At 41.1% G+C, this 70093-nt stretch overlaps 3 protein-coding genes and 1 pseudogene across 3 annotated transcripts; 2 read left to right on the forward strand and 2 right to left on the reverse strand.

Annotated features, from left to right (window-relative positions):
• Window positions 1-14347: 14347 nt before the first annotated feature.
• LOC120734925 (piggyBac transposable element-derived protein 4) lies at window positions 14348-19743 on the reverse strand. Its single transcript, XM_040034047.1, has 3 exons — window positions 18301-19743; window positions 16676-17977; window positions 14348-16552 (listed from the first exon to the last, which is right to left on the reverse strand). The coding sequence occupies exons 1-3, from the start codon at window positions 18468-18470 to the stop codon at window positions 16120-16122; spliced, it is 1905 nt and encodes a 634-aa protein (XP_039889981.1). The 5' UTR covers window positions 18471-19743; the 3' UTR covers window positions 14348-16119.
• Window positions 15123-21251, forward strand: LOC120734926. Its single transcript, XM_040034049.1, has 3 exons — window positions 15123-15237; window positions 19362-19536; window positions 19720-21251. Exon 3 carries the CDS (start codon window positions 20068-20070, stop codon window positions 20683-20685), a length of 618 nt encoding a protein of 205 aa, XP_039889983.1. The 5' UTR covers window positions 15123-15237; window positions 19362-19536; window positions 19720-20067; the 3' UTR covers window positions 20686-21251.
• Window positions 21252-21950: 699 nt separating this feature from the next.
• Window positions 21951-24320, forward strand: LOC120734763. The gene is made up of 2 exons (XM_040033720.1): window positions 21951-23519; window positions 23583-24320. Exon 1 carries the CDS (start codon window positions 22179-22181, stop codon window positions 23436-23438), a length of 1260 nt encoding a protein of 419 aa, XP_039889654.1. The 5' UTR covers window positions 21951-22178; the 3' UTR covers window positions 23439-23519; window positions 23583-24320.
• A 23458-nt stretch (window positions 24321-47778) lies between these two features.
• Window positions 47779-50502, reverse strand: LOC120734927 (annotated as a pseudogene).
• Between the last annotated feature and the right edge of the window lie 19591 nt (window positions 50503-70093).

The raw sequence follows: 70093 nt of genomic DNA on the forward strand, positions 1-70093 counted from the left end.
TGAGGAGGTCACAGAAAAGGGAGGGACTACGTAAAAAAAATTATGCTACAAAAGGTTGTATCCTGGTGCCCAAGCACCGTGTATCGATAGCTCCATACACGGGATCATAACTTAGTACATCTGGCCACTGTTTCCCTCAGCGTCCCTCAGTACACGAAAAGGTCCCATGTACAGGTCCAGTTGGCTCGAATCTGCCAAAACAAAAAGTTTGTATCCCCAAGCGAACAGTGCTTATTTTCAATGTATGCTTTATTCCAATGACGTGCCTTGGAGGCAACCATCTCCGGCCGTCAATGGAAAATTGTTCTTGGCAGGGTTATGTTTATTTTAACAGACGCCCCTCATCTCCGTGGATAATGGTTTTATGTTGTGCAGAGAACGGTCCAAAATCTCCGTACCTCTGTCTCTGCTACATTAGCAAGGCATGTGCCGTCCAAAACTGCTTAGGTAAGGGAGCGGCAAGATCCTTTGAAACGTCTTAACCAGACAGTATTTTTTAAGGGATGGGAAGGCTGTAAAGTTTACTTAACCCTCGCCAGAATCGAGTGTTTGCAGGGTTGGACAGAGACCCATATAAAATCACCATGGCAAAAGCATAATGTCCTGTAAAGTGCAGTCAATCGATGGGTTGAGGGCTGGGGGCTGTATCCAAAGTCTTTGTGTTTTAATTATTGTCATCAAACATAGGAGTTGTGAAATAAAGTGAAAAAAGCTGTAAAAAGTGGGTTATGAAGCTGTAGGTATGATCTGGGTCCTGGTAGTTTGGAGGGGCCTGAAGGTGGGCTGTGGTGGTATATGTCGGAGCAATCTGTATCTCCAGTCCAGCTCTTCAGATGTACTTGGCGGGCAGCTCAGCATTGACTGCGGCCAGTTCTGCTCACTCCGTCCTCTTCCTCTCCCCCTCCCCTTTGCCTGCTGCTTCCAGAAACTCTGGTGTCCTCTGTGCTCTTCTGTTCCACGTTTCAAGTTCCTATGTTCTGTCTCCCCAGTCTGTTAAGTTTGCGTGTTTAGAGGTTTGGTGTTTTTTAAGGTTTGTTTCTCTTGTCAATGTTTCTAGTTTTGCTTCCCCTTTTCGTCCCATTAATCCCAGCCTTGTCTCCCTCCTGTCTCCCATTCCCTGATTGCCCTGTGTGTATTTAAGCCCTGTGTTTTTTCGTGTGCATTGCTGGTTCGTCTGTGTTCTTTCCCTGCATCATCGTCCCTGCGCCTCCATTTAAGGTTTCAGTTTTGTTTGGTTAATTTTTCACAGTTTAAGTTATCCTTTCATTTTGTTTTGTTTCATGCCCATTATGTTCCTGTTTGTTTCACCTACCATATCAATAAAGCTCGCCCACATCAGAAGCTGCCTGCATCTTGGGTCCTACTTTCAATCTCCACTCGTCTGCCACTGTAGACATGACAATTTCAAAGATTAAATGATACTGGAAGGTAGTTACTCATACCATGACCCTCTGAACTCATCATTTATGAAAACCTGATTAAAATAAATGTTCAAATGTTTCAATATTTATATCCCAATTTAGAGTGAAATGAAATACAACCACTGTGTTGGGATGCATGGAAAAGCTCCATTACTGTTATTGTTGTTATTATTAGGTGACTTACACAGCACTTAAAAAAAACCTTGATATCCATGTACATCACAGCAGCAAATAGACAAGCATAACTCATTTTTGTACCTTTAATAAATATGTTCGTAAGAATAAAAAGCATACATGAAGGTCATGTAAAAATGTATTGGACAAGGATCATGTTATAATGTGCCACATTGTCAGTACAGAAAACTAAGCCACATTTCTTTACAGGATTTTAGAACTCTTTATCTTCTCTTAACACGTGACCATGAATTTAGATAAAGTAGTAAAAGATGTATTCAAATTATTGTTTGTAGCTGACACAAATATTTACTTGCTGTTCAGGGGGGGATCTAAAGGAGCTACTGGATTTGGTCAAGTCACAAATGTGCAAAATGAAAAAAAAAAATGGGTTTGACAGAAACAAACGATCATAAAAGTAAAACTAAAATTATGTAGAGATTGTAAAAGATTCTTGAATCAAATTCAGAAATTGTAAAAGAAATTGTGCAGATATGTATAGATGCTGTGGAGATTTAAAGATTTAATGAAATAAATGTTTTGAAGATGATGAAATAAGCCAAAAATATCATATAAAACATATACATGACATTTCCATCAACTGTTTACACACTCTGTGTTTGCATTCCTCTGTGTGTTTATGTGCACATAGTCCATCTTTATTTTTAAATTTCTCTGCATCTGTCCCATCACATGTTCCCCTCTTCATTCTCACTTTGTTTTTGCCAACACAAGCCCACCTGTTTCTGCTAAAATCAGTTAAACTGGTGATCTGCTGCTAACATCTGCTGCAGTGTTGTTCATACTGCAGCAGCACAGACATGACAGCAAACTGTCAACAGGTCCTTTCTGCATGAAACAAAAGCATCAAGTCCACAAAAGGACTGAGCAGGATCATGGCCAAACTTACATTTCTGACAAAAGATAATAGAATTACTGCAGGCAAGACCAACACAAAGTAATTCAGGTGCAACAGAAACAAAGTTCCTATAATTCTTTGTTTTTCCTCAGCAGGAACTGAGGTGGCAGCAGGCAGAGCTTTGAGGGTCCCAGCTAAACAAAGAATGAACAGAGGGGCAGGGTAGAAGGTAAAAACATAGATGCGTTCATGTTGGTGTAGTGATATTGCAAGAGATAGTGATAACACACACGGTCCAGACCAGAACAGAGACCAAAATAGAACCTTTAGTTTGTCTTATGAAGTTCAACATTGGACAGGTGACGAAAAAATACCTGCAACACAAAACAGACAGTATTCTGATTGATGCGGTAGACAATAGTTTGACTGTAAGGATGCTTCAAGTCACAATAAAATGTATACTTGCATTGAAAGATATATGAAAGATAAACCTTTCCAGAACAATGCAGGTTTTGAAGTTGAGACTAGTTGAAACACCGAAGACGACAAACACTGCAGAGACACCGGTGGGCTGATGATGGTCTTCCAGTTTAGCCAGCCAAAGAACTGGAGCACAGAGCTGGATTAGATTGGAAAACAGGATGTATATGTAGTAGGGGGCAGGGCCTGGATCCCTTCGTCTCTGCAGAAAATATGAGATTTACAATATTAAGCCATTTTTTATATACTATATATTTTGCCTTACTGTATTCAGTGTCTAGTGTCTCTGCAAAGGAAAGTGGACCAAGAGTCCTTTTTACCTTGATAAATAAAAATTATTGTTCCAAAGGCTTTTTTATTTCCCCCTTCCTACTCATTAATAAGGACATATAACTAAACACTATATAAGTTTAAGGATTTAAAGGTTACTATCCAGGGCTGTGTGCAGCAGGCAGGAATGGAGGACCCAAAATGCAGACTCCAGGAGGCAAACTGTAAACTAAAAAAACAGCTTTCTTGCTGAACACCTGAAAAACCAACACTATCTAAACTGGGAATACAAATAAAGTAAAATAGACAGGCAGGCTAGCAGACAGAACACAAGGTGGAACTAAATAATAGAAACCTTAAATCAAAGATATCGATAACCAAATCATAACCACTGGCTCGACAGACCTTTAAAAAAATCGAGAATGTGCTGGGTAGGTTCTTTATTTTCAACAAAGCCAACTGAGTCTAATACAGTGGTCCCCAACCCCCGGGCCTCAGACCGGGTACCGGGCCACGAGAGTTGAGGCTCAGGTGTGAAATGTATAGTTTTCAGGGTTTTTATCGGTTTTCAGCGTTATTTTGTTATCGTTTTTATCGTTAACTCGGTTTTCCTGGGTCTTTTCACGTGTGTTATGAATAAATCTTTTTTTTCCGGTACCTTAGGTACTAGTTTTTTATTGTTGTATTTATCCGCGACACTTTAAAGGCCGGTCCATGTAATATTGTCCGGGCATAAACCGGCCGTGGCGCAAAAAAGGTTGGGGACCGCTGTCATAATAGGATTAATATGCCGTGTTGAGGCTGTCATTTTTAGCATCTACATCAGTGGTGGGCATCTCCAAGCCTCAATAGCCAGTGTCCTGCATCAAGATGTGTTTACTTGATCCAACACAGCTGATTTAAATAGATAAATTACCTCCTCAAGATGTCCTGACGTTCTCCCAGAGGCCTGGTATGAACTATCATTGATTCAGGTGTGTTGACCCAAGGTGAGCTCTAAAACGTGGAGGATACCGGCCCTGAGGCTTGCAGTTGCCCAGCCCTGATCTACATAAATGTTAAAATCACCCACAATAAAATAATTATTGTGGGTCATTTGACTGCAACTCTGGATAGAATCAGAGCTAATGAGGCTGCACCGTCTACAGCAGGGGTGTCGAACTCCAGGCCTTGAGGGCTGGTGTCCTGCAGGTTTTAGATATCACCGTGGGTCAACACACCTGAATCAATTGATTAGTTCATTACCAGGCTTCTGGAGAATTTCAAGACATGTTGAGGTCATTTAGCCATTAAATCAGCTGTGTTGGATCAAGGACACATCTAAAACCTGCAGGACACCGGCCCTCGAGGCCTGGAGTTCGACACCTGTGGTCTACAGGGACCTAGCTAAATTTGGGCTGTGAAGCCAGGTCTCCAGTAATCCGGGCCTCCAGATCTGCAAACACTAGTATCATTGTCACTAAAGGAATAGAATAGAATAGAATAGAATTCAACTTTATTGTCATTGCACATGCACAGGGCAACGAAATGCAGTTTGCATCCATCCAGAAGTGCTTTAGTGATATAGATATATTACAATAATATATATATCTCTGTCTCTATATATATAGATATAGATATATATATAATATATATATATCTCTGTCTCTCTCTCTCTCTCTCTCTCTCTCTCTCTCTCTCTCTCTCTCTCTCTCTCTCTCTCTATATATTAAAGGAGGCCGAGGAGTAACCAAATATCTTACACAATGAGCAGGAAAGTGAGGGACGGGCAGCTGAAGAGCACATGCTGCTAGTGAGTTGGCTACAAGCTAAGCTAAGCTAAAGACACAGTGAGTGAATACTGTGAATATAATTCATGAGTGAATCAACAGAGCATGCTTGGCTAAAGCACATAAAGACTGGACTATGAAATGAGACATTATCAAAGTTTTTAATTAAACAGACAAGATACACAAAAACACAACTGTGTGTTGCAACAGGAACAGGAAGTCAGTGCCACCCCCAAGGAGAAAGTCAGTGATGCAGATGCATCAGCTTTCTTTTCCCACAGACAACCTTGTCTGATTTTTATTGTCATTCTAGGTCTGCTAGACTTTGTGGTATTTGTAATGAGTTCTAGTAATGATGGGTTACAGCCAAGGTAGGCAACATTAATTTATGTTTAAACTCATGATTCTGATTACATTCACTCACTATAGTGTCTAGGGGTTTGGGAATCCTTATGTGTGCAATAGCTCTTTATATCTTGCTAAATGCGGTTGGCTAAATCCAAAAAGCACAGTGAATACTTAACTAGCAGGACAGGTTAGTTGATTTGTTAAATCTTCAAATACTGATAGAGATACATACATACATACATACATACATACATACATACATACCGCACAGCACATACAATAGATGATCAGTATGGTCAAAGGAAGGCAGACACAGACGTCAATCCACATTATCACTTCAACAGGCTCCATCTGTGTTCACTCTTCAGTGATGGAGATGCTATAAATAAATTGTCCATTATTTATCTTATAAAATAAATAAGACTAAAAAAGGGACAGAGTTAGTACTGCTCTTGAGCAGAGGTGAAATTAGAGATACAAATGTCTTGATGCATGCGCAATCATCCAGGTAATGGAATCGCAAAAAGATGATTCTGTTCATCTGGACGTAACGTTCTTAGTGGGAGAAGCATTTCATCACTCATCCAAGTGACTTCTCCATGAATAGATACAAATGTTTGGAGAATGGTTTATTAAACCAAAAGTTAGTCATTAGAGTTGAATGTTAGCCATCTGTACTTGCGTGTAACAGAGGATAAAATAAACCTTAATTGTATCTTCTTAGATCAAACATTGCATCAAAACCATTTCTAGTGAGATGAAAATATCAGTTACTGATATTCCTCTGGAAGAGGCCGACTGTATGACAGACATGACAACACGAACTTGACAACATCAGACACACAGACATGAAACACATGAAGGGTAAGGGAGACTTCACAGGGGTTGAAAACACAAGGGTAAACTAATAAGTAAATGAACTTAGATAAGCTAACGACTTAAACAAACCATAACATCAAAATAAATGAAAACTCAAAACGCAGGGTGAAAAGACCCAGGATCGTGACAGTTCCTTAATTTCAGTAGGATATCTGATGACACAGACGTGTCCTGATTATGAAACACTTTCCTTATTAATGTTTTCCTCTTCAAATAGAAAAAATATGCATATGAAAGGAAAAAATCACATTTACTTGCCTCAGGACTGCTTATAGTTGAACCACTGTATACAATCTGCCGAGTCTGTTTTGAACAAGGAAGCTGGGGCAACATACTTTACACTCCACCCTCCACTTAAATACATTCGCTTTCAGACTGGAGCGACGTTTATCTTTAAAGAATAGACAGTTTTTTATTTTCAGGGTCTAGTGCCCTTTATTCATGTTTAAAACTATTTCCAAGAGCCCTGGATCCAGCCTTGAGCTGGCCTCTGTGGCCTAACTATGATAATGTTTTTATAATATAAATATAATGATACAAAAACTAATTTTCAAAAAATGTTTCCTAATACTTTTTATAAAATACACATCATATTGTATTTAATAAGACGTGCAACCATCAACTGAGACAATAAATTCATTAGGAATGTGTTTACTGAGGCTAAACTGGGTCAAACTAGGTCATAAAGGAATTTATTCATGATCAGACTACTCTTTGAAACCAGGAAAGTCGTCCCCTGTTGACCCTTACATGGAATACAAGTTAATTTACTTTCATATTAGTTAGATAAACTCCTATCTTTTATATACAGTCAATAATCACAGTCTTCAGTGCTGCAATCGGCCAGTTTGTTCTGAGCTAAGTGCTCTCAAAGCAAAATGGAATTTTTTAAAAAAGGAAACTTTTATTTAGGTGAAGTAGAAGAATTCTATGAAACTTCAGAAACAGGGAGCAAACAGCAGAATTTAAAAGTAGAAAGCCTTCCAGACACACAAGGCACCATAAACAAAACTGACAGAAGACAAATGACGAGTATGACTATTGCCGAGTTTCAGATACCTCAAAGTCTGAACACCAAACTTGGGAGTAATGTAATTCCTGAGTTTAAAGTTCTTTACATCCCAGTAGTTAAGTTGAAAAAAAGTAAGAGACAAGGTAGAGCTATTCAGGTATCACTAGAAATACAACATAGTACTTTTCTTTTTGCGCTTAAAAATGCAGCTGCAACACATCCATGAATGGAGCCTGCTGGTACTCTGTGTGGCTTATTTAACAAATCACAAATACACAACAGGGCAGCCATAGATTTAAAAAGAAAAATTACAGTTTTACTGTTATTTATATTGGATTGTTATTAGTTAGTATAAAATCCAAATAGAAGGGCCTTCCAGATTCAAATTCAGATTGGGAACTCAGAAATTTGGACTTTTGACTCATGCAGGAACACACCATGAAGATGCAGAGAAAGTCATTAGGGTAGAGGAGAGACATGCGGGCAATAAGACACAGCTGAGACAAATTATCTTCTTTGACAACTAGACAGGTGGAAGTGAGACTTAAGGCAGGGCACAAAAGACACATTAGTATCAATATAAGACATGAAGCAATAGAATAGTAAAGGTCCTAACATGGAAATGAAGATTTTGCAAGAAAATTACAAGAATATACTAAAATATGCAACAAAACATGAAGATTTAAATCTAACTGTAATCACTAACCGAAAGGGGAGGCAAGTCGCCCCCCTCGTCCCCAGATTCTGCATTTTCAGAACATTGCTTGAAGCAGGAACTATCTGGATCACACAGGAAACACAGAGGCACTAAACAGGACTCTGTTTTCAATAACAAATATGATGGCATTAAAGTCTATAGAAAGGTATTGACCTTTCAGGTATAATTCTTTATTTAACTCCACAAAAAAGGCAAACCATAGTATAATTGACTCATGCATCATTCATATTCACATTTTCAAAATGAAAATAAATGTAAATAACGAGTTTTGAACTAGCAAAGCTGCTACAAGTGTAGTTAAACTTTCAGTTTAGATCACTACATCCTCCTACTTTTTCTCAGAAAAGGCTTACTCACTGGGGCTTTCGACTACTTCAACCACTAAAGACTAAATTTACTCGTGGTTTATTACTCACCACAAGTATTTCTATTTCTAACACACACAGCTGAGTGGAAATTTACTTCTCTCTAAAGGGTTGAGGGATAAAAGAAAAAACATCTCAATTGCTAAATATTCAAAAGCATAGACACCACTGCACAGAGGAACAGAAGAATAGATAAATATAGCCTGCTGATGCTTAGTAATAGTCAGAGTTTAGTTGGGAATATATCATGGCTTTGGTGTAAAACAAACAAACAAAAAATACATTAATTCATCCAGCCTTGTCCTGCAGCCTTGTATGCTTTGAGTTTTCAGTACGGGAAAGTACCACAAATGTGCAAACATGTCTGCATGGGCTAGCAACTAACCCTGGAATGAACATAAATTCTCCATGTTCCCCAACAGTCCAGGACACAGCATCTTCTTCCTGTATTTATTTTTGTTGCTCCTGCTGCAGACGCATCTGACCAATAAGTAGACTGAACCATCTCACATGGTTTGTTGTTAGCTTTTTGGTTAGCTTGGTGTCACTTAGAATTTTATCTTTGTGAAAACAAATCAAAACCACTGAAAAAAGCTACAAGTTTACGGGTGTCAACTGACTTGGACCAGAGTAAAAAAAATTTGTCTGTAAAAAGGCCAATAAATCATGTCATTGTTACTACATCAATATGTTGTATACAATTGATAATAGGGGTTGGGTCTATCCAGTAGACATAAGATTTTACAAAAGGAAAGGTAAAATTTAAATCTAAACTTTATAACAAAATTCATTTATAATTCTAATGTTTAACTATGCAAAAAATTACCACACACATAATTTGATTCTTGTATATTTTATATTCATGTTTCATGACACGTACAATAAGATTAAGTGCAATACTCTTTTAATGACAAAGTTGTATTTTTACTCAGTTGTATATAGCATTTGTATTCTATTTTTATCCTATTGTGTATATTATTTTATTCTATTGTATATAGTCCATCCATCTTCATCCGCTTTATCCGGGGCCGGGTCGCAGGGGCAGCAAGCCTAAGCAGAGAAACCCAGAACCTCCCTCTCCCCAGCCACCTCCTCCAGCTTATCCGGGAAGGCCAAGGGATATAATCTCTCCAGCGTGTCCTGGGTCTGCCCCGGGGCCTCCTCCCGGTGGGACACCTCGCCCAGGAGGCATCCTTGTCAGAACCACCTCAACTGGCTCCTTTCCATGTGGAGGAGCAGCGGCTCTACTCTGAGCCCCTCCCGGGTGGCTAAACTTCTCACCCTATCTCTAAGGGAGAGGCCAGCCACCCTTCGGAGGTTGCTCATTTCCGCCGCTTGTATCCGCGATCTTGTTCTTTCGGTCACTACCCACAGCTCGTGGCCATAGGTGAGGGTAGGGACATAGATCCACCGGTTAAATTGAGAGCTTGTGTATATAGTATCCATCCATTCGCTTCCGCTTATCCTTTTTCAGAGTCGCGGGGGGCGCTGGAGCCTATCCCAGCTGTCATAGGGTGAGAGGCAGGGTACACCCTGGACAGGTCGCCAGTCTGTCACAGGGCCAACACACATTCACTCACACATTCACACCTATGGGCAATTTGGATTAACCAATTAACCTATCCCCACAAACTGCATGTCTTTGGACTGTGGGAGGAAGCCGGAGTACCCGGAGAGAACCCACGCCAACGCGGGGAGAACATGCAAACTCCACACAGAAAGACCCCATCCTGATGGTGGAATTGAACTCAGGACCTTCTTGCTGTGCGGCAACAGTGCTAACCACCGTGCCTGTATATAGTGTTTTATTTTATTCTATTCTATTTTGTACAGTTGTGCACAGTGTCTTATTCTTACTGTATTCCAGTGTTCTCTAATTTTTGCTATAGAACTTTGCACTGTCCACTTTCTGCTGTAACAAAACAAATTTCCCACGTGTGGGACTAATAAAGGCTATCTTATCATCATTTCTTTCTTGGCTCTTGATGGAGGCAGTCGCACTTTCTCCTTCTCCCTTATCTTTCCTGCTTGGCTTCTCATGTCTTTTGTATAGTCTCGCTTATTCTCTAACCCTAAGAGAGTCTCCCAGACTTGTTCTCTAAAAACCTAAAGAAGAATTTTGGGTTTGATCAACTGGTCCCGTGATGGAATTGACACCTTCCTGGGCTTGGGAGAGCCCAGTCCTTGAGTGGCACCTTTAACAGACTGAACAAGACTAAAAGAGTTCACTATGTCCAGAAAGTTCTTGTCCAGGGGCTTCCCTGGGCAGCAGACGTTTATATTAAAATCACCATGAATAAGGATCTGGTCAATTCAATTCAAATTCTTTGTCCAAAAAGGTGAAATTAGTTTAGCAGCAGACATAAAAGTAAACAAAACCATAATATAAAAATAATAATGACAATAATAGTAATAGAAAGTCACAGGATGGATATTTGCCATTAAGGAGATGGGATGCAGTGGGGATAAAAGAAACCTGGAGTCTTTTGGTCTTCCTCAAAGGTTCTCTAAAACGGCGGCCAGAAGGCAACAACTCAAATTCACTGTGAGGTGGATGGTTCAAACAATTAAAAATAGAATGAGCCTTCCCAGGCCCATTTTTGTTGTAAATGGCCAAAAGTCCATCTTGCCAGCGTCCTGAAATTGTGCTACCAACCAATTCTTATTCTTCACCTCTAGGTTACCGACCCAGGCAGCTATACAAAAAGCCATCACAGATTCAATAAAACTTCTATAAAACAAGGACAACATCTCAAATGAGACATTAAAAGATCTAATTTTCCTTAAAAAGAACAGTTTTTGTTTAACTTTTTTAGTAGTGGCATCAGCATGAGATTTAAAACACAGTTTATGGTCAAGTACCACACCTAGATATTTGTAACTCTCCACAATCCCAATATCAGCATCTTTATTGATAGTAGGTGATGAGCAAGAGGACTTCCTAAAATCAATAACCATGTCTTTAGTTTTTGACACATTTAGTGAAAGGAAGGACTCATCACACCAATCCACAAAATCATCTACAAACAGCCCATGCCTGACTCGTCCTCCACATAAAGACTGACGATCAGTGTGTCATCAGCAAACTTCAGGATGTGTCTGTTAGAAAAATTACTGCATAACCGATAAACAATCGCACACAACAGAGAAGGCGAGTGGCCCAGTTTGCACAGAGTTCAAAACTGCTGTGGTGTATCGATGGGGATAGCTGCTTAAAGTCAAGATGTGCCTTAAAAATAACAGCTAGCCCTCCACCGTGGCCAGAAACTCTCGGAACACTAAAAAAGGCACAGCCAGTAATTCAGAAAAAGACACTTAGCTCACCGGATGGAATCCAAGTTTCACTCAAACAAAGAAAATCCAACACATGGGAAGAGAAAAATTCCTTCTACATGAAGGTCTTATTTTCACCGATCTGGCATTAATTAAACCCAACCTGAGAGGAACTGGGTCAGGAACTTCCAAGGCAGTGACAACTAGATCCACCGGTCGGAGGTTTGTTCGCTCCACTCCACGCCAACACAGACGTTAAAGAGGAGGGGATTCTCTTCTCAAGAGATCCCACAACAGGAACCAACCAGGAGTCCACCGGGTCCAAAGCACCCAGTGGCACCAAGAGTTGCAGACAGGATCAATGAATGGAGTGAAGCTCATGGGGAAAACAAGAAATCCGGATTCTCAGCTTGACGAGGCGACCTCCACGGTTACCCCGCCTCCTGCGTCGCTGTTAATCCAGTGGCAATAGTAAGGAACGCCAGTGCTGTGGTGTTACTTCCAAATAGGGAGGCAGAGAACCTTGGTTGTCATTTTCAGAGCTAAAAGTTGGGTGAATAAACCTATTTCTAATAATGTCTGGCGATCATAAGACAATGTTGGGCTGACATGTTGCACAAAATCAACTAAAAACAATAAAATAAAACAAATAAAAGAGAGTGATAGACGGCGTGTCAAATATACAGGCGCCATTTTGGATTATTAAGAAGTCATAAGCTTCCTGAGCTGGAAGAGTGACGTCTGCTCAAGAATACCTGTAAGAAAGAGATGAAGTTGAATTATTTACCTTTAAATTTGTACATAGTATTGTACAGCCTGAAACTACTGAAAATCACTAAACCACTCTACATTTTGAGTGTGACTGCATGAGTGTGTGTATGTCGGTCTAAAACATACAATGAAAAACAGAATGCAGATATTACTGACTTGACTGTGAATGCTTGTAAGTCGGGGGTTGGGGTGCAGAGCGAGTTACCACAACTTCCTTTCAAGACGAGCTCTAAAAACATCCTCCTGCGGATTTCAGTGACTAGTTCAGTGGATCAGCACTGAGCCCAGTAAGGTAAATGCATACAATTATTAATATAAAGTCTTAACAGTATGTCCTTAAACTTGTAAATGTGTATATGGTCATCAGCAAACTGAACTTGTTTCTACTCAGCTTACTTGACAGAGAAATGATGATAGATCAGTCATTTGCTTTTATCTTTACTACAAAGCAATAAAAATGTTATGCGTTTGATTCTTGTGAGTAATACTTAATAATACAGCTAGGGCTGCACAATTAATCGTTAGAAAAATCGCAATCTTAATTCATCCTTATGTGCGATCTCATTTCCAAAGGACAACGATTTAAAAAAAAACAAAAAAAACAAAAAAAAAAAACACGATGATTGTACCGCATCTTCATCCAGGACATAATCTGCATGAAAACAAGTGCTCGCTCTTCCTGCTCAACAAATGACAAGGGCGGAGCCTTATACCACATGATACAGAAGCCAGCTGGCAGGGAAAAAACAACGGAGAGTACGTGAGAGATGACGAAGCTGTAAAAGCCAAGAAAGTGACAGGAGAAAATCCGTCCTTGTCAACCACCCAAACATCAATAACGGGAACCTTATACAGCGCCTCCCCATACCTGTCGAACTCCCGCAGGCACAAAGAAATTACGGAGGCTATTACTTATCAATGGCTCCCATCAACACTGTGCAAAACAAGGGATTTAGGAAAATGATCAACACCCTAGACAAACGCTACACAGTGCCGTCCCGCAACTATTTTTCCAGGTTCCACTACCTGCTCGCAATGTCGAGCAACGGTGGAGACAGAATTACAAGCAGTACAACATTTTGCGGCAACGACAAAATGTGAGACATTTATTGTTTTTGTTTATTTATTGTTTATGTTCAGTCTCAACTGTTACGAAGTTGATGTGCAGTTAATAAGTGCAAGAAATATTTATATTGGAAAAGAAAATCGTGATCTCAATTCTAAGCCAAAGAATCGTGATTCTCATTTTATGCAAAATCGTGCAGCCCTAAATACAGCTGTCTAAATTTTCTGTTAGGGACACTTTTATAGGGACACTTAGCTAATATAATCTTCTATTAATGAAGGCCAAAAAGGAATAAAAACTATAGAGAGGGTTTTCTGATATTCTGCTCCCTTAAGTCAAACTTTTAGACGTTGTGAAATAAAATAATAGATTACCCACAAACTGAATATCGACAAGATTTACTGCAGTAGCTGAAAAATCCGCTGGAAAAGGCACAAATGAAATGATAGAATCAGAAGCAGAATACTTTATTAATCCCAAAGGAAATTATAGGTTAGCTATGGAAGAAATATAGTATCATCAAAATTCAACTATTTTTAGACATTGAATTTATAACACTGAATTTTTATCCTCCAAATTTCCCTGCAAAAATATTCACCTGCAAAAGTAATGGACTTAAATGACACAAGTCAGAGCAATCAGCACTAGATCGAGTCGAGCGGCTCTCAGCCAATTAAATTACACTGTTTGATCACATGACACTGTTAGCCAGCAGTGTGTCTCCTAAAAGAGAGCTGTTTAAAGGTGAGTGATTAAGATTTTCTCCTAAATAGAGATCATTACATAACGCCTGGTCCTACTTAAAATCCCATTCATTTTATTTTATCATCTACTCGAACTGAAGAAAACGTTTGACTAACTCAAAGACAATTTCCACGCCTCCCCTGCCTGACCTGTCTGCAGAGGCAGTTTTGAATTTAGGAGCGGCAAGATGGCAGCGGCAAACCCTGGCGGTTCTCCGGTAAGTATATTGTTTTTTTTTTTTTTATCATCTATCTTCAAGTTTGTCTGTTGAAACGTTAATTTTATTTAAATCTGTTGCTCACGTATAAAGTACACAGAAGGGGTCTTTGCGCAACTGGTCTGAGGCGTGTCTCACTAAGCGCTACATGCTAGCATCCTGCTAACCAAGCTAACCTTTACATGCTGTGCTTTAGAAAATAGGATACTCGGTACAAAACCATACTCCGCAGATATTGATAGATAGACGAACACTGCAAATATAATGTTGGAAACGAGAACGGCATTTAGTGAAGGGGTAAAATACACCATGAATACAGCCATAGAATGAATGGCTGCCATGGTTGCAGAACGGCCTGATTTAATGACAAGACTGGGGAAGAGTGAGGTGAAGTGAACTAAAGCCACACAACACGGTCAGACAAGGCGGGAATAGGGCAGTGATCTGTCCGTCAGTATGAAGTTGGTGTGTGTTTTGGTGAACAAAAACTCGAGACCGCTAGCAGGAAGATGGGAGACTCGTGTTTCACTGGAATAGTGGTGAATTAAAACATCCTTTGTTGGGGAAATTTAGGTGTAAATACATCCATACAGGCGAGATTATATCCACACTTTCAGAAAAGGATATGGTCTATATCTTTACAAATACTATCTAAACTTAAACAGATAGCATAAGTTAAACGGGATATTCCCTCTGCTTCTTCTGCTTCTCGTATACACCCTCAAGTTATGTTGAGCAAGACATTATTTGGTTTCACAATGTGCAGCAGTATTTTTGGGGTATATTTTATGGCCTGAAGATGAAGATGATGACTGTCCTCTTCAAACTAAATGCAGAATCACAGGCTACATGAGGCATTTTATTCTAAATGGTAGGTTTGCCATTTTGCAGGAGGGGAATGCCAATATGAGCTGATCAGAGCCAATATTATTGCAATGTTAAAAATATATTTTGTTTGGATTTCTTCAAGGTTGTTAAACCTCATATTTATTTCAAAGCTCAATGCTTAACCCCTTAGCAGTCCTACAAATTTTGCCTAAAATTTGTGAAAAAGGCATATCCAAAATAAATTGCATGCTGCTCTTGAACCATTTGGAGTATATGCATGGTTTTGGTCTCTTTTGAAAGGAGACAATCTGTAGTTTGTTCCTGAGGTGTCAGAATCACTTTATGTCATACTGCTATTGAGTAATAGAACTTTGAACACACTAAAAAAGAGAGAAAAAAAAATCCGCCCAAGTTTTTTTTTGTAAGGAATGCATGCAGATGCCTACCTTGTGAGGTATTAGCTGGAAAACACAACAGGATCAAAGCATGAAGCCTTACCAAGCCACAATTCAAATTTGATAACAATATCTTAGAAAATGAGTGTTCTATGCAAGTTTATTTAGGTCTATGTATAGGCGCTACCCAAAAAAGGCCACTTGGAGACTCCAAATGGCCCTTTGTAACAATCAACACATAAAAGGCTGTAATTCTTGAATGCTTTTATGTACAGTCCTAATTTTGGTCTCTAATTAAAGGTTACACTCAGAGCTATTCTTACATCCAGATTTATTGTCAATACTTTACAAAATTACAGGAGCATAAACATTATACAGTGTTTTTTTTCCAATTTCGAAACAAATGTAAAGGGAAAAAAAATTATTATGGCATTAAAACTCACTATATATACACATTATGTATATGCATCTGTGGGTGTATAAATATATATATAGTTTTTCACACAAATGTATTTTTACAATTATATTTTTTAGAGATCATTGGCATCATGCCAGTCTTTATAACAATCTCGACTTGGCAAAAAGCACAAAGGCACATCACAGGAGGAGCACTTTACTGGTGTCTTTGCCTGGCAGTGTCTGCACCTCAGACGACCTGTGGTGCTGTGTCCACTGATATGCACAGGCTTGTGATGTGCTCTGTTTGGAGAGGGTGATGGTGCGGGCGATGGAGCAAGGCTGCCAGCTGCCGCTGCCAGCTCCTCAATAAGTGTCTCCCGAAAAGCCTTTTGGTGCATGGGTACCTCTCCTTTACCCTTTGTGATGCTCTTGTGAAGCAGGAAGGCATTCACAACAGCAATGTCCAGAAAATGATAAAAAAATGTCTTATACCACCTCTGAGTCTTGTGGATGACTTTATAGTAGTTTATCAAGGCATCGGAGTGGTCCACCCCACCCATGCACCTGCATTGACAGAAAAAACAAGAACAAACAGAATTGAATAACAAGAACAAACAAAATTGGATTTCCAAAAAACAAAATAAATAACATAATAGTTATATAGATTGTTGAATATAAAATACATACCGATTATACTCCTTCACTGCTGGTGGAACAGAGATGTCTTTCAGCACCCAGTGTCCATCTGCATCTCTAACTCTCCTTTGAACAGTGTCCCCAGCATGGGCTGTGTGGAGGGTTGAGCACAGGAACACATCCCTTGTGTCTCGCCACTGAACGAAGAGAAGGGAGTCCTTTCGGATCCATCTTATGCTGCCACGGGGAGATTTAGAGTCCAGGCAATTTTTTTTGGTTTTTGGAAATCCAATTCTATTTGTTCGTATTGTTCCACATGCCCAGATCCTCTTCTGAAGGAGGTCACAGAAAAGGGAGGGACTACTATAAAAATTATCTACAAAAAGTTTGTATCCTGTGCCAAGCAACCGTGTATCGATAAGCCCCATCACGGATTCATAACTTAGTCCCTTGCCACTGTTTCCCTGCAGCTTCCCTTCATACACGAAAAAGTCCCATGTATATCCGTTGCTCGAATCTGCCAAAACAAAAAGTTTGTATCCCCAGCGAACAGGCTTATTTTTCATGTATTGCTTTATTCCAATACGTGCTTTGGAGGCAACCATTCGCTCGTCAATGGAAATTTCTTGGCCAGGGTTATAGTTTATTTTACAGACCTCCCTCATCTCCGTGTATAATGGTTTTATTTTGCAGAGACGGTCAAAATCTGCCGTACCTCTTCTCTGCTCATTAGCAGCATTGTCCTCCAAACTGCTTAGGTGAAGGGAGCGGCAGATCCTTTGAAACTTCTTACCAGACATTATTTTTTTAGGGAATGGAAGGCTGTACAGTTTACTACCTCGCCAGTAATCAGTGATTGCAGGGAGTTTGACCAGACCCATATAAATCACCATGGCCATAAAAGCATACATGTCCTGTAAAGTCAAGTCAATCCATGGGTTAGAGGGCTTGTGGCATGTTGATCCAAAGTCATTTGTGTTTTTAATTATTGTCAGCAACATGGAGTTTGTGAAATAAAGTTGAAAAAGCTGTAAAAGTGTGTATGAAGCTGTAGGTATGATCTGAGGTCCTGGTGATTTGATGGGCCTGAAGGTGGGCTGTGGTGGTATTATGTCTGGAGCATCTGTATCATTCCATCCCTCTTCAGATGTACTGGCTGGCATCTCAGCTTGACTGCTGCCAGTTCTCCCTCTTCCTCTTCCTCTCCCCCTCCCTCTTGGCCTTCTGCTTCCAGAAACTCTTTGGAAAGTGGAAGGATGTGGCTCCTCTTCTGACGAAATGCTGTCATCGTGTTCCTCTGTACTTGTCTTTTTACTGGCTGGCTCCCATAGTTCATCTGATTCTGATGATTGTCTGTGATATACAAAAAAACAACAACGATATAAGTTAGCAGGAACACCTCAAAACACACACACACAATAAATATATATATATATATATATATATATATATATATATATACACACATTATATAAAGACACACGACGTGAGTTAGTAAGAACACAATCAAAACACAAAGATGCACACACACAAACAAACAATATAAACACAGCAGGAGTTAGTAAAAACGCATCAAACACACAGAGGAGCAGGCGCGCACACACACAAAGGCGCACACACACACAAAGGCACACATACAAACAGTAATATCATTGTATGATATAATAAACACTTACATGTCGAGAGTAGCGTCTCCTCCATCCAAAAAAATATCCTCTGCTACCGAGTCAACAAAGGAAACATCACTGTCTTCTTCGGAAATATCTTCCTCCGACTGATCACTGTCACGCCGAGTGCATTGTTCGAGGACTTCTTCCAGTGAGAAGTAAGTTTTCCTCTTTGCCATTTTGTACTTACAAAGCTCCTTTGGTCGCAAGTTCTCTCAAAATGCTGTATGAACACAGACGCTGTCGTCGCTATGAAAGTTTACGCAAAAGCGCACGAGTGACAAAAACCTTTTGCGCATGCAAATAAAAGGGGAAAAACAAGTGTCCTCCCCCTTAAGCTGCATATCAATCTTCTTTAAAGATCATTGGCTATCTGATACGCCAATCATTTTGACACTCTGCCACAATTGGAAGAAGTTACTGCCCATCAAAGGGGGGCTGGCCAGACCGCTGACCACCAGCTGTGTTTGGCTATCGCTGCTTGTTCACACCTGTGTGAAGCACCCATTGGTTCAAATGAGGTGTCAATCGAAAGTGCAGAGGTCAGCGGCCATTTTGAGATCAAAATACCCGGAATATTTACATGTCAAGAGCTGCTAATGCTTCAGGAAGCACCGAAAATAGGATTATTCGCCGGCTACTTTGAAACAATACTATTACATTCAGTGGATGTTTATCAACATATAAATGTCTCAGAGACTAAATATTGGACTGATTTGGATTGCCTGGACTCTTGGCAGTCTAACTACACCGTTTTTGTTGGAATATTATGAACCAGTGGACTAACAGGGGCTTTATATGTGAGTACAGACCTTATTGTTATTGTTTTTTTTCGATGTTGGCAGCCTGACATAAACACTAATTGTACCTGCTATGTTGATTCTATCTTGAAATGCTTTACATCGTTCGAATCACGAGAATCTCAGCTTTCCAAATATATATAACATGTTTAGCTTCTTTTTTGATAAGTTTTTGTACGTAACCAATTAGTCCCCTAAACCATCCAATGTCCCGTGGGCGGTACGTCCGACTGCTAACAGGTTAACTATACACTTCCTTTTTCTTCACAGCAACACCAAGTGAGCTGACAAATCTCCTGAAATTCTGGACTGGATGGGAGATTGTGCCAAAAAGTCTCACAGTGGAGCTAGTAGATGGCAGACTCTGGAATGGCAGATTGATCATCAGTATGCCAGTCCAGGAGCAAAGTGGCAGAAAGACTTGGAACCTCTTCAGTCCAGTCTGGTAAGGCACATTTCTGTGCAGTCATGTTAAATCTTTGTAAGTCAAAGTCGTTGATGGTTTTAGAATTGCTGAAGCATGAGAGTAATTCCAGCCTTATTTGGTATTTTTCCCTTTCATTCGTTTTCTTTATTATTTTCTATAATATTTTGAAGCAAATTCACATGATGTGCTCTTTTCATTTAGCTCAAATATGTTTTGGACCAAAACCTACCTCCAGGAGAACTCCTAGGGAAGGATGACAATATCTGCCTGACTCGGGAAGACTTCTGGAGCCTGGGTTTGGAACACTCCATGGAATCTACTGTAAGTATATCTTGTTACTTTAGCTAATGTACCGCAAAGAAAATATCATGTAATGCAAGATTGTTGTGTTTCAGAAGTCACGTGAACCTCTGATCTTGTCCAAAATCACGGACTTTGACAACATCATTCGTTGTTCTCTCCATGTGGCATGCAGTCTGACGCCAGAAGACCCAAACATGCAATTGTTTTGGTCCAGAGCGGGGTTACAGCACTTGGTTGTTTACCGCCATGTCCATGCATGAGTGTGCAAACATGCAGACGGAGTTGGACCAACACGAGTTGTACGTCGATCCACTTTTGACCCAAATTGCCACACCGCCCTTTGTCACCTTTTGGCAGTTCTACGTGGACAGTCCCCACACCTACTACAAGTCCACGTTTCGCCACCCTATCAGTGGGTTGATAGTCAATGGTGGGCTCAGCCACCCCAACTATGTGAAAGCTCTTGATACCCGTGCGGAGGACTACTATGTACACATGCAGGACCTTGCCCAGAAGTGCATATGCCCATTTTCCTTGCGCATGGAGATGGTCCAGGCGCTGGATCAACATGAATTGGGAGTACTCAAGGAACCTATCCAGGCTCACTCTTTCTTCCGCATTCTTCACATCCAGAAGCTATTGGATGAACTCCCCTTGGTGGTACCTTTCAAGTGGGAGGAAGAAGAGTCCAGTCTGCAGTTCATCCTGTCAAAATGTCTCACCCACATGGTCGAGGAGCTCTGGGATCTGTGTAAACAGTACAGGGGCAAGGGCGGTTTCCTTCCAGTCTGGAGACCCTTTCAGCTGGAGATAGCGCTTGAAGAGGCATTTCATGGAAACCCCTTAGACAATATTAATTGGTAGAACCTGGGACCATTTCGTGGCCTTTGCGTTTTTTAATTCCACGCCATTTCCACTGTGTTTAATGGAGTATAGCCAAATTTTCAAACATGTATTTTTTTCCCATTTTATTTTAAAATTTCAGTCTGAGTTTTTTAAATGAGCTTAAATGGCTGAATAAAAGGCATACATCCACTATCGAATCTCGTGGCCGATTTCTGCCCCTTGAAACCCATTATAAACGCTATTTTTCACTGCAAATTAAGTACGGTCAAAGGGATCGTCGATGTTTAAGTTTCATTTTCATTTTGGAGGAGGCCTTAGAGTTGTAATTTTTTTTATTTGTCCACCTGGTGGCGCCCTTGCTTCACATTTGACCCCTGCTGGAAAACAGCGGGCTGCTTAGACAGACCTGCGGGAAAGGAAGCCTGATTCCCGGCGTGCAGCAGCGGCTTCGCCCGCTGATCGGGCGGGACCATTTTCGGTCCCTAGGACCGTGAGAGGGTGCATTTTTTTTTTTTTTTTTAGTCAACAGGAAATGACGTATTTGTTGTCACGTGGTATCGGACGTGTGTGCTGGAAAAAGGAGTCCCCGGTCATCGTGCCCCGGTCATCGTGCCCCGGTCATCGTCGCGACTTACCCCGGGAAGATGCACTTTTTTCGGCCTAGAGGAGCAGCATTTGCCGCCTGGAGACCATTTTCTGGTCCTGAAAAAAAAAAAATAAAAGGCGATCGAAATGACTGTTGGTGCCAATCTTTAGTCCATCTAAAGGCCTAATTATAATAACAATTGAATATTACCTCAAATGTTTTTTTTGGAAAATATTCAAGTTTTATGTTTTTTGGGGCAAAAAAAGCAGTGCGCTCATGTGACGAAACCGGGATATAAAGGGTTAAAATCCGCGAAATGTAATTAAAACTTGACATGAATATTTCAAGGAGAAGTAGGTCTAAAAGATTGGCTAATTTAAAGTGGAATAAAATATTAATATATAAATTTTTTATAGCACTTTTTTGGGCGTGGTCGATTAGGACCGATAGTGTGTGCATTTTATGAAATGCGCTCCTGCAAAAAAAATAAAAGTGGATCGAAATGAATGTTGGTGCCAATCTTTGGTCCATCTAAAGGCCTAATTATAATAACAAACAAATATTACTTCAAATGTTTTTTTTGGAAAATATTTAGTTTTTTTGTTTTTTGGGGCTAAAAAAAACAGGGCACTCATGTAATAAAACTGGGATTTAAAGGGTTAAAACAATGAAAATATAATTAAAACTTGACATGGATATTTTAAGCAGAAGTAGTTTTAAAAGATTTACTAATTTAAAGTAGAAAAAAATATTGATATATAACATTTTTAGAGCACTTTTGGGGCGGGACAATTTTTGGTCCCGAGGTTCACGAAAGGATGGGATTTTGAGGTTCTACCAAGGGTTAAGGTTGGACATTGTCTATTCTTCAGCCCTGGGCACAAGTTCTCGCCACGAATTCAGTGCCACGCATATCCGGGGCTTCATGGCGCTTGGTCCTGCCACAGGGGCAGCAATTGACAACACACCTCCACCTTTATCACACTGGACCAAGGACAACCTACAGGTTCTGCAAGTCCAACGGCTCTTCTCCCTCACATGCAACATGGAATGTGAGCTGCCAGTACTTGGCCCTTCACTCGTTCTCCTCTTGCTGCAAAATATTTTCTGTAGGAATGAAAAGATCCCTCTTGCTGAGCTCCAAGCAACTAAATGCCCTGAGACTTTGAAGGGACACATCAACCTATCATCATTAGTTGAGAACCTCGCTACAAGGGAGTCCTTTACAAATCCATTCACCTTTTCCAGGGCCAGGAAGCTCATCGAAGAGTCCGGCAAAGATGTTTCAGAGTGCCTGAAGGCTGGCTTCCTGGAAATGAAGCTGAGGTGGTTTCCTGACCTTAAATTTCGGGATCTCAGAGGAACGCGCCAGGCAACTTGGAACTTTGTGGACTTTGTAGAAGTCCACAATGACGACAAAGAGCCTTCAATTGAGGCACGTTCGTCAGCCTTGGTAGGAGACATAGCCATGGAAATGGAGCGCCGCTCGATTTGCTATGCTCGCAATCTGGAAAAGTACCGCGAACATGGCATGCCATGGTTGATCCACGTCCTGAAACGGGTTCCAGGAACAATTGATGCCTCTACTCATAAGAAGATCCTTGTCCTCGTCAGTTCAGTAGGTCTCCTCATGAACCGTGATTTTGTATGCTACGACAAGATCAAGGATCTGCTAATGGAGCTCAAGGTCAGCCAAGCGGACCTTCAGAAGTGGAAGATCATGTTGACATCTGTTTGTGACAGAACCTTTGGATTCACTTTGTACAAGCTGCACTATGACATTCCATACCGGATGGTGCACCATCCAGTAACTTCAAAGAAGAAGCCTCCAACACTCCTACTGGAACAGGATCCCGTGGAAGTTCCCGTCGAGCTAGAGGATGAAGAACCTGACACTGTGATTACAAGAGCTGTGTTCATGCCAGCCAATGTCAGTAGGCAGTGGTCAGAAGAGGAGCTGTCGTTTGTGAAGACGGACCCTTCAGTCAGGGTCAAAGATATATACCGTCAGTATGTGCAAGGCTGCAGGCATGGGCGCCCGGTCATGATGCTGGGAGATTTTGTGACAGTGCATGGTTTACCTGCGTGTGCTGAGTGCTCCCTAAAGGTCCCAGGAGGAGGAGGAGATGAGGAGGCAGCGGTCGGCTGGCTTTGGGCTGGGTTTTTGTGTGTGTGTTTCCTTTAGGGAAAAGATGTTCACATTGCTGATCTCTATATCGTGGCCACCGGGAAGGATCCACAAGTCAACCTGCTTCGTTGCTTGCCGGTACGTTTTTGTTGATTTTTCTCCTCTGTGTGTATTTTTACTCATTTGTACCAATACCTGTAGGAAAACTTTAGGTCCAAGGACATCCTGCTTTTTCCAGCTTGAAGCAGGCAGGCAGGTGAAGCTGACCATTATCTGCTCTGTGTGAGTGCCCTTTGTCTTTCTTGCTCTGTGTTTTTTCATCTCATAGAAAATAATGGAGGTTGTCATGTCGTCTTTTCATGGATGATGATAACATGTCCATTTCAGGCTATATTGGTAACAGAGAGACAGATACTGTTTCTGGACTCACTTCGCCCTGATGGTTTTGGAGATGATCTCTACCAAGCCATATTTAGGTTGACACTAAAGAAATGACAAGTTTTTCTGGCCTTGTTCAATGGCCAAGTGCGTTCTTTGGCAAGATCATCTAAAAGCAGCCTCGTTCTTAGGCTACTTCATGATAGGGATGCACAGATACTGGTTCCAGGCCCATACGGTTCAAATGGAATCTTATCCATATCTTTTGTTATGGATAACAAAGGGACTTTTATCATCACAGCACAAGGGGAGGTGGTGGAGTATTTGTGGTTGCATTAGAATGTACATAGCTATGAGTTTTCAAATAACTCATTACTGCTTGTATTTTTATACTTAAAATGATCATTTTTGTTTTTGCTGTCAAACAGACACTTAATTCTGTTGTTATTAACCACAATTTAGAAAAATAAATATTTTCCTCAAACCGTTTCTGGTATTTATGCAGCCCATTTGCATTGTGTCTACATGCACTTGTATTGTAAATGCTAGATTCTAATGAACAGTCTCTACTTGATAAAAACAAATATAGCAAATATAATTTGTATACCTGAAACTGGCAAATTTTTCATTGAAGTTGTTGTCGCTAAAGCATACAACTAAGTTACAAAATGTACTGTTTACAGAAGGATTTTCTACAAGCAGTTTCATAATCACAGTATATGAAAAGCATCATAATAACCGATACAGATAAAACAGCTTCTGAGAAGATCAATGCCATGTGCAGAATACTTAACAATAACATAATCTAAACAGATGGCTGAAAAAATAAAAAAAAAACCTATCACAGATCACTACACTGACATTACATTTAAATTTACTTTTCAGTTTTCTGCTGTAAAGAAAGTGAAGTCAGGGAAACAACATGTTCCCCTTAAAAATCTCCAGCTAAAGGAGGTAAGTTCTATATTGAAAATAGTTAAACTAATGTGACAAATTTCACATTGCTGGTACAGAATGTACGAGGCTGTGGGCTTTTTTTTTTTTTTCCTTATTTACTGGACTTGTTATTATTTAATTAATAAATCTTTAATGCTGTCATGTTTGTGATTTCAGGATGGTTATACCATGACAGTCTGCCTCTGGAGGGAGGCAGCCGTTTACAATTTGAACGTGGGAGACCACATCAGCCTCTCCCACATGAAGTGGAGCCAGTCCTCGTATGGCTTACAGCTGCACAGCACAGCATTTACAAGGATTGAGGTATGAAGAAGCTAAACAAACGTTTAGAAATAGGTTTTCAGATTTGACATAATATTATATATCATCATTGTTGTGGCCACAACAGAAATGCCAAGCCAGCTGGAGGTTTTGCTGGAGAATGGACAAAGCCTGTACATTGACAGTGAGCTGTGGAGTCCCTTTGATAAGGAACTAGAGGAGGCAATAGTCAAAGTTAATGTTAAAATAAAGGGGAAGCAAATTGTGCAGATTCAAAAAAGTCAGTGTGGATAATTTGAACAAAATGTACAGTTCCTTTGTTCAAAAATGTGACCGATTGTATTTTATAAATGTCACGGTTTGCCGGGGCAAGCCGTGTGGAATTATTTAGGACCAGGACGCGGCAGCTCTGGTGCAGGTGAGTATTTATTAACGAAGGAAATACAAACAACAAAGGCACTGGGAACATGAAACTGGAACCTAAACTGGGTAAAACTAACAAACCAGAAACGAAGATGCAGGGAGGTCCGGGGAAATACACATGAAGAGATGCAGGGAGACCAGGGGAAACAACACAGACGAACCAGCAACTACTATGACAGAAGACGCAACTTAAATACACTCAGAGAACACAGGGAGATTACACACAGGTGAGGAACACAGCTGGGAGTGATTAACGTGAGGAGACTAGGGAGTCAAACTGAAAACACTCACATAAGACGCAGACCTTCACAATAAAACAGGAACTTACACAAACACAAAACGCTGGGTTAAAAGGACCCAGAATCATGACAATAAAAAGTATGAATTTTTTTTCCTATCAGTATTTATAATTTTTAATGACATTTTGTTAAGTTCTCTACTATAGTTAACAGTATTTTCCAATGTTAAGTATTTATATATTAAAAATTCTACATAATAATCTTATATTTGTGTTTGTTTTTAATTTTTTTAGAACACTGGAAGTCTATAAAATGTTTTTCTTAAAAAAAGAAGAATAACAGAACTGATCAAGGCTTAATGTTGAATTTTGTAGATAATAAAGGGGGCAGGTCTATAAACAATATTTGATTTGTACCTTTTGAAAAAGCCAACAGATTCCTTTCATTATTGATTTTAACATTCCTGATCTTTTAATTTTTAATTCAAATAATTGTGGTAGGGCAAAAAACAGTGCAGGATACTGAAAAATGTTTAAATAGTTAGGAATATTTAGAATAATTAGCAAAATGCAGACTTTGTATCGTACCTGTGCATTAAAAAGTAGACATGTAGTAGACTGTTTCTTCTAACTTTTTGCCTGTTTTCTTTCTTTTTTATTTTCATATGTTGTCTTTTCATTGTGTGATGGGATTTCCGGCTCTTTTTAGAAAACCGGCTCTTTCGGTTCGGCTCACTAAAAAGAGCCGGCTCTTTCGGCTCCCAACCGGCTTTTACGGTTGTTTTGTTGCTTTAATTAATTTATTATTAACAATAATATAAAATTGTGCACAAAAGGAATTACTAATGTACAAAAAAAAGTGGTTTTATTTATATATGTTTATATATAAATATATGCGGTGGCCCCTAGAGACAAAACACGTACAAACTTCAAGAAGCACATACAAACTCGTTGGTACTTGCTAGCTTGTGTAGCCACTAGGTAACAAAAGCGCAACACTGCCACTAGCATCCTGGAGCACTTCTGTTGTCTTTTGTACGTGTTTAGAGTTTTTATGTGCTTCGGAGTTTTTACGTGTTTTGGAGTTTGTAGGTGCTTCGGAGTTTGTACGTGTTTTTACGTGTTTTGGAGTTTGTACGTGATTTGAAGTTTGTATGTGCTTCGTCTCTAGGGGCCACCGTAAATATACTTTTATTTATTCACTCCACATAAAATGTAATAAATAAATCATATAATACAAAAATCAACTATTCACATTTCAACTTTTAACTATTTAAATTTTCAGCTTTTTCCTTTTACATATTTAAAGTGAAACAACACAAAACACTGCAAACCACAACACAATTAAATATAAATTATAATATGAAAACAAAAAGAACATGCATATTCTCTGTCATATGGACCTGCATGAATAAACTTTCTGAATCCTTTATCATCTGCAACTGAAAATAGTTGTGGATGATCACTATACCTTTCTAATGTGACATTGTTGTCCCTGGCTCTTTCTCTGTCTCTCCCTCCTGCTCTGTTCCTGTGCTACTGCGAGTGTAACTACCGCCCCTCCCCCCTCTTCCCAGCGTAAAGCACAAGGCTCGCATGCGGAGTGAAAAAAAGTGCGAGAGAGAGGGTGAGAGAAAGAATGTTTATATGTTCTCTCTCTCTTGCTCTCTCTCTCTCTCTCTCTCTCTCTCTCTCTCTATATATATATATATATATATATATATATATATATATTAGGGGTGCAACGATACACAAAATTCACGGTTCGGTTCGGTTCGATACTTTGGTGTCACGGTTCGATATTTTTTCGATACAAAAAAAATGTTCATGCATTTTTAATTTGTCATTTATTAAAATTATAAATATATATTTTAACTCAAAAGTACAGTTTTTAAATTTAACCCTAACCCTTGTGCCTGTTTTTTATTTTGACAGCGAATGCGCACCTGCGGACCACTTATGTGCAGCCCTGGTTATTTAGCTCATCATATTGCAGCCACAGAAATTCTTTTGTCCATGAAACCATAAAGCTGCACTTTCTTTTTGCCTTATAGTCTGATTTGTCATAACTTCTCCGTTTTGTGGTAAGCTTTTCTTTGGCTGTCACTTCTTCACCCTCACCTGTCTTATTTGGCTCAGCAGAACTGAAATGCTTTTACACGCTCACTCACATAAGCTCAGCGATTCTCTGCGCGATCAACCTCTCACATGTTTAAGCTTGCTGCGGGAGATTTCACTTGTCATGTTTGCATAGTAAGCTAACGATTAATAAGACGATGTCAGAGGAATTGGTGCACAAATTATCATCACTCACAGATCAGTGCTGTCGCTCTCTATACACAGTTCGCACGATTGCAAAGTGAAAGCAAAAAAACAAGCGCAAATTCAAACGCGACTTCAATATGTCACATATTGACAGTGGCTCACTGATGCCAATGACATAATTACCCAGCTACATTTCTGAAAGAATGCAAAAGCATTGACATATATTTTTCCTACAATAGCCCGACGGGCAGGGAAGAGATAGATTTTGGTAGCCCGACTGAAAAAATCGCTAGCTCCGGGACGTCGGGCTAGCGATATTGCAAGCCCTGTATCTGATTGAGGAATCACTCATCTTTGGAAAAGAGAGTTTATTACAGAGAAATGGCTCTTTCCAAAATAAAAGCTATACTATCCGCTTCTTCTGGGCTATATTCTCAGCAGCATAAGGAGAATCATGTGCTAACAGCTGTCTAAATGACTCGGCTAAAGTTAGTAGCATGCTTGCTTTTTTTTGTCTGCTTCCACTTGTCTTTGCACTAGGATGATGTCGGCGTAAATGTGCAGTCATATTCGTTGTGTTCCCACTAGTGCTTTCAGGTTAATCTCGTTGAAATGACCTTAACGCCACAACACGGCAAATCTCCGTTAACGAGCTACCGCCGATCGCTCCGTGCATGGGGCTAGACGGCAAACACGTTAACGAGCTAACTGCGCTAACACACTAGTTCACACCAATGTAATTGAGCATTGCATGGCACATCCAACATACTGTTTTACTTTAGTCCATGACTCGCTTACCTTCAGGGTCATACGTCACATGAAAACCAAAATAATTCCAAACGCCAGATATGAATGTTGCAAGTAGAGCTTAACTTCTGTCTCGCTAGCTTGCCCTGCGCTCTTCCTTCTGACTATGCTGTCTGTGTTGAGCGCTCAGTGGATCTGCGCTCGACAGTGCAGCCTAGGCGGAGTAGTCGAACACAGATTCACTGAGCGCTCAACACAGACAGCATCGTCAGAAGGAAAATTGATCAAATAAATTACAAATGTTGTATTGTTCGATACATATGCGTACCGAACCGAAAGCACTGTATCGAACGGTTCAATATCGATACGAATATCGTTGCACCCCTAATATATATATATATATATATATATATATATATATATATATATATATATATATATATGTGTGTGTGTATGTGTGTGTGTGTGTGTATATCATATATTTTTTTAGTATATTTTCATATATTTTCTGTGTTTGTGAAGAAGTAAGCTCAGGTGTGTTTAGTTTTAAACTCTGCAGAGGGAACTGCGATGTAGCCGTTGTCAAGGTGATTGTTGTGGATAGGCGTAGCTTTGGGTCACGTGGTGTCAGTAATAGTGATTGCTATATCACCTGTTCACGGCCCGAGGGAAATTTTGTGAATGAGTGGGTGATGGGGGAAGTCGACTTTTGCTGACCGCTCAAGCTTAGAATGTTTTTGTTCACTGTTTTCTACGGATTTTAAGGATTTAACAACAAATAAAGGAGTTTTAACTTGGAACTTTGACTAACGTTTTAAACAGCGGGCGCGTCAACATTATTCCCCTATTCAGCTGCTCGGCGACTCAAAGGCTTGACAGTCGCCAATAGTGATCATTGGTTCTTATGCAGACAGGGAGGGCGGCAGATTTTCATACCATAACTTTAACCTTTCACATGCTCACTGTGGTGGTCTGAGCTGAATTTGTTGGGACATCTCAACCCGTTGAGATGTCCCAACCAATGATCACCTTGACAACGGCTACATCGCAGTTCCCTCTGCAGAGTTTAAAACTAAACACACCTGAGCTTACTTCTTCACAAACACAGAAGCAAACATGGACCCAGACCTGAAACACGAGTCTGAAGAGAAAAACGGGGCTGAGGACGCTAAAGCCAGTCATGAAGTGGCCACCATCCGGCGAATCTACAGGTTAGAGGCGTTGGAAAAGCTACGTGAAGATGTGACGAGCATCATTGAACATTTCATGGAGGATGGCTTTCTGGAGAGCGATGGAGACACGACAGAAAGTGACGGAGATGCGAGAGAAAGTGACGGAGACCCGAGAGAAAGTGACGGAGTGGAAGGCATCTCAGTGTTGCAGTACTCTGGGTTGAACTGCAGAGATTTCCACTGTGGTACAATTGTACCAAAAAAGTGGTCACTTAAGGACTTCCATGTTTCCACTGAGGTGTAACTGTGTGCAGTTGTCATGTTTAAGTTTGTATTAATATTTCTCTGAGTCTGAAATGTAGAAGTGGAAATAAATTGTTGGGTGGTTGGAGTTGTGGTTGGCATGTGTGCTCTTTGTAAACTAAATGCTTGGGATTCTGGATGGTCCCTGTATAAGGGTTTAAGCCCCGCCCACGTTTGGCTGATGTCATCCACTTTTCTCTGAAGTTGAACCTTCAATGGCTTGGGGGCGGAGTTTAAGATAATCTCTGACACAGCTGCATGACATTTAAATGGCATAAACTATTAATTTAAATTACGCACTGTAAATTTTGTTCTTAAACCAGACTAGTTAATAATAATTTCACCACATAATATTGTCAAATTATTTTTTGTTTTCTTAAATAAATACATAATTCAAAGACAAGTTAGGTGATTTTTCGTTGTATATCTGTTAGGATGCCTGGGTCGTTGACCCAGGGTTTTGAGTTTATATATTATTTATCATTTCTATTCTTTGGTTTCTTTGTTAGAGTTCTGTTTTATGGTTTATGTCTCTGTGCATCCTTAGTTGCTGTCTCCCCTGTCTGCGATATCCCCGTGTCCTGTCTGTGTCTGTCCTGGTCCCACGTCTCTGTTCTCTCTGTTGCAGTGCCTGCGTGTGAGTCTGTGTCTTTAGTTCAGTATGTGTTATGTTTCCTGTTTTATTTTGAAGGTCCATGTCTGATGTTAATGTATCTGGTTTCGCTTCCCCTTGTCTCGTTAGGCCTGATTTGCCCCAGCTGTGTTTCCCTCCTGTTACCCATTCCCTGATTGCTCCCTCTGTGTATTTAAGCCCTGTGTTTCTCTGTGTCTGTGTTGTGAGACAACTCCCAGCTCAGCTTCTCTCATCCAATCAGAGTCCAGTCCAGATATCAAAAAGCACCTTTACATGGTTCACTGCTGTGGATTTAAATACAAGACAAATCCAGGACAATTTAGATTGTTTTTTTCTTTTTTATTTGCTGTTTTGAACACAAACACGACCAAAGCGTGCTCGGTGAGTTGGTGGAGATCACTCTTCCCCAGCCTGCTGGAGCCTCCTTCCCAGTGCTCTCAGTGTTCTCCTCAGTGGTATGCGCAATAACCCTCTCGCAGGTGCGTCCTCGGCACTCTCCGTTTGGGTTCCTTGTTCCCTCCACAGACCCTGACGGTCATGGCTGACTGTGCGTTTTCTGTCCTGCGGCATCTGAGGTCTGATCTCAGGATCGGATTCCTGTTCTCGCTCTTCAGACGCTGAAGGTTTCCCCTCGGGAGCAACTGTTTGCTTTCCTTCACTAAGAGTCACGACTTCCCTTGCAGGATAAACAGATGATGCCACAGGTTCCTCCTCAGGGAAAGTTTGATCCAGCAGCATTTCGGATGAAAGACATGTTGAAACTTTGTTCCATGTTAGTGGACGCAATGGACACAATGGACACAACTGTGGAGAAGGGAGATCCAGTGTCCACGCAGACTGATGAGGCCTGTCTTCACTCAGTGGACACAGAGTCCCCTGAGAAAACAGAAGAAACCCGAGCAAAAGACAGCATCCTGAAAGAAAGTTCTGTAGATGACCACGGTGATAAAGAAGAAACAGAAACTCCAGGACTGGAGGATTCTTCCGACTCAAAAAACCTCAAGCTGCATTTATTGGTTTTAGTGATTCATCTGAGGAAGAAGCGTCTGTGTCATCCCAGATGTTTATGCTCATTTATGCTGTGTGGTCTGGCTACCGGCTTATGTAAGTTTATTTGGATTTTTGCTACGTTTTGCAATCCAGCAATAAAACTGAGTTTTGAAGTACACTTTTGCCTCTGAGCGTCTGCACTTTGGGTCCTCCTTACCACCACTCCTGCCTGCACACAACCTGCACCTGACAATATCAAGTTACAGTTGGACATTTTAGGTGTTCCCTACATTTTAATGTAGGCATCAGGAAATAGATATCTTTTATTTTTCTTCTTTTTATTCAGATTCAAGCTGAGTATGATTAAAAGTTGTTTTTTTTTTTTTTTTACTTAGACTGAAGTTTGTATTCCTATCTACTGATATTAATTCATTGTTATCTTAATATAGCTCAAGGTGGGGTGCATGCATACCTATATGGAAACGATATATATATAAATCTTATAAAGTTTGTATCTGTCTTGTGTGAAACTTGTATGAAAAGCATACAAGAGTGAAAGCAGATATAAGATCCCTTGAAAAATGATATACCGTATTTACCGCACTATAAGGCGCACGTAAAATCCTTAAATCTTCACAAAAATCGACAGTGCGCCTTATAATCTGGTGCGCCTTATGTATGAATTTTGGTTTGTGCTTACTGACCTCGAACCGGTTTTATGTGGCACACTATGCTCAAAAATCTGTCAAAAAAAGATTTTTAGTGCCACTTTTTGGAGCATTACGGTTACCGTTGCCAGGAGCCTCGCGGAGTAATACGTACTGTGCTTCAACACAACATTACCATGTTGTGTGTGTGTATAACGACTCCAAAATGGCACCCGCGAAGAGACACGCTTACGAAGCTGATTTTAAACTTCGAGCAATTAGTTACGCAGAAGAGAATGGAAATAGAGCAGCTGCCAGACAATTCAGCATTAATGAGTCCATGGTGCGCAAGTGGAGGAAGCAAAAAGATGACCTAAAACAAGTAAAGAAGACCAAAAGGAGTTTCCGAGGGAACAAGGCGCGATGGCCGCAGTTAGAGGACAAAATTGAACAGTGGGTTATTGAACAGAGAACAGCAGGTAGAAGTGTCTCTACAATCTCTATTCGACTCAAGGCAACAGCGGTAGCACGTGACATGCAGACCAACGACTTTCGAGGGGGACATTCTTGGTGCTTCCGTTTTATGAAAAGGCATAATCTCTCAATCCGCACAAGAACTACTGTCTCACAGCAACTGCCAAACGATTACAAAGAAAAGTTGGCCATTTTCCGCACGTACTGCCAGAATAAGATCACTGAAAAGAAGACCCGGCCAGAACACATCACTAACATGGACGAGGTCCCCCTCACCTTTGACATCCCCGTGAACCGTACTGTCGAGAAAACAGGGACCAGTACGGTATCTATACGCACCACAGGGAACGAGAAGTCGTCCTTCACTGTAGTTCTGGGCTGCCAAGCTAATGGCCAGAAACTACCACCCATGGTCATTTTCAAGAGGAAGACTTTGCCAAAAGAAAAGTTTCCGGCCGGCGTCATCGTCAAGGCTAACTCAAAGGGCTGGATGGACGAAGAGAAAATGAGCGAGTGGCTGAGGGAAGTTTATGTCAAGAGACCAGATGGCTTTTTCCACAAATCTCCGTCTCTTTTGATCTACGACTCCATGCGCGGCCATCTCACCGAGGCTGTCAAAACCCAAGTGAAGCAAACTAATTCGGAGCTTGCAGTCATTCCGGGTGGATTAACCAAAGAACTCCAACCACTAGATATTGGTATCAACAGGTCGTTCAAAGTTAAATTACAAGCTGCGTGGGAGCATTGGATGACAGAAGGCGAACACACATTCACCAAGACAGGGAGGCAACGCCGAGCGAGTTACGCCACTATCTGCCAATGGATCGTGGCTGCTTGGGCTAAGGTATCAGTCTCAAGTGTCGTCCGAGCTTTCACGAAGGCTGGAATAATCACTGAACAGCTAAGTAACAGCAACGAGACTGATTCGGATAATGATGAGAGGGATCCGGGCATGCTTGATGCCGAAATTGCCCAGCTGTTTAACTCAGACACTGAAGGTGAAGAGTTTGATGGATTTGTGGAAGTTGAATGAACTGGAAATGTAAGTGTATTGTTCAATATTCGATGTTTAACAGCTTAACAATGTTAATAGTTACTGTGAATGAGTTGGTTAAATTTTAACTCATCCGATTGTTTTATTCTGCTGAATGCACTTTAAACGCCTTTTAATCCGGTGTGAGAGGGATCCGGGCATGTGTAACCAACTTTAAGGTATAAAGGTGAATTACAGCGCAATAATTACTTGGGCTCGTAATAAGACCCTGGCCAGAATCAGAAGACACCAAACTCGTATGGAGCCAAAGTATTGAGCAGCAATAATGACCTGGACACAATGTTAACTTTTGAGTAGCCACTCTTGTATTGTTACAAAGTATAACAGGTATTTGTCCAATTTATACAGATAAAGTATAAAATAAAATAAATAGTGTGCACACTCAAACAAAATAAAAGTACTCGTTGGGGCCCTTTAAGAATTTAGAATTAAGTTGGCGATAGCCAACTTCAAAGGTCCTTGTGAGTGTAACTGGAATGTATGAGTGTGTGGTGTGTATCTTCTTTGGGGTAGATCGTCCTCAAAGTGGTTGGCTCGCCATCTATCACAACCAGAATATCGTCCTGGTCCTTGGACTTTTCCGTCCTCTCCAAAAAACCTGACCTATAATCCAGGTCATAAAATGTACATTCTAATCAGTCTGTTTCAGATGCATTGTTTAAGGTTAAAATACAAAATCAAAATATTGCATCACCTCATATTCATTGCATCAACATCTTAAATCTTATCAAATCTCACAGTTCTGTTGTACAACATTCAATTTTCAAGCATATCAAATATGAGAACTAAACATCTAAGTTGCTCAAATATTTCTCCATTAATGTAAACATTAATTAAACAATACTTATGGTAAGTAACCATTGACACTCAAAATACAATACACCATAACAAATTCAGAACTATGTGCAAATAAGCAACAAAATATACATGTGAGTTCAGTTCAGAGGCATTAAAGCAGTGTGCTTAATTTCTCCACACTATAGGCCTATTCGTGAGAGAGAAATGCACTAAAAATTACCCTCTAGATTACTTTAAACTCACAGTGAACTGACAAAAATTAGCTTTAGAGCAGCTAAGAACATGTTGCTCACCGTTGCTCTGTTTCACAAAAGCCCAACACACACTGGCGTTGGAATTGCAGCAGCTCTCCGGATGAAAGGTGAGTGGTTAGCCTGTGAGACACCGAGCTAGCATTAGCATGATCGCGACGGTAAGTCTCTACAAGTTTTTTTTCCATCAGAATAACACTCGTCTTACCGACGTTGCCTCTCTCCTTCATCCAGCCACTCGACTCCGGACTTCCAGCAGGTAAGTACGCTGGCTTTCCTTCCTCTCAATCCTGAGTTTTTCCTCTCTTTTGTCCGTGGATTTCTCGGTTTGAGTAGTAGATGCCTCCACTCCTCTTGCTGAGATGAGAAAAACCCGGGAGCACCATGCACCTCCTCCTCACTTCCTGGCTGACAGGGTCAATGCGGCCTGGGTAGGCTCTGATTGGTTGCTGAGCTAGGTGCCCTCACGTGGGGTGAACTGAGAGGTGCATTCAATGGTCATAGGAAATACGACGCTTGTTGATGTGGACAGTTAATATAAAGAGAATAACTGTGATTTTTTTCATCTGGGCTACACCCTCCCCTCCTGAACTCATGCACGTCCCTGTGCATGGTAGACAGTTAAATGATGATTATTTGACGGGTCAAGGAAGAGGGCGAAACAGGCTCTTCACCATCACTGATGACATCGGCCCAAGCTGAAGACAGTCCTTGCAAGAATGATTTTGCTGCAGTGATCAGAGGATTGCCTAGCTCCGTATAGTCAAGCCGTCGTGGCGGACGACGGTTTCTCTCAGATCTCCTTACAGAATCATTTGTATCCATGTTTTCCCCTGTATCCACTGGGACTATCTCCTCCACTCTCTCCTCAGAATTCGCACCTCTGGTGCCAGCCTCCTGAAATGGAAGTTGCCTTTCTTGGACGTCTGGGTCATCAACAGGTGAGTCATTTTCAGTTAAGGTTATTTCATCCACTTGTTCGGTCGGTGTGACTCCATTGGTAGATAAGTACTCAGTATCATCTGTAGTACTGTTAGGCATATCAGGTATGTTGCCAAAATCAGATTGGCTGTCAAAAACAGGTGGGTTGTCAATATCAGGAACATTTACAGGACTTTCACTCACTGTGTGGACAGGGGAACTCAACCAAACAGGAATGAGCAAATCATTTTCTTCGTCTGAGGAGTTCTCTTCCTCTAGCGCTGGATTTGCACGGGTTCTTGGCCTGCGTGACACTGGCTTCTGTACATGCTCACTGCTTTCCTCCACAGGTAGGTAGCCACATGGTAGCAACAGATCCCGGTGTAGTGTTCTTAGGGGACCATCTTTGTTTTCAGGCTTAACTGTATATACTGGGAGGTTGCCTGCCCTTCTCACCACTACATGCACAGTGTGTTCCCACTTGTCTGAAATCTTATGTTTGCCCCGGATACGGACATTCCTGACCAATACCCGATCTCCAGCTTCCAAGTCTGAGGCAGTTACATGTCTGTCAAACCTCATTTTGTTCTTGTGAGCCATCTTTGCAGCCTTGTCCATAGCTAACTTGTAGCTTTCTTTGAGACGTGACTTGAGTTTTTGCACATATTCAGAGTGAGATGAGTGTTGTTCCTCTTGTACTGGCAGGTTGAATGCAAGGTCAACTGGCAACCGAGGTTGGCGTCCGAACATCAGTTCGTACGGGGTGAAACCAGTCACTTCATTCCTGGTGCAGTTATAAGCGTGAACCAGGGGTCTTACATGGTCACGCCAACAGGACTTATCTTGATCACGGAGAGTGCCCAACATATCAAGCAAGGTACGATTAAATCGTTCCACAGGATTGCCCCTAGGATGGTATGGGGTTGTCCTCACCTTGTGGATACCAGCCACCTGACAGAGTTCCTTGATCGTGCGGGACTCGAAATCTGGACCCTGGTCACTATGCAATTTTTCTGGGATGCCATAGTGTACCATAAAGTTCTCCCACAGACACCTTGCCACTGTGCGGGCCTTTTGATTAGGTGTTGGGATAGCAACTGCAAATTTAGTGAAGTGGTCCGTGATCACCAATATATCCTTGGTTCCACTCCTGTCAGCTTCCAGGGACAAGAAGTCCATGCACAAGAGTTCAAGAGGTCGTGTCGTATTAATGTTGACCAAGGGGGCCGCTCTTTCAGGCCGTGCCTTCCTCCGCACGCACCTGCCACACGTCTTCACTTTCCTTTCCACGTCCAAAGCCATCCTTGGCCAATAAAATCTTGACCTTACAAGGTCCAGTGTACGGTCGACTCCCATGTGACCCATATGGTCATGCAGGCTGGTGAGAACTGTGTTGCGAAGCTCAGCTGGAAGTACAAGCTGGTAGGTTTTCTGGGACCCCTCTTGGCGTCGCCGATACAAGACATTGTTGCGGAGCTCAAGACGGTTAAGCTCTCGGAGGAGCAGTGGAAGCTCAGGGAGCTGTGTGCGCACGGTTGGAGGTGGTGTGTCCCCATATTCGATCTGAGAAATAACATGCTTTATACACTGATCGGCTCTTTGCTCATCTGCCAGCTCTGCCTCAGTTAGATGGGGAATGGTTGGCAGACCTCCAAACTGTTCCTCTTGCCCATAGCTATCAGGTACAGCACTAGGAGACACAGCAAGCACCTCCACCAAGGCAACACAATCTGCATCTGCCTCTCTTTCATTGTCAGGACTGACGCTGTAGGTGAACTGCCTCTCACAGATTGCTTTCACCACAGACTGATTTACGGCATTGATGTTGTCTGGATCACAAAGGTGATCTTGAGTGAACTGTTGTATGCGTTCAATCTCTTTTTGTGATTTCAGATCGTCCGCTAGCCCTCCGTGTGGTCTGCGTGATAATCCATCCGCATCTCCATTCTGCTTCCCTGGGCGATAGAGGAGTTTGAAAGAGAATGTGGACAGTGCTGCTAGCCACCTATAGCTAGTTGCGTCAAGTTTTGCTGAAGTCAGAATGTAAGTCAGCGGATTACTATCCATTACAACGGTGAAGTGGTTGCCGTAGAGATAGTCGCTGAACTTTTCTGTAACTGACCACTTCAGCGCCAGAAACTCCAACTTGTGCGCTGGATAGCGATTTTCGCTCCGTGACAGCCCTCTACTTGCATAGCCTATGACTCTAAGTTGTCCCTCTTGCTCCTGATACAATACAGCACCAAGCCCGGTGGTACTGGCGTCGGTGTGCAGTATATAGGGTTTCTGGGGGTCAGCGAAGGCAAGTACAGGGGCAGTGGTGAGACTTTGGATGACTGACTCGAAGGCTTCCTGGCAAGCTGGCGTCCAGCGACCTCCGAAAGGGTCTTTTGGGTCATGGTACTGATGTGCACTTTGTCTTGCGTTTACTTTTGATTTCTTGTGGCTAGGTGGGTACCCCGAAGTTAAGTTGTGGAGAGGTTTCACAATGCTGGAATACCCCTTAACGAACCTTCTATAATACCCAGCAAAACCAAGGAACGACTTTAACTCTCGCAGGGTCTGTGGGACAGGCCATGTTTTAAGGGCCGAAATCTTCTCAGGGTCAGTCCGAACTCCATTTCTGGAGACCACATGTCCCAGATAACGGACTGAAGTCTGGAAGAAGACACATTTCTCTGGTGAGAGCTTTAACCCAAACTCTTTTAGACGAGTGAGCACTTTCATGAGTCTTTCTTCGTGTTCCTCAAGGGTTCGGGAGAATACTATCACGTCATCAAGAAAGACCAATGCATCCTTCAAATGCATATCCCCCATGCACCGCTCCATTAACCGCTGGAACGTGCTGGGGGCGTTCGTTACACCCTGAGGCATTCTGTTGAACTCCCAGAAGCCGAGAGGGCACACAAAGGCCGTCTTCGGTTTGTCTGCTTCTTCGACCTCGATCTGGTAGTACCCTGATTTTAGATCAAGAACAGAGAACCACTGTGAACCATTGAGGGCTGAGAATGTGTCCTCTAGCTTCGGAAGGCTGTACGCATCTTTTATAGTCTGAAGGTTTAGACGCCTATAATCGATGCACAACCGGACTTGGCCGTTCTTTTTCCGGACTACCACTATGGGTGACGCAAATGGGGACTCTGACTCTCTAATAACTCCTGCATCAAGGAGTTCCTGAATGTGCTTCCGGACAGCCTCAATGTCCCGTGGGTGGATTGGCCGGGCACGTAGTTTGAAAGGCGTGCCGTCCGAAAGTTTTATATGATGTCGCACCTGGTCCGTCCGGCCAAAATCCAGGTCGTGCTGTGCAAACACCTCAGGCATGCCGCTGAGCTGCTGAGTGATGCGCTGTTTCCATTCCAATGGAACTGGGGAGTCACCAAAATTGAAGGTTATGGTGGGCTCTTGGAAAGACGAAGTCTCTGGAGTTCTCTGGGGTGGTTCTGACTGTTTGGTCTTGTTGTGTTCCTTTAATAGGATGGTCTGATAAGCACTAACCTCTGCAATAGTACACTTGGCAGGGATGACAATGTCGTGGTCAGACTCGTTGCTTATAACAACTGGCAACTTGTGGGGCCGCCGCTGGGGAAAGTCAACCAGACCGGCTTTAAGTAGCAGGCCACCGGGCAAGGGGGACGATGACGGGTACTCAATGACAACTGATTTTTCATCCTGAAGGCCCTTGCCAAGGGCGACTCCCTCCACCACTACAGTTGAACCAGCTGGAATGACTTGAGGCATCTTGCCTAGTAGCTTCACTACCCCCTGATGGGTGTCACTTGTCTGCTTCCGTCTCAACTCAATGATTTTGAAGACTACTTTGTAGCCATGTGGGAGGGCTTGACGATTGGCTAAGTCAGTCTCTGAGTAGATGTCGAACAGTACATCTAGGGTGTTTGTGCCTATGAGCATGAGGGATTGTGAAGTGTCAGGGACGATTAAAGCAAGTGTGTTTACATCTACTGGAACACCTATAAAGTCCTTTGGAAAAGTTATGGTCATTTCTATATAGCCAAAGTAAGGCACTAGCTGGCCATTAGCACCTTCCACTTCTAGGAGGTCATGTAGCGGCTTGATCTTTTGCTCTGAAAGGTGCTGCTGGTAAAATGACTCAGGAACAGTGGTAACCTGGGAGCCTGAGTCAAGAAGACAGTTGACTTCTTCACCTCTCACAGTCACTTGAGCTGTACTTCTGGCACCAATCAACTGTCTAGGGAGTTGGAAAGATTGGTTCTGCTCTGAATGGTTTAAGCCAGAACATGTTTGTGCTTTGACAGTCTTTGCTGGGGTACTTACTTTGTTAACCTCAGCTGTGATTTCGTCACCATTGTTTACGTCTGAGGGACGTTGTTGACTCTCCTCAGCTCCTGTTTGTCCCACAACAGGAACTGTTAGATGTTTAAAGGCGAATCTGTACAATCTCGCGCTTCCCACTGGCGTTGTTTCTCCTCCAACTTCTTCTTTTTTTCTGCTACTAGGTTGGGGTTAGCAAGGTCAACACAGCATGGAGCGATATGTCCATCTTCACCGCAGTTGAAACAATACCAGGGCTTGGGTCTGCCCCTTTGCCTCTTTGAAGTCTGTCTTTGCATACGTCCATCTACACCATGTGGCTTTGACATCTTACTCTGCGGCTTCCCTGCAGGGTCCTTGCTGTTTGCAAACTTTGTTTTTTTTCTGTGACATGAATGTAGTTAGTTGACTTTGCAGACTCGCCACCTGCTTTCGCAGATCCTCAATAGCAGCAATGCTACTCCCATGTTTCTCCTCTGGTTCACAGCCATGTGCACCCTGGAACTGTAACTGAGTTCTCTGCTTTGTGGTGCCAATGTGTTTTCTCATACGGCTAGTTTTTGCTTGCTGTCGATCTTCCTCAGAGCGAATCATTAACAACAGGTCTGAGAATTGGGGTGGGCTGCTCTTCTTTTGCTCAAGTTGCAGGGCGCTGAGTAGGTCGTTGTCCCAACATCCCCTGCAGAACTGTTTAAGTAGATGTTTGTCCACTTCTTCATATGCGACTCCCCCCCTCTTCGTGGCTCTGTTTAATGCTAGCTGTAGCCGGTGAAGGTAAGTGGATGACTTCTCACCTGGATCTTGAAGGGTGTTCAGGAATTGAGCGAAAAGTTCCTCGCCATCTTCTACAGTGCCAAAGGCTGAATCTAGAAACTGCAAATAAATCTCAGGTGGTGACTCAGGCCGCAAACTCTTAACTATATCAGCTGCTGGTGGGAGCAGGCTCTCATGGATCTTTCTGGATATTTGCAGGGGGGACATGCTGGGATCATTTTGGAGCAGTTCAATTTGTGTGCGCCATGTGTCATAATCAGTTTCGTTGTTAGGTCTGGGAACCTTACCGGAGAAGGAACGGAGTCTCACCTGGGACTGGATGTGTGGGACAACACCTTGCCTTCGTACGATATGCTCTACCACAACCTTCTGAATGTCAGGTGGGTTCAAGTCACTTACTGAGAGGGACGCTGCTCTCCTTCCATTAGTGAGGGGAACATCATCAGTGGCACCAGTATCACTTGGTGTAACATCTGAATGTGAGGTGTGACACTGTCGCTCTTTAGAAGCGGGCGGAGATACAACAGTGGTCTCGACATACGTGGGAGAAGGTTCTTCAGTGGTAGGTCGCATGGCTTCAACATCCTCCCCAATCTGACACATCATCTCCTTCAGCACCTCACCGTAGTCTTTGCCACTCAGCTCGGCTAGTTCCTTGAGTTCAGCCAAGTAGGTCTTTGTAACATTACTCCCAACCGTGGTAGTGTACATGCTACTGAGTGTTTTAATTTCATAGACAACGCTGGGATCAGCTTGTGCTGTGTATGTGTATGGCAACCGAGGTTCTAAACCTTCTAAGGCTGAACTGCTAGAGTATTCTACGATCAGGTTTTGGTAGAAGTTGGACAGTGAATCATCAACAAAAAGGACTCTTGTGATTTTACCATACTGTTTCAGAAAGTCAATAACCTGTTCATCTTTCTCAGATACCTGTGTTATCCCAGCGACAACAACCGCATTAGGTATTTTGACACCAGACTTTTGTATGAAATCCATGCTGGTCATTGCCTCAATATTGATGCTCAAATCAATTGGCTCCTGGCTGGCTCGCCACTTCTGTAACCAACTTTAAGGTATAAAGGTGAATTACAGCGCAATAATTACTTGGGCTCGTAATAAGACCCTGGCCAGAATCAGAAGACACCAAACTCGTATGGAGCCAAAGTATTGAGCAGCAATAATGACCTGGACACAATGTTAACTTTTGAGTAGCCACTCTTGTATTGTTACAAAGTATAACAGGTATTTGTCCAATTTATACAGATAAAGTATAAAATAAAATAAATAGTGTGCACACTCAAACAAAATAAAAGTACTCGTTGGGGCCCTTTAAGAATTTAGAATTAAGTTGGCGATAGCCAACTTCAAAGGTCCTTGTGAGTGTAACTGGAATGTATGAGTGTGTGGTGTGTATCTTCTTTGGGGTAGATCGTCCTCAAAGTGGTTGGCTCGCCATCTATCACAACCAGAATATCGTCCTGGTCCTTGGACTTTTCCGTCCTCTCCAAAAAACCTGACCTATAATCCAGGTCATAAAATGTACATTCTAATCAGTCTGTTTCAGATGCATTGTTTAAGGTTAAAATACAAAATCAAAATATTGCATCACCTCATATTCATTGCATCAACATCTTAAATCTTATCAAATCTCACAGTTCTGTTGTACAACATTCAATTTTCAAGCATATCAAATATGAGAACTAAACATCTAAGTTGCTCAAATATTTCTCCATTAATGTAAACATTAATTAAACAATACTTATGGTAAGTAACCATTGACACTCAAAATACAATACACCATAACAAATTCAGAACTATGTGCAAATAAGCAACAAAATATACATGTGAGTTCAGTTCAGAGGCATTAAAGCAGTGTGCTTAATTTCTCCACACTATAGGCCTATTCGTGAGAGAGAAATGCACTAAAAATTACCCTCTAGATTACTTTAAACTCACAGTGAACTGACAAAAATTAGCTTTAGAGCAGCTAAGAACATGTTGCTCACCGTTGCTCTGTTTCACAAAAGCCCAACACACACTGGCGTTGGAATTGCAGCAGCTCTCCGGATGAAAGGTGAGTGGTTAGCCTGTGAGACACCGAGCTAGCATTAGCATGATCGCGACGGTAAGTCTCTACAAGTTTTTTTTCCATCAGAATAACACTCGTCTTACCGACGTTGCCTCTCTCCTTCATCCAGCCACTCGACTCCGGACTTCCAGCAGGTAAGTACGCTGGCTTTCCTTCCTCTCAATCCTGAGTTTTTCCTCTCTTTTGTCCGTGGATTTCTCGGTTTGAGTAGTAGATGCCTCCACTCCTCTTGCTGAGATGAGAAAAACCCGGGAGCACCATGCACCTCCTCCTCACTTCCTGGCTGACAGGGTCAATGCGGCCTGGGTAGGCTCTGATTGGTTGCTGAGCTAGGTGCCCTCACGTGGGGTGAACTGAGAGGTGCATTCAATGGTCATAGGAAATACGACGCTTGTTGATGTGGACAGTTAATATAAAGAGAATAACTATGATTTTTTCATCTGGGCTACACATGCTTGATGCCGAAATTGCCCAGCTGTTTACCGTAACTCGGACACGGAAGGTGAAGAGTTTGATGGATTTGTGGAAGTTGAATGTACTGGAAATGTAAGTGTATTGTTCAATATTTGATGTTTAACAGCTCAACAATGTTAATAGTTACTGTGAATGAGTTGGTTAAATTTTAACTCATCCGATTGTTTTATTCTGCTGAATGCACTTTAAACGCCTTTTAATCCGGTGTGAGAGGGATCCGGGCATGCTTGATGCCGAAATTGCCCAGCTGTTTACCGTAACTCGGACACGGAAGGTGAAGAGTTTGAGGGAATTGTGGAAGTTGAATGTACCGTACTGGAAAAAGTGTGTATTTTTCAATATTTAATGTGTTACAGCTTAACAGTGTTAAGAGTTACTGTGAATGAGCTTAATAAAGGTCGAGTTATTTTTTGTATGTCTTAATGCGTCTTATAATATGATGCGCCTTATGTATGAAAACAGAGCCAGTCTTCAACAGTGCGCCTTATAATCTGGTGAGCCTTATAGTGCGGTAAATACGGTACATGAAACTTGTATATTTTGGATACTTACTAAAACACTATATGAAAGTAATGAGAAAGTGGCCACCTTCATGAGTGAATCATATAAGGCTTATATGATTGTCCAAATTCAGAGGCTGCTTCCACCTGAGGACCTGGCCTTCGCGGTCTAAAGAAAGCCGGGTAGTACGTCACGAGCTCCCTCGGTGGAGTGAAACGCTGCCATCTGCTCCTTGCTATCTAAAATATAACAGTGCACTGGCGTAAACTCTCGACCGTCTCACACTTCTGTTTAATCAGTTTTCTGTTTGACGTTTATTCAGCTGTGAAAACCCAGAGGAACCCTCCCGAGGGATTAATAAAGTTAAATTTAATTTGATCTAATCTAATAACTTTAATTTCAGCCAAACTGATTTACAAATAAAACACTGAAAACGCCAAACAATAACATTTTGAAGTTATCAAAGTGACTTATATATCATGTTTAACCCAAGTAGCGAAAGACCGCGGGGATTTGAAGACGATGCGTCGGTCGGCTCAGATATTTGAAGTTTACACAGCTACATTCTCACCTGAAAATATGTTAAAAGTTTTTTTGCGACCCAAAAAGAGAAATAAGAGTAATATTAAAACTAAGTTGCTGCTGACATTGTTGGAAACTGGAATTGGCTGGACCAGTCTGGGATATGGTTTTTCAATTTTGTTGTCCGGGTGGAAAATCGGGAGAAATTTGGGAGAATGGTGGCTCCGGGAGATTTTCTGGAGGGGCACTGAAATTTGGGATTCTCCCGGAAAAATCGAGAGGGTTGGCATGTATGGTTGTGGCAACATCACTAACCTTGTCAAACACCTCAGAGCAAATCATATCACAGAATATGACGAGTGTATGTTGAGGTGAACTGAAGAGGAGGACAGGGACAGGTGCTGCTAAGGCGAGACACGGAGTCCTTTAGTGCTGCAGGCAGGCAACGTGTTCACATAGCGCACAACTTCAGTTTTTTTATTTCTATGTGATGAGCTCTGCATTATTAAGTGATAAGAACAAGTAATCTGATGTCCTGTAATCATTATGACGCTATAATTTGAGATACAATAAATAAAATAAGTATTGGTATTGGATCAGTATCGTCGATACCACCCTGAATATTAATTGGTATCGGATCGGAAAGAAAATCAGTGGTATCGCACATCACTATCTAAAACTAAATTCAAACTTCTGCACCCAATTCTTCCCTTTTAAAGGCATTAAAATGTATACTGTAAAGTTAGAGAAATCATTAAAAGCCCCAAATTACAATATAATATTCATATTCATTATAAGAGCCTCTAAACTTCTCACCACATCTGTATGAAACTCCTGGCACCATTTTTGGTGATCCCAGCATCTGTTGACAAATTTGGGGCGGACGTCATAGTAATTTAACCTTAGTTATGGTTCATACTAGGTTTTGCAATATTATTTTACTATTTTACACATTTGACTTTCTTATATATTTCATTATTTTACTATCACTTACCACACTTTATAATTTTATCAAAACATTTCTTTCTTATAGCATTTTGTGAGGTGATTTTGGTCCAACTGTAATTATTACAAAAGGACATCTTAACTGTATAAACAACACACTGAACAACCGACAATGAAAAGAATAAAACTTCTGAACCTCTCAAGGCGCACCCTTGAAGTTTGATCAGGGTCTCGTCAGTTTACAGAACTTTTCTCTGAATGGCTGACACCCTTACCAAACACAGAGTAAGTTTACATTTCTTAAATCATACTTGCCCCTTTAAAAACCCTCTCATCCGCTCTCCACTCTGGATTCTTTAATAATTGAGATTTCAGTGGTGACTCTGTCTGATCTCAGTTGCCACGCACTCGCCTTCTCCATACTAGTGATGTGTTGATCGTGAACGAAACGGCTCTTAGAGCCAACTCTTTGAAGTGAACGATGCGAGGAGCCGTTGGGTTTTTTTTTTCTTTTTCTCACCCTCTAGCTGTATCCCAATTCAGGGTCTGCAGGCTTAAAGGCCGCATTTTAAGGCCGATTACATCACAGCGATGCGACGAAGGCTGTCCCAATTCAAAGGCTGCTCGAAATGCGGCCCTCAAATGCGTCCTTCATTTCCCTGAATTTTAAAGATGTGGTGGTGTAGACTTCATGGCCCAACATATCTCAGACTTCATAGCGCGGCGGTGGGTGTGGATAATTTTGCCGAAAAAAACGGTGAAAGCGGAGCGGCCAAAGAGTAAACTTTTAAAAGTAAGTACTGAATATTATGTCACTTATTTATGTGCAAATGTTTAATAATGAAGAACATTAAAACATTACTGTTGGCCACATGTCCGTAAAGTCATGTGACATTAGCGGTGTTTGTACTTTCAGCGTTAACTTGGTTTTAAAGACTTTACTTTAAAATATAAGACGTTCAATAGTTGACCTTAATCTTACAGAGAATGTGATGATTTAATGGATAATTAAAGTCAGTCATATATCCACAAACGCAACAAGCTCAGTGAATGCTGCTCGGTTTGCAGTCCTGAATATCACGTGATTTATCAAAACGTGATTTTACTTCAGCAGCACAGAAAGCGTCTGAAGGTGAGCTTAAAAAATGACTGCAGGCTTAGGCTACATTGTGGAACAGATGCTACCGCTGCGTACTGTAGAGTGTCTGTCTTTAAAAAAATGTATTTATTATTTAAAGCAGCGGTCCCCAACCTTTTTCGCGCCACGGACCGGTTCATGCCCGACAATATTTTCACAGACCGGCCTTTAAGGTGTTGCGGATAAATACAACAAAATAAAACTAGTACCGGTACCGTAAAAAAGAAGATTTATTCATAACACACGTGAAAAGACCCAGGAAAACCGAGTTAACGATAACAAAATCACGCTCAGAACCGATAAAAACCCTGAAAACTATACATTTCACACCTGAGCCTCAACTCTCACGGCCCGGTACCAAACGACTCACGGACCGCTACCGGTCCGAGGCCCGGGGGTTGGGGACCGCTGATTTAAAGAGTTTAATTTCTATTGTTTGTCCACTCAAGGTTTATATGGATTTTAAGAAGTATTTAGTTAAATACTTATGTAGTAATTAAGTTACTTTTTTGACACAGTAATTAGTATTTTAAATACAATATTGACTAAGTAATTAGTAATTAATCACTTTTTTAAAGCAACTTACCCAACACTGGTTATGTGTTTGTATACTTTGTGCCCAATTTGACGCAAATAGCAGAAGTCAGCCTGTTTAAGGCTCTGATATCTATTCTGTATGACTTAACTTGGAGCGCCTTAGAAAACGACTCCCTTTCGACGCCCTAGAGCCAAATATCGACCACGCCATAAAAAGTGCTATAAAAATATTATATATTAATATTTTTTTCCACTTTAAATTAGCCAATCTTTTAGACCTACTTCTCCTTGAAATATTCATATAAAGTTTTAATTACATTTCGCGGATTTTAACCCTTTATATCCCGGTTTTGTCACATGAGCGCACGGCTTTTTTTGGCGAAAAAAACGAAAAAATTAAATATTTTCCATAAAATACATTTGAAAGTTATATTTTATTGTAATTATAATTAGGCCTTTGGATGGTCTAAAAATTACCACTGACATTCATTTTGATCGGCCGTTAGTTTTTCTGCAGGAGAACGGTTTTTCACTCTTGCCCGGTTAAATGCATATTACCTTGTTGCCTTCTAAAATAAAATAAAAAGCATTATGTAAATAAAAATACAAGATCAGTTTGAACCAAATAAACATTTATTTTTTCAACGATGAACAAGAACATGTATATCGTTGTTGGGAATGGGGAAATGTATGAGAGAGAAAGAGAGAGCTAGTGAGAGGGTGGGGGGGCTGTGTGTGGCCGGGGGGTAAATGTCTTGCTCAGGTAGAGCAGTTGCTGCAGACAAATTTGCTGTGGGCTCGGCAGGTGAACTTTCCACATTTGCTGCAGGTGTTTCCGACTCGCCTCCTTTTCTCAAAACAGAGCTCACAGGACTTCCTGCCCTTGGGATCTGTCACTCCAGAGGGGCCTGCAGCAGCACCATCCTGCGCATCTCTGACTAATTCAGCAGCGGCTGATGAGCGGGGAAGGCGCTCTCTTTTTGACAAATGAGGCTTGATCAGGCTTTCTCCCACCTCTTCTATGAACAGCCTCCTCCTGTGTGACTTCTGCTGATGCCAGGCCTGATCTACGGAGGTCCACAGCACGAAGGCGTTGTAGAGGGAGACGTCTATGACGTTATGAAAGAGGGCCATTGGCCATCGATTGGTCCGTCTCCTGCAGGAGTAGGTGCCAACAACCTAACAAAACAACAACAACATAAAACCTCTGTATATTTTACACAAGAATATATGAGCAAAAATGAATAAAGGTGTGCGTAACTGATGCGTAATGACACCCACCTTATCAAGGTTGTCGACACCTCCTTTGCATCGATTGTAGTCGTCAATGATCACCGGCTTTTTTCTTTGTCCATTGCTGACCTCCGGCCTGCGATGTTTGGTGCTCAACAAAAGCACATTCCTGCCCCGTCAGGGAATGTAGGACACTAGGGTGTGTTTCAATGAAAAGGCAAAGGTGGAGGCATAGACGGCTCTCCCTCTCGTCTGGTGCAAAACGGGTGGAATTTCTGTTTTGTTCCGGCGAATTGTGCCGACCAGAGCCATTTTATTCTTGAGGAGTTCCTCTGCCAGTTCAAATGAGGTAAAAAAGTTGTCGCATGTCACGACGTGTCCCTGGAGCCCGTCGGTCATCTGCAGGACGACCCTCATCCCCTGATTTACTTCGGCTGGTTCGCCCGCTGCTCTCCCGGTGTAAACCTGCAGCCGCCAGGCGTAAGATGTCTTGACGTCGCAGGCTGCCCAGATCTTTATGCCGTATTTAGCAGGCTTTTTGGGGATATACTGGCGGAAACCGCACCTTAAGGTCCCGGTCTGGACTAAACAACATCGGCAGGCGGTGTGCCCACATGTCCCATACCTGCCGAAAGGGAGCCAATTTGTCGGTACGGCGTCCAGGTCGGGAGAGCTTGTCGTCAAATCTGAGGGCCCTGCAAATGTGCGAAAATCTTTTCTGGGACATCGCGTCCCGGAACATCCTCCTTCCCGTTTTCTCACTCCAAAGGCTTTTGATTGACTCATGTTTTGACCGGTATACACCGGCCAAAATGAGCAGCCCCACATAAGCCAGCATTTCGTCGCTGTCCAAATCTCTCCATTCTGAGATTGCCCGTCTGCCATGAAGGTTTGTCATTGAAACGATATGCTGTATAATCTCATCGGTTAGGAACAACCTGAAGCTGGAGAGTGGGTCTGAAATTCGGGCGACGGCGTAGTGGGTCAGTCCCGGAATAAGCCCCGTGGGTGCTGCGACGTAGCGCAGCGTCTCGGTGTTTGTCGGGGACCATTTCTTTCCATTTTTGGCAGTCCACGCCGCTGCTTCCTTGTGCGTCTCCCCCTCGTTCTCATCTCCAGTAGAAAAATCAGAAGACGACTCCTGCTGATCGGTGTGGAGAGACGACTCCTCCGTGTCATCCCCGGAATCAGAGTCACTCTGGGCGGGTGAAGAGGAAAGATCCTCGCTGTCTGAGCGCATCAGGATGTCCACTACTTCCTCGGTCCTGTAATACCGTGCCATCGTGAAAATGCCTACTCCCGCGCTACGGCTTATTCTTATAACCTCTGCTGCAGTGCACCTGCATAAACAAGCTAAGCTTGAAGACAAAATAAAGTCTAATTTGTTTTTTGTTCTCGTTTTCATGTTAGATTTGTTTGCATTGCGGGGTGGACTTCAAAGAGGGAAGGCTTCTGATTTTAGACATAAACATACTTTTATCTAAAGTTAGAAGCAGACACAGACACATCTTTTTCTCTTCTTTTAGGCAAAAGGACCTTTATTTTTTTTTAAATATAAAGGTCATTGATAGTGACACAGAACACCACTCTTTTTTCACTTTTTAAAGCAGAACAACACGCTTAAAATCTGATTTTTCTTGGCTGGAGTTCGTTCAATGGTGAAATATGAAACAAGGGCGCCACCTGGTGGACAAATAAAAAAAATTACAATTCTAAGGCCCCTACTTCAAAGACTGAGTGAAAGTGGAAAGATGACATTTAATTTGATGGTAATGATTGGGCAGTGAAAAATAGCGTTTATAATGGGTTTCAATGGGGCGTTTTTTGGCTCTAGGATCTCAAGTGGATGGAAGTTTGTAGCTTAGCCACTTTAAGCTAATCTAATGAACTCAGACTGGAATTCTAAAGTTAAAAAAAAAAATGTTTGGAAAGTTTGGCTATATTCTATTCAACACAGTGAAAATGGCTTGAAATTAAAAAACGCTGTGGATGAAAAATGGCTCCAGGTAGCCCAGAGGGGTTTAACCCTTGTGCTCCCCTTCGGGCCAGCTCCAGACCCCGGGGGTCCCAGAGTACTCCTGGGTCGCATTTCACAGGCCGCGCATCAGGGTTGGCTCCCGCGCCCCGTACACCCACGTTTCCCTCCCTGAATGCCACTCCTGTTTCAATTTTTTTCCTAGTTTCAGGCAGGCTCTATCACGTTCGTCCATGGGAGGCCGCTCTTAATTTGTTGGCATTCTTACATTTGGCTCAATGCTTACATATATGTGTAAAAAGAAAATGTACGAGCTGTGATAACTGTTTCTGATAGAATGAAGAGTAGACTGATATATTAAATATTCCTTTATTGGGTGAGAAAATCATACTGCTCCAGGTAGCAGCACTTCCAGATTTGTATCATAGTTTTAATATAGCACGTGTATTTCAGTAAGAGCTCATATATTTCCGTATCGCAATTTACAGTTCTTATCAGTTTGTCCTTGTAAAGTCCACAACAAGCATGACACAGGAAATAAACACCCGATAGATATTATCTCAGTAAATGAGTTGTGTGTGTTAGCTGAACAAGAGCTTGACCTCTTGCAAGGCAAGCGGGTCTGTCACACCCTTTACTGAGATACTGGGCTGGGCCGGAGACATCTCCGAAATCATCAAAGATTTTGGCAAATAGGCTCTATCTTGGCAAACTGACCGGATATCTAACATGAAACCACTAATATCCAAAGTGTATTTGGTGACACACAAACGGGGCTTTTCATAATGTATAGTTTAGTTTAGTTAGTTTCCACATGTCCGTTGTTGTGTTGGGAAAATGCTCACCGAAAGCATAGCCACATGAAAATGCTAATTAAGTATTCAATAGCGCATTTAAGTAATTTGTTTAATTTTAGCACGCCTGGCCCTCCATACTCACTGAGACTCACACTAAGACATGTAAATTTCCAACTGCAACTCGGGATAAACAGACATTGAGACATGACAGAAAGGGTAGAAAAAGGGACGAAACACAGAGAGACACTAACAAAAACTGAGTTCAAGATTAACTCATGTGGAAAATACACAACTAGAACACAAGTTATCTCAAATTTCCAAAGAAAAAGAACAAATAACGCGTCCATAACAAACTCAAAAACTGTTTTGAAGATACAGGACCATGACAAAAAGCCACGATGTTCAACTTCAAATTCAAATTCAATAGAAGCTTCAGTTCTCACGATTACATATATAAAATGTTTAGTATTATAAAGCAGTAAGAAAACAATGGATGTCTTTCAGCACCTGGCTTTACTAAGCACATGTGGGCACAACCCTTTGTAAAATACCACATGGACCTTATCCCGCAAGCTCACAGCAATGATATCTGTGATGGTGTCTGTGCAAGAAAAAACCCCACTTAATTTTGTATGAAACACAATCTAACTACAGGGGACGTCTGATCTTTATTTCTAATGTTACTTGTGTCTTTGGGAATTCTAATCCTCAACTCTCTCTTGATTTTAACCACATAACAGAGTCAACAAAGAAACTTTAAGAGTTATTGGGACTGGGGCCCACTGCATTAACATTGTTATTTTTTCAATACCTAATTTATGGAAATATGCCTACTTTTTCCCCTAATACAATAGGTACCAAAGACAGCATGTCTAACAGGAAGCATTTTGAAATGGAAAACTAAAAACACATTTACAAGAGACAGTTTGTTCATTGATTATTGATTTTGGTTTTTATTAGTTAACCCTATGTATTTGGATTAATTGGATCAAACCGGCAATATTAATAAAAGGCAAAAAACAAAACATAAAAGAAAAAAAAAGAAACAAAGACAAATAAAACAAAAAACTGAAACAAAGACAAACAAAACAAAAAAACAGAAACAAAGACAAACAAAACAAAACTGAAACAAAGACAAACGAAACAAAAAAACAGAAACAAAGACAAATAAAACTAAAAACAGAAAAAAATTGAAACAAAAAAGAGAAACAAAGACAAAACAAAAAAGTAAAAAACAAAACCCAACAATCAAATGATCCCCTGTGAGCAAGCACTTGGCAACAGTGGGGAGGAAAAACTCCCCTTTAGCAGGAAGAAACCTCCGGCAGAACCAGGCTCCTCTTGGGGCAGCCATCCGCCAGGACTGGTTGGGTTTTGTTTAACTGTAATTTGGATAAAGTGCCAGTTTAATATTATTTTTGAGATTAGAGCTGAAATAAGGCCCCTGGAGTAAAGCCAGTTCAACACCATAAAGTCAGACTTCACACAGTGGTGGACTCACATTCTAACCTTCTTGTATGAAGTTTAAAATTTAAACCATCTTCTCCTAACTGACAATCTGGTGCTTTCTGTGACTGAGCTTTCAAAGTCTGACCTTGTTGAATCTGTGAAATCACTGAGTTCTGTTTTTAGAGCGTCTCGTTGTCTGCATACATTCTCTTTTTTCGCTCTCATTGCTGCGACTTTCTCTTGCAGAGCCTTTTCCTTTCTCATTTTCTGCTCTAAGTTCACTATTCTGCTGACGCAAAGCCTGTTCCTTAACCAGCTTTGGCTGCAGCCCCTCAAGCTCTTTCTGCAGAGTGGTACCTTGGCTGGTAAGAGACTTTTTCTCTGCTTCCAGAGCCTTATAATTTGCCTTAATAGCCTTTCGACTGTCTATTTCTCCATTCAGTCTTTCAATTTCTGTAGTTATCTCGTTATTTTCTTTCTTCAAGACTTCTACCTGTTCCTTTAGTATGCTATATTTTTTACTCCAGTCTTCTTCAGTAAACACCTGTTTGGAGACATCAGCACGCCTTTTAAAAAGACTTTTTTTGTGCCCCTGGAGGGCTTTTTCTTCCTTTTCTAGTTTTTTTTAAAAGCTTTTCTCATTTCTACACGATCATTTAGCTCACTTATTTGAGCTTTTAATTCCTTGTTTTCTTTTTTCAGTTTGCTCATTTGTGCCAGTTTTTCTCCATTTTCAGAGAACAGTTTCCTGAGATCATGGTTATTTTTGTAAGTTTCTTTGAGGGATGATCTGGCCTGTAGAACGTCTGTAAGTATCTTCTCGATGTCTTTCATCAACTTCTGATTTTCCCTTTTAACAGCGACATGTTGTTTTTCAGACTCGTAGACCTGAACCAAATTGCTTATGTGCTCGCGTTCCTTTTTCAATCTCCGGATTTGCTGTTGCAGTGCACTGTTTTGCGCCTTCATCTCTTCTGTACATTTTTTAGCGCCTCACAGTTCTTCTCTAAGGCTGCTTTATTTATAACCGATGCCTGCAGATCTTGAAGTTCCTTCTTGAGGGCCACATGCTCTTGTGTGACACTTTCATTCTCTTCTTTAATGGTCACATTAACTTCTGGCCCGCTGTTGTCTTTGACCGTTTTCTGAGACGCTTCAACAGCTTTTCTTTTCTTCCTTCTTATTTCAGCGTTAGATTTATGATTTTGGGCTACGTCCAAGAGTTTGTTTAATTCCTTTCGAAGAGAAACACATTTTGCTCTTGCATTCACTTCCTCTGCCCTCATTACGAAATATTTGTCCTCCATATAATCAGGGCTGTGGAGCTCAGTGCTGACCTCGTAAATTTGGAGTTGTGCAGCATATAACTGTTCTTTAATGGCTTTGATCCTGTGATACATGTTCTTGTATTGGGTTTGTTTTTCGGTAGCCATTCTTCTTTTTCTTTTTTTGAACAAATCACTAAAATATTCAAAGTTGTTTTAAACGAGAAAATACACTGTGACATCACACTCATGATCACATGACATAAACCAATGTTTCCTGGCTTTTGGAGCCAGGGCACATATTTCACGTTCAAAAGATCACACGGCACACCACCACACAAAAATGTTACAAATAGCATATTGATAGTTTTGCTCTATGCACCAGGCTTAGCAGAATTGGCTCAGTTTGTCCCCAGTATACCTTTTTTGCTTTCTTTTGACCACTACTCATGCTAGAGCCCTTATCTGGGTCGCAATTTTCTCCAGGACCCAGGTCAGATTGACGACTTTTCAAATATTTACCTATTGCTATTTGTGGTTTTTAAAAGCTCAAGGCAAAACACAGGATGACTGACCTGAAACAATAAGAGGAATAATTCCAAAACAGTCACAGGTACAAAGTAAGGAGAGACATCCTAATGCAGAGCACTAAGTGAGTATTTGTTTGCAATACTCTCAGAATAAGAAAGTGGTTTAAAGAAATGGACTGCTATTATTAAAGTGTGTGGACACTTCTTCTTCTTGGCAGATTTGCTGCATGTTTGAAATTCTTTATTAATATATCATCATAAAATGCCAGTTAGCCATACTCTGCCTACTTAAAACTTTTCAGTCTCCTGTTTCCTTCTAAGGAACTTTACTTTGTGACAGCTACTCTGTCAAGAAGGGAGATGAACACACTGTAACAGTGATATTTGTCTCTCTCTACAGGATAAAAGTATTTATAACGTTCTGCATGTTAATAACACGTTAAGGACAAGGAATAAGAAACCATTCACAAGCTTAAATAGGAAAATACAATAAAGAATAAGAAATACTTTATCTCAAAAGTTTGGGAATTAAAGCTTTATTGTTGGCGCAATACTAAATTCCTTTCTGATCTGATACCAAATAAAACTCAAGCTGATATGGACGATGCTGACCCGACACAGATTGTTTGTACAAAAACTGGATGTGTTTTGGAAATTTAAACTAAGCAGTAGTGTATTTCAAATGATACCTTTCATGTTTCATTATGAAGAATTATTATACAAGAAATAAAAAACCTGCATTTGTGACAACAGCTGTCTGCAGATCAACAATGGATCATATATCGAGTACTGGAGAGAGTATGAGCGTGCAGCGTTTAAAGCATGGAAGTACTGACCTTACTTTGAGTTTGATTCCATAAAAAGTGACAAAAACATTAGTGTCCGTTGTGCGTGGGAAGAAAACTTCTTTTTACAGCGAAAAAAACCCCTAAACTTCCAAGCAAGCTCCGAGTGCGCAACCACGTAATGGGAAATTCACAGAGAAACTGCCATATCCTTCCACTGACCGCTGCGGCACACCTGCACCAGGGTAAACCTCCGCCTACCCTGCTCCTGCTTTACAGGTGAAAATAGAGCAAAAGGACCGCTCAGTCTTTGACTTTATTTATTTTCTGCTGTGTTTTACTTGCATCTATTTAAAGACTGAGTGTAAACACAAAAAAATAATAAATTTATGTGTTGGAATGTGCAGAAAATAGGTTTAAATATTAAACAAATTTCTTCCAGGCAGTGAATGTTGCATATAATTACATTTTTGCTTGATGCATAAAGTTAAAAGATTAAAACTAATAAAACAAGTTTTAAAAAGGGACCTTTCCATTTGATTACATTTTGTATGATGGATTATGTAGAAAAAGTAGAATTGGGCTGAAAGATCTATCGCTTTATCACCTATTCAGGTTGTAAATCGTGTTTTTAAAAAGTAACTAAGTAATTAATTACTTTTGAAAATAAGTAATCAGTAAAGTAACAGGATTACTTTTTTGGGGAAGTAATCAGTAATTAGTTACTGATTACTTTTTTCAAGTAACTTGACCAACACTGCTTACAATCAGCCATTATTGTCAAATAACTGAGTGAGCACACGTGAGTCAAACACAAGAGTAGATCTTCTGCCCTCGTGGATCCCAGCCAAGTTTTGAATTCTTTTGTGTGTGTTTTGGTTAATAAAGTTTGTAGGAAAAAAACTGAAGTGTCTGTGAATTCAGTTTTCTCACAACCTTTACTGTTATATCAGTGAAAGAAAAGATTTTGTAAAAAAACAAAACCCCCTCACACCACAACATCCTACAGTTGCAAGTGTTAAGTTTAAAATGATTGTGAATGAACACATTTCAGAGGAGGTGATGGACCAAGAGCTTAAATTGGACATGAAATACTACATGTTTAAAGGCTAATTTACACTATGGAGCAAGGGCGTAGATTTGTTGTGTGGGGCATGTAGTCCATGTCTGTTGCTGTAACAGTAGTCCATGTTTAGAATAAAAAATCCCAGCTCACTGAGTTGATCGGGGCAATAGTGCCTAAAATGTTGCATAATTTTGCTGAGAGATCTTTTACTTTGTGGTCATCTTACATCAGTAGTTTTATGGACAAAAACCAGCAGGTCATTCAGTGTTCCCTTAGTGCTAATGTGTCAGAGATGTTGGTGTACTACAACTGAAGTAATGTTGTTAAGTACTTAAAGTCATATTCTTTTATTGTCATGACTGTATTTGAAGCTATTTTTATTTTTGTATGATACCTGATATATATGGAATATGGCTGAAGTAAACTAAAGCCTAAAATACTTAGTCAGTCATTTGTTTAATAGTAATTTAACATTATATAATTCACATATAGAACTATGAATTGTGATTTTAAATGGTTTAAAAGCACGTAGAATAGCATATGTAGGCAAGTATGTTTCTCCTCTTTTTATCAAGAAGCAAAAACAAAAAGGAAAAAAAAAAGAAACAGGGCAGGCTTCGGTCCCCACCAACGCCGAAACCAAATCTACACCCTTGCTATGGAGCACTGCTCTCACATGGATTTAACACTTTCTCTCTTCCACACAGTCCTCATTTCTCGTGTGCTTTACAACCCTGAATATTACAGCAGGAAGGCAGTACAGCCAGGGAACACCCTGTGACGTCACACTCTGGACTGTCACACGATGGCAGAAAAGTTCTTAAAGTTGTAAACACTTATTTATTAAACAACACAGTAATATGTCAGATTTTGAAAGCAGGGTATAAATGATTTTCATGTCCACTTTAAAAGGAGATCTGCCAAAGCAGTAATCAGACTCATATGATCAGCGGCTTGTGCAACGCAGCTCCGTCGGCGCTCTGACCTGGTATGAGCGCGAGTGTCCGTCACGCTGGGTTAAAATACTGCGTCCGCTGAGACATCAGTGGCTTCGTTAAATAGCACTATTTTATTTGCTCCTAAGAAAATCAGTTTGGCTCAGATTAAAGTTTCAGCACATAGTTGTACAGTAGGTGGATATTGAAAGCCTTCAGCCTGTCCAGAGATGATTATTCTATTCTGAGCTCAGCTGTCTATTAGAATTTTTGGAGTTAATTAAAATTAGAAAAAAAAAATCAAATTCACATCTGATTTGTGTTCTTTTGTTTTTTGTTTTTGTTCAATAAGCAGATGTCGGTGTTTCGATCATGTTACGTTGAGATGTAAAATGCTTGTTAGAAACTATGAAACACATCGTGCTGACTTCTGGGTGTTAGAAGACAATTAATAATGCTCATGAATAAGACTAAAGGCAAGAAGGTCTCCTTTATAACTAAACATGTTAATAGTACCACTAGAGTTTATAACATAGCGTGTGTATTTCAGTAATAGCCTGTATATTTCAGTGTAGTGATGTGCAGTTCTTACCAGTTTGTCGTTCGAACGTCAACACGAGTCGAGATTTCCGAGGAAACATGCTCACGTTGACGTTAGTTCTGATACTCCCTAACTTAAGTTATCCAAGTTAACTTAAGTCAAGTCAGATAATTCTTTTGTAATGAAAACGTAAACACTCGCCGGGAGTTACCGCAGTGTCAGCTGTTTAATTCACACAGCGTGTGCAGTAACCATGGTAACAACGGACACTGAGTGGAGGATCGATGCAGGTCAGATTTTGGGAAATATCCCTCATATCTCTGAAACTAAAAAACGGTCGTTCATCAGCTGTGCTGATAGTTTTCCAGCAGGACAGCTGAGAGAAGAAAAACTCAAACTGTCGGAGCAGGTTTGATCGTTCAGGTTTAAAATCAGCTGGAAGCTCCACGTTTTCACAGCAAGCGGCTCTGTTCAGGAGAAATATGTTTTATATGTGCACCGTGTGAAGCCTGCTGTACTAAAATCACTGAATGAAGAGCAAACAGTGCGTCGCATTGTCGCGAGAACATGCGTGTATTTATTAAATGTATAAATGTTATGATACTTGATTCTAATCTGCTGCTGAGTCTCTGACGCTGATGGAAACGCAACAAACAGAACACAGAGCAAGAACACCTGTTCAACCAATCACATTCATTCCACTTTGTGACAAACTGAAGCGCTCACCTCGCATCATCGGGTTTTTTCCTTCAGTTTAACCTCCTAAGACCCAAACTCTTTCATGGCAGCATTTTTAAATTCTCTTTGCTATTTGGGCTGTTTGGGACCTGATGAATATAAAAACAAAGAATTTACAGATTTTGGGTTTTTTTACCTGATTTTATCTCTGACAAAAATAAGATTAACATATGAGGACATTTGTTTTAAATTTCAATAGAACATTTGCAGTATATTGTCCTTATAAGTGGTTATCAGACGCTTGTAGAGTAAAATTTTGTATTTTGGTCTAGACATCCCAAAATGTGATGTCCACATATGTGGACGGCAGGTCCTAGGAGGTTAAGTGCCCATGTGAAGAAATATTTAGGTCTAAAAACTAAGGTCAGTAATGTGTTAGGAAATTACGTTCTATAAATCATTAATACTGCTCTTTGTAAAATGTGTAATTCTTTAACTATTGACAAAAAGTCACAGCATCACTTCAAGGAAATATCACAGTTCTTCATAATTTTCTGAACCAAAATACAAAATGATTGTGTATGAAATGTGTATGAAACGTCTCATATATTTTAACAAAGGGACCTAGGAACTAGAGTACCTGTTTTTTTTTTAATGTTTTGCATGATTTGATTTCTGCTTTGTATCACTTTTTTCTACTGCTGGTGAGAAGCAGTCGTCTGCTTAGACGTGAGAAAACTGGTGTAATTTTTAGGCTTTCATATCCTATCTCTGTTTCACATTTCAGAGACCACACTTTCCTACTGAAGATAACAATCTTTAAAAAAAACTATGTCATCAATCAGGCATTTGCTGCCACCTCAGCTACTGCTGTGTCTGTGGGTTTTAATGTGGTGTAAACAGGAAGAATAGGTTTGTAAGGAGCTCATGAAGTTACAAACATGACTTCAAAAAGTTAGGCTAAATCTGTATATGCTCCATTTGTTTCAGATTATTTCCATTTGTGGATCGATTCAATTCACAACTGCTGCTCTAGTGAGTATTTCTATGTAACGGAGAGAAAAAAGGACACTCTGTCCCATGTTTTCTTCCTCCAACCCTGGCAGCAAACTCTGTTCAGTATACAAGGAAATATGAGATGTGGAAGATAAAAATGTTTTAGTGCTAATAATTACATCTATGAAACTACCAGTATTTCAAGTTTTGTTAGCAGATTCTGTACTTGTCTGAATCAGCCGTCTGGTCTGGTGCTGTAAGCACAAGTGAAAGGTAAGAAAATGTGCTGTCACTAATTATCACCTATACTGTACAAAGATGGATAGGTTCTGCAATAAATATAAAAAATTAAATAACAATAGTCATTGAATATTTCACGAAATCACATTTGCTTTCATATAACCAAATAGTTTTAGTTTGTGTTCACTAAAAATCAAAATAAATAGACTCCATGTGCGGGTATTGCAGCAGACTTAATCAGTAACCTAATTCTTATTGTGTAGAAGATTTATCTAATGATACTAGAATACCTGCTTATATGCTTGTTTTGATTTTCTACACAAGTCTGTGGTTGTGACTTCTTGAATAAGCCATCAGCTGGACCTTCACACCACTGAAGATTATGATAATTAACTGTATAAGAAGGATGGAGTAGCTCCTTGTCATGAAAAAGATCTGTCATGTCCTTAAGAAACAGGAAAAATACCCCAAAGACCTGACACACAACTTTTACACATGCATCTGTCTCGATCCATCTCCTGTTCACTGATCCCTCATCAGAAATGGTCTCAGTGGGAGGATGGATGTGAAGAAGCCTTTCTTTATTAAGGATACAGGCTAGGCTTCTGCAGTTAAACAAGAACTGTTATGAATATCAGTGGCAGCAGCTCTGAATCTGAATTAAAATTTTGGGGATTGAACTGTCATCAGTGGGTTTGTTTGTTTGTTTTTTTGCATGACAATGATCCCAAACACACTGCCAATGAGATGAAAGTATTCGTGAACAGAAAATCACACAGGGGAACAGTATCAGTCATGGACGGACCTCTGCAGACTCCAGACCTCAATATTATTGAAGCAGTGTGACAAAGAAATAGGAAAAAAAACACAGCAACCAAGAAAGGGCTTTGATATGTAATCCAAGATCTCTGGAGTAAAACTTCTGAAGATTACTTAAAGAAACAGCAAAAGATTTTGCCCAAAAGAGTTCCAACAGTCCTAAGAATAAAGGTGGTGACACCAAATGTTGCCTTTCCAGCTCATTAGAAACTCTGTTTGCCCTATGAACTGCATTTGTACATAGCACTGTGCTGCCCCTTTAAGGCAGGTATGATAATTTGGCTGTGTTTTTTGTACCAGCAGACTTGCCGTAGTTCTTTTCCACTAAAAACAGCCTTAAAGCTAAACTGTTGTTTTTTCTACTCTTTGTTCATTTGTTCCTGCTGAGCCTGAGAGAGCAAACGCCTGTAAGGAGTTGTTTCTATCTTTCCCGCGATAGGTTTGTGTAACAGTTTCGAGTTTTGCGTGAGAAGTCTCAGTGGGAGAATGACTGTGAAGAAGCCTTTCTTAAAGAAGGCAAACAGGGATAAACGGCTGGGCTATTCCAAATTACACAAGAACTAGACTGAAAATCAGTGGTCTGATGGAGTGATGAGTCCAAATTGAAAATTTTTGGTACAGAAATATTCTGAATAAAGGTGATGACATTAAATATAGCCTTTCAAAATTATTAGAATTGTGCAGACTCTGTTTTTGCCTTATGTACTCTCATGGATCTCCAGTACTCCTCTGCGTTTCTGCCAGTTCTCTCTGTCTCGCTCCATCCTTGGGCTCTTTCTCTTCCTCTCTGTCGCTCATGGTGTGTGTCTCTGGATAACCACCTTTCAGTGGTGGGGTCTTCCTGGATATCCGCCCACCTCCTGGCACACCTGGGATAATCAAGCTCACCTGGTGGTCATCACCCAGTCTGCTGGCAGCCTACTTAAGCTGGAAGCAAACCTTCATTCTTTGCCTGAGTGGTGCACTGCCAGTGTTAGTGCACCTCTCTGTCTGGTCAGTCTGTTGCATCTCAGAAAATTGTTAATCTCACTGTGCAAAAGCCTGGATGCTTCCCTGCCGTGGTGTTCATGTGTGAGAGAGATTAGTGAGCAAATTTTTGTGTCTGTGTGGATTAAACCCCAGAGACTTGCATTCACCAACAGACCCACTACCTGAAGACAGTTTTTGTAACTAGTTAAACAGCTACGTCCACTGTAAATAAACTCACTGCTTTCCTGTGCTTGCTGTTTTTGTATGTAGCTAATGTATGTTTTCTACATGTTTGTAAGAAATCACTCCAGCTTTTTCTATTTGCCAATAAAAATATCAAGAAATGAAGGATGACTCAAAATCCTGTGAAAACATGCCAAATAATCAACATCAGAGATAAAAACCGTTTTATGTAACAAAGGTTATTTTTCCTTTATGTTATTTTCGGTTCCTAATGGCTGTGTTACTTTTAGCAACAGCAGTACTGGAGAATGTTCACAACAAAATCATGATTTGTGTTTATTAGTTTGGCTGACTGCTGCTGGCTTCATGTTCGTGGGCTGCTGTGAGTACGAGGTTTGTAAAGTAGGTCACCACAGCTTCCTTGTTTAAGACAAACTCATCACATTACAGTTTATCAAGTAATATTTCATGATTAATTGTGTCAAAAGCTTTTTTTAGGTCAATGAAACACTGTCTTTGATCTATATTGTTGGTGATATTTTCAATTAGTTCCATTAATGCCATGGATGTTGATCTATTTGGTCTGAAACCATACTGACTGTCCATTATTATTTTATGTTTATCTATAAATTTGTCAAGTCTATTAATGAAAACTTTTTCCAGTATTTTTGAAAATTGTGAAAGTAGAGAAACAGGCCTATAAAAAAAAATTATTGTGCTTTGTAAGCTGATTAACTATCTTTTGAAGCTGTATTGGTGAAATAAAAAAATATCTTGAAAAGAAGTTTGATAGTGTCGTTTGATAAAGATGTCAGACAGCTGTCATGTTCCATTTTTTCAGTAGGAAGTCAGGGGAAATATCTGTTGTTTAAAAAGATTTAATTTGCTTCAGCAGTTGAAATTACAAGTTACAGCTCTGGACCTCTGTGTCAAATCAAGCTTCTGTCTCCACACAAAAGTTGACCGTCATCGAGCCGTACAGATTTTATACTGCAAACATAACAAATGATTATTATGGCTATCTTCTTCCAGAAGCAACGTGGCAGTCCTGCTGTCTGCTTACGAATCCTCTGAGTTTACACAAAAACACCTCCCTGCCTAGACTTGATCATTTTAATATTACTGATTCTAAAATCTAGTTCAGCACATTCTGTTCGGACCAGAGAATATCCTTCAGCCATTATCAAGTGTGATGTGTAAGCATGCAGCAAATCCTCTTGCGCTACTACGTCAACCCCCAATATTTCAAGTCCATCACAGCGCTGGACGAGGCTTTTGACCTTCAAACAAGGAGTGCCAACACGTTTATGAGCACACTGCATTGTGTATAAAAAAAAAAATAAAAACAGCCGTCTGCTGCGCTGCTGTGCTGACCAGCTAGCAGGTGTGTTCACTTACATCTTCAACGAGTCCCTGGCGAAGTCTGTGGTCCCCACATGCTTCAAAAGATCCACCATCATCCCTGTGCCCAAGAACAGCAAACCCTCATCCCTGAACGATTACCGGCCAGTTGCACTGACCTCGGTAGTAATGAAGGTGTTTGAGAGGCTGCTGAAGAACATCATCTCCTCCTCCATCCCAGACACCACAGATCCGCTGCAGTTCGCCTACAGATCCAACAGATCCACAGAGGATGCCATCGCCCACGTCCTACACACCACTCTCAGCCACGTGGACAAGAAACAGGGTAACTATGTGCGAATGCTGTTTGTTGATTACAGTTCAGCGTTTAACACAATAGTGCCCTGCAGACTGTTCACAAAGCTGAGGGATCTGGGACTTAACAGCCGTCTGTGTGCATGGGTGTTGGACTTCCTCACTGGCAGAACTCAGGTGGTGAGGGTGGGCAGGTGCTTCTCCAACAGCATCACCATCAACACAGGAGCACCTCAGGGATGTGTCCTCTCGCCACTGCTCTACTCCCTCTACACTTCAGACTGTGTGGCCACCCATGGCTCCAACACCATTGTGAAGTTTGCTGACGACACAGTGGTGTTGGGTGCCATCTCCAACAACGATGAGGCGGCCTACATGGATGAAGTGAAGAATCTGGCATCGTGGTGTCAGGACAACCACCTCCAGCTGAACGTCAGCAAGACCAAGGAGCTGGTGGTGGACTTCAGAAGGGGTCAGCACAGAGACTACAAGCCCATTATCATCAATGGAGCTCCAGTGGAGAGGGTGCAGTCCTTCAAGTATCTTGGTGTCCACATCTCCTCAGACCTGACATGGGCTGCCCACATTCAGGTCCAGACCAAAAAGGCTAGGCAGCGCCTGTATCACCTACGACAACTGAGGAAGTTCAGGGTCTCTCCAAAGATCCTCAGGATTTTCTATACAGGCGCTGTGGAGAGCATCCTCACACAGAACATGACATCGTGGTTCGGGAACAGCTGTGTGAAGGACCAAAAGCTCTCCAGAGAGTGATCCGTACAGCAGAACGCTGCTGCAGGATTGCTCTCCCCCCGCTTCAGGACACCTACACCAGGAGATGCCGGACTAGAGCAGCGCAGATACTGAAGGACCCGTCCCATCCTGGCAACAAACTGTTCCAACTTCTGCAATCTGCTAGAAGGTTCCGCATCTTCCGGGCAAGGACAGAGAGACTCAAGAGGAGCTTCTATCCCCAAGCCATCCGTGCCCTAAACACACACACCCGCCCTCTCACATCATCTATAATTGACTGAGACAGGACTCTTCCAGACACTAAACCAAGGCACAATGTACATTTCAATTCCTTTAATTTTAAATATGTTTATATTGTCTATCCTGTAAAATAGTCAGATGTCTATTCATATTAATGTACAGAATTCACCTGCTTGCTGCTACTACTGCACATTCACCCAGTGTATATACTATATGTATATATATATATATATATATATAATGTTCTTCCTCTACCCCCCCCCCCCCAATTTTTGCACATGTCGAGGAGCGTGTCAGGCTACATTTCACTGTGTGTTATACTTGTATAACTATGCATGTGACAAATAAAGAACCTTGGACCTTGAACCTTGAACAGCTTTATTTAATAATTATTAACCCTAACAGTCCCTCCTTTGAACCAAAAGAACGTGTTTTGTTCAGCCTGCTATCCCACAGCTTCCCCTCCAGTGTGATACTAAGAATTTCAGCTTTTCCCTCTTAACTGGGGGTCCTGTGGTCAAGTCAGTGCTAAATCAGCTGTCGTCCTCATTCGGTCATGTTACGCCCCTCTGCAGCCGCTGATCTCCATGCAGCGGCAGTGAAAAAGTGTTCAGCTGTTGCCAATTGAATAGTCGGGTGTGGATAAAGGCATACCTGAGGCAGCCTTTGTCTTAGTGGTACCTGCTATTTTAGCCAACTTGTTATGTAATTTAGAATAAAACCTCTTCTCTGTGAAATTCTGGTATTAGTCTCCATATTTATGTTGTGGCTTTTGAGTCGGGTCGTAACAGGTCAGGTGCTGGATCTTACAGACCATCAGCCTGTCCCCTCAGGAGAACGCACCAAATGAAAACAGGCATTTTATCTTCTAAACATGATTCAGTGTTTCTTTTGATCATTAAAAGCCTAAGCATGTCAATGAGCAATATACATTTACCTCTCGCTACCTCTCAACACATAGGGGCTCCAATTTATGTCTCAGCTCAGCCATGAATCCTCCTCGTCTGATTCATCACTGACCCCAACCAGCAGTGACATCTGATAGGGTGGTACTGCCTGTTCTTCCATTAGTGCCGCTGTTATTAATCTGATAATTAGTCTTCAAACATGGGATTAGACAACATCTACAACAAGTCAGTATAGCTGTGAATGTAGCCAATGACACCATCAATGACAAATAATAGCTTCATATTTTCTAAATATATTAGTCAACCACTAACCCAGAGCATCCTATTCTGGACTGTCATAAGTGACTTTAACGTAAACTGTACTCACTGTCCTGCTATTGCATTCCTAAAAATCAATAAAAAGATGACTGATCTGTCGTTGTGATCAGTGACCACAGTAAAACTACACTGATGCATTTATGGTGTCAGTTGATAGTTTAAAGTCTTAAGATGAAGCAACCCACTACAGAACCATATAGAAGTGTCTTGCGTCTTTTCAGGACCTTAGTCATGTAGGTGTTTTATGTAATTAATAAAACTTCGAATCTCTCAATTTCCCTTGAAGCAAATGAAGGGAAACAAGAAAACTCGTGTGAACACAGGGTCGTTTTAGTTAGTGGTCTAGCTGCTTTGTAACATGACATTTATACTCCCATGCTTAATCTACATCATGTTATAACCACAAAACCCTCTGAAATGCTGTGACGAATCCTTTGGTCCTAACGTGATGTGCATGTGTTTGTTTACCCATCAAAACTATTGTGATTGGCTTGTGGAGTACCATGGCTTCCTCCTATACTTTTATGCCAGACAGTAACAGTTATCGCATATGAGGAATAAAAAGCATAGTCTGAATATAATGTCTAACAGATATCAGCAAAATGTCAGAGGGAGAATGCTGAAACTACTGTGATTCATCAGACCTGGGTGGTTTGAGGTTCTGTTTTTATTTTTCGTTCTAGTTTTTATTTTATTTTCCCAGGTGAAGCTGTCTGGCTGTCTTTGTCTCAGGTCTTTGTCTGAGGGTCTAGTCCCTCAGTGTGTCTCAGTCTCTGCTCACCAGTGGGGACTTGTTTCATCAGGCTCCAGGTGTAAGAAAGACAGGTGGTTCCACAGTTCCCCACTATATTCTTCCCATTCATACAGTGACATTAGGGCCACATCAATCTGGAAACTAATAGTTTGTCATCCATTCACAGCCATGTTTGATCTCAGTTTTGATACCTGTGCTTGTTTTGGACCTGTGCTTCTCCCAGCTGCCTGCTACTGATGTTGTTTGGACGCTGCCTGCTCAACAATTTCCCTTTGGGGTCCTTAGGGACTAGTAAAGTGCTATATAAATACAGACCATTTATTTTACTTTACATTCACAAAAGCGCATGCATTTTAATCAAGATTGTATTTGTTCACATGCCAGTACACATTGTTGAACACTATCTTTATAACTGGTTATAGAGGGAGGCAAAAGTAGACGCGGCATTACTACAATCATTGAGCGGATATCAGTAAACTGTAAAAAGGAAGAACAGAATCTGCTGCTCTTTGAACGGTAAAACATAAAAAATGCAGTAAAATGAAACGAATTACATGCTTGTCACTTCTGGCAGGATTTATTTAAATAACCATACAAATGAATTTTGGCTAAAATTAAATCGGTATTCCAGTTTCAAACTCTGAATAATTTATGCAGTTTTGGTGACTCGACCATCTTTCATGTACCAGATCAGAGTAGCTGAAGTGGCAACAAACACCTTGTTGATGTTTTTTAAAGATCACTATCTTCAGTCAGAACCTGTGACCTCAGAGATCTGAAACGAGAAAAGGTGTGAAAGTTTTGACACGACTGTTGCGGTCCTGAAGCTTTTAATGCAGACTGACTTAATGGCAATATTTTGTTTATTTGGTTCAGTGGAAGGAGTTTCAGCTATGTTGAAAGAGACCAGCTCTTACAGCTCTCTGCTTTTTTATCAGAAAAGAAAACACAGAATCATGGATAATCATTTTTACTATTTACTGTGTGGTACTGCTTTATTTAATTATCTTTGTACTAGTCTAACTAAAAATCATCAAAGCACTTTTATGCTTGTTTTTTTTCTTTATACTTTCATTTGAGTTCAAATTCTTCTTAATAACAAACCTGGAACTTCATAGAAAAAAATTAAAAATCAAATATAAGAGAATACTATGCTTTCTGCAGTTTCTTGCATCTGCACAAAGTTACCACAGTGTGCACTCTGTAACCGCTGATTTTTTTAAAAAATATTTGACTATTAAATACATCACTATGGCACTTGAACAAAGTCAACCACTGCACTACTGTACAGCCCAGTGCAGTGCATTAAATTGGAATTAAAACAGAAATAAATACATAAAATAACTATAAATATATTGTTTAGAAAGTCCATTCTGTTTACTATTTACTTTAATTCTTCATTGCTAAACCAACTAAACAATTGTGCCATTTGCAGATCCATAACACAATCTAGTGGCCAAATATTTAACTTCGTCTGTTAGAGCTCATTCAAATGTAATATTTAGCAAGTAAAGATTTAAATATCATTTACATCCAAAGTAACTCTATGATCAGTGGGAATTCTGATTATTTGCTCCAGAGTTTTGTAATATCCCACATGATATCATATCCTGCCATGACGTTATAATGAGCTGCCTGAAAACTAATTTCATCTGGGTGTGTTCCTCTTCCACGACTCATCGATACAGCCTATCAGTAATCAATACAAAATGTGGCTAAGGTCAGCACTGCTTCTGGGCGTAGGATGTCATTACATGTGGGAAATCTTCTGTGGAGGGAATTACTGGAGGCGGAACATCTCACAAGAAGGCCTGGCCTTCTCTTCCTCCTCACAGTATCAGGGTTGGATGACCCTGCACTGCTGAGTGCAGCATGGACACAACATGGCGTTATAGGTCATGAAAACATCCCCACACACTGGTTATAAAACCAGTGAGTGTCCAGGGTGCGAGGGGTTCTTGATGATGATACTGGCTTTCTGCTGAAGTCTGCTAGTATAAATGCCTCTGAGGGGGTTAGAGAGGGGCCAAATGCCTTCCCTGCTGTCCTCACCAACCGCTGCAGTTTCCGCAGTGCAACAGTTGAACCAGAGTGTGCAGCAGTAAGTCAGAAGTGTCTTGATCGTGGAGCGATAGAAGTTTACCAGCAGTCTCTGGGTCCATGTTTGTGGACCAGGTAAGGTCGGCCAAGATGTGGACTCAGAGGAACTTAAAGCTTTCTACCCTTCTCAGATCGCCGATTACTATCTCCTTGGTCTTGGCTGTGTTCAGATGCAGGTTGTTGTTGTCACACCATTGCTTCAGATGCTGAACCTCCTCTCTGTAACATTGTTGTTCTCGATCAGTCCTATGATGCTGGTATCATCAGCAAATTTTATAATGGTGTTAATTGTGTGGATTGGAGAACAGTCATGGGTGAAAAGTGAGTATAAGAGGGGACTGTGGACACACTCCTGTGGGACATCTACATTCAGAATGAGGGTGGAGGAAGTGTGCTCTCCCGTTCTGATGTTCTGGGGTCTGTTGCTCAGAAAGTCCAATATGCAGGTTCACAGTGAACCGCTGAGTCCTAAGTTGCTTAGTTTACTTTGTGGGGTTGAACTGTATTAAAGGCAGAGCTGAAGTCCACATGCAGCATTCTCACATAGGTGTCACTACAGTCCAGGTGTGTGAGGGCTGTGTGAAGAGTTATTATGGTGCTCTCTGTTGACCTGTTTGCCCTGTATGCAAACTGGTATGGATTGAGGTTTGCAGGAATAGCAGCTTTAATGTGCAACATGATGAGATTCTGAAAACATTTAGTAATTATGGGTGTTAAAGCAACTGGATGGCAGTCATTCAAGCAGCTCGCTGTGTTTGTCTTGGGCAAAGGAACGGTGGTGGTTGGCTTGAAGCAGGATGGTACTACAGACTGTAGCAGTGAGAGGTTGAAGATGGTGGTGAAAACCTCTGCTAGTTGGTCTGCACATGCTTTAGGCACTCTACTGGCTACACTGTCAGGACCAGCTGCTTTCCTCGCTCTGTGCAGTGTGGTTCTAACCTGATGCTGCTCCAGCTGGATGGAGCCACGTGGACAAGAAACAGGGTAACTATGTGCGAATGCACCATAAATGCATCCTGCTGTTTCTCTGAAACAGCAGGATGGGTGATGGTGTTCCTGTTTTGTTGGTCAAAGCGGGCGAAGAACTGGTTTAGGGTGTCAGGTAAGTTGATGTCTGGAGAGTGGGTTTGTGCGCAATTGTGTTTGCAGCCAGTAAGTGTCTGCAAATACACTCAAAACAGTCCTGTAGGGCTGTGGTGGTCCATACTCGAGCTGTTTTGTCAGATGGTTTTTGTCAGGGACAGAGAGAGATGGTCAGAGAAAAGAATAGTTCCTGGTTTTCACTTTCTATGATAGAAATGTCAGTGTTTGTTTACAACTACAGTTTAAAAAAGCAAACAAACCCTGCCCCCACATAAAACTGCAACATCTGGGCAATGAGCTACAAGAACTTGTTTCTGCAGTTTTATAAATTTATTTCTTACAATTTAAGTCCAACGAGTCGGGCTCACAGATTTCTTTTCTTTTTTTACAGCAGCTTTTCTTTATCATACAGACAACTAGTCTGGCCCCTTTAACATCGTAGTGGGTTGTAAGTGACCTGTGATGTAAACTTGTACAAAGCTTGAAGTTAGATCAGCTCTTCATGCAAAGGAAAGACTCATGAATCCACAACTAAACTTGGATGTTTCCACGGCCCATTATCAGCAGTGGCAATATATACACGATTATCTTACCTTTATTAAAAACTGCTTCTCTATGCTTGTGTTTTTTAAGAGCCACATATAAAATCTGAAAAG

Source organism: Simochromis diagramma, unplaced genomic scaffold (assembly GCF_900408965.1).
Source record: "Simochromis diagramma unplaced genomic scaffold, fSimDia1.1 OVJJ01000176.1, whole genome shotgun sequence".
Taxonomy (NCBI): domain Eukaryota; kingdom Metazoa; phylum Chordata; class Actinopteri; order Cichliformes; family Cichlidae; genus Simochromis; species Simochromis diagramma.

Coding starts and splice junctions, on each gene's coding strand:
- LOC120734925 (XM_040034047.1), bottom strand. CDS start 18,470: ATGGCAAAGAGGAAAACTTACTTCTCACTGGAAGAAGTCCTCGAACAA. Junction 17,978..18,300: donor GGAGACGCTACTCTCGACAT/GTAAGTGTTTAT, acceptor TGTATATCACAG/ACAATCATCAGAATCAGATG. Junction 16,553..16,675: donor GCAGTGAAGGAGTATAATCG/GTATGTATTTTA, acceptor CTGTCAATGCAG/GTGCATGGGTGGGGTGGACC.
- LOC120734926 (XM_040034049.1), top strand. CDS start 20,068: ATGTCCATGCATGAGTGTGCAAACATGCAGACGGAGTTGGACCAACAC.
- LOC120734763 (XM_040033720.1), top strand. CDS start 22,179: ATGGCGCTTGGTCCTGCCACAGGGGCAGCAATTGACAACACACCTCCA.